The following is a 64,907-nucleotide window of genomic DNA, read 5'->3' on the forward strand; positions in this document are numbered from 1 at the left end:
CTCAGTCTCACATTTCCTTTACCCACATGCTTAAAAAATTGCATTGTTCTGCTTTATTATTATTATGGTATGTTTAATGGATAGAAAAAAGATAGATATGTGGTGATACAGTTTAGACTAGTTACAAATAAAGCATAGTGCCTTTGGTAACTTTCTTAAAAAACTCCATGAACAAAGCATTGTGACTCTACAATAAAAACCTTGTCTGGAAGCACCCCAAAACAGATAAAGAGCATGCAAAGCTACTGGAAAAAGAGGTAATTAATGAGAAGAAGGTTAATATGATAGGAAGAGTAGCAAACATTTTATACAGCTTGTAAACCTGATGGTCCATGCTACGAAAAACTATAATGCAAATTGCTAGCTGTTGTAAAATAAAATTGGCTAAACATCTGCATAAAAGTGGAGAAATTTAGTACTTGAAAATAAAACAGAGAAATAAAACCCAGAAGTGACAGATTTTGCCTTCTACTTTTCTACAGTATTACTAAAGAGCAGAGGCTAAATTCCTATTAACGTTAGTATATAGAGTAACATACGGCAATAAACCATCAGTTGTAAATATAACAATACTAATACTTACTTTGCATAGTAGAAAAACAGAAACATTATCTCATCTAAACTATATTAATAGTGTCACAAAAAGCTATAATGAAATCATATCATTATTTTGTAAGGCTTAATAGAGGAATCTAAGTATTCAGCTAGTGAATTTTCTATATTTAGTTTTTGACAACCATGTAACAACAAAAAAATGTAAGCTTACATGTGAACTAAATTACAGTTAAGAAGCAAAATTTATCAAGTTTTTAAGTTTTAAGTTTAAAAAAATTTTAAAAATATTTTTTAAAAGATACTTGTTCAAAGAGATGGATTAAAACCCAATTAAAATTATACAATAAAAACAAAATTCCTCAATATGGAAGTCCTGTTTAGCAACCATAATTGGGACCACCAACTTTGTCATTAACTGAAATGGTTGCTAAGTGAAACTGTGTGCTTATGATCTTTTCTTTGCTTTACTCTGTGAAGTTCATAAATGTAAGGATTGCTCCAAATATTTTTTGTATCACTGCCATGAACAGTACCTAAATGAGACAGTTGCTAAATGAAGACCACCTGTTATTTAAGCATGATAGCCAGAGGAAATATTGTTATTACAGTTGATATCCAATAGCTGGGCCATGTTATAAATATTTTTTAGTACAATTTACTTTCATTCTTGTTTTAACTCCCACCATACATACCTAGAGAATGCCCCAATATGAGAACAAATTTGTTGGTAAGCTAATGGAACAATCTATTATAGTGGCAAATCCTTTTCCGTCAGATGACATATTTCTACTTGAACAGTAATAGCTGTATTACATATCTGCATTAATGGAAAAATACTTGGATTCATTTTCACGTCCCTCCAATTGCACATGCACCAGTAACCATTTTAATGTGACACGTGTTCACAACATTGTTGTCATCTCATCTCCAGTCCAAAACCAAAGCAGCTTAAAATTGTCTTTAGCTGCTCCGAACTACACTTGTGTTTTCCTTCTTCCTCCAAGAGAATTTTTGCCAGAGAGAGAAACTTGGTTTCTTTGTAGATGATGTAATTGAGGATACATCCAGAAACTTGCATTTTCCCTTTTTCAATGCTTTTCTTTAGGTTGCTATGCACCAGTAGATGTTAAGAAGATCAATTGGCGGTTGTTTTTCCCCATTCATAGATGGGGAAAGGAACAAAACCTGGAAATCCATTAATTGCCTTCTTTCTTTTATCTTTTATCCCAAATGAAAATGGGACACCAATCTCTCTCACCAACCTTGCTACTGAGGCAGAATAGGGCTCAGTAGTGATGGCACCACAATTTAGGACCAACTTTTCACAAACTAAGTGAGAACATTTCAGCATGGCTGTGCAGCTCTGCTTCTTGTTAGCCAACACAGTCTAAAGCAAGATCAGAAAACTGATATCCTCTACACATTTTAAATTATCATTTCCAAAATACCTTTTGATTTCTGTGGGGCTTGGACAGATAGAGTTTATAATCAAAAACATTTGAAAGCCCATGATTATCCATCTTTGGGGCACATTATGTCAATTTTTACATATTGTTGTTTTCAGTTTTGCTTGACATCATTTGTCTGTTAGACTCATAAACACAATTTCTCATCCCTCATTCCCTAGATTGTATTTAGATTAGTATTGGCATGCATTTTAAACGAAGCTTGTGCAGAACCGAACTTTTAAGAATTAATCAATTGCAGTTCTAGTTGTTTGACAAAATGCATAAATGTCCTGCTGTGACTTATTTGATATTGTCCCACACATTTCTGCACATTATGGGCACATCTACACATCTCCGGATTTTTGATTTGAAGATACTGTAGTTGGCTAACTGTTTTTACAAGATGCAGCCTTCTTCTCATCCCCCAAATGTAGCTAAGGCCAGCTGACTTTGGATTTTTCTATACTTAGGGTTCAGTGCAGTGATGGGATTCAAATAATTTAACAACCGGTTCTCTGCCGTAATGATTTCTTCCAACAACCAGTTCACCAAACTGCTCAGAAATTTAACAACTGGTTCTCACAAAGTGGTGTAAACTGGCTGAATCCCACCACTGGTTCGGTGGAGTATTCAAAGTCTTCTCAACACAAGCATTTCTATAATTATGGTATGTGGTGTGTATGTATAAATCTTTATTACAGTCAAAGACCAGCAATACATATTACTTTTTACAATATATTAAAAAAGTACTGACATTAAAATATATTTTAAAAGTATTGACATTAAAAGTGGATAATAACCTACATGATCTCAAACTGTTCGGGTCACTCACTGATTTATGTGGATGAAAAGCTGATAAGTATGGGAGTAAATACAATGGTCCAGGAATTGTTAGAGATATGTCCAAATAATTGGTGCAAGATGACAACTATAATTCTGTAATCATTTTTTTTTCTTGTGGACATTGCAGCAACACAGAATTTGGCCACTGCATAAGTGGTAGCCGGGTTTGTGTCCTGGAGGAGAAAGCCTACATAAAAATTGTCTGCCCACCCTGGCAATCTCTCTGAATAGCTCACAGTATAATAGAACATGTGAGATATCTTCAACTTCTCCTTTACCACATATACAAACCCGTTCTGCTATTGGTGTTCTCTTATACCTGCCCTGGAGGTGTGCTGAAGGAAGAATGTTAAATTTGGCTCTGAAGAAAGCTATTCTTTGTTTTGGGAAGATCAGGTCATTTAGATATCTTGCCAATTCCCACACACCCTGCTTGATTCTGTCCCTACTGTGGAGAGGCAACCTATTTAGTTCTTCTTGGAACTCCATGTCCTTCATTTTATTGATTACTACTTGCTTTGCTTGATCAAAGCCTAGGGACATTAAGAATACTGGTGAGAGCCCATAAGAGCCCAGCTTGTGAACTATTGCCTGTTTCCAGGGGGAGGGGAAGTTGTCAGTTAACATTAGTGGGGACAGTCCCTCTGGAAAGAAATGCATTTTAAGCCAATGAATGATCATCATCTTCCAGGCTCTTACCTGAATTTGAGGCATGCCTATCTCAATTCTTTACTGGTCATTTGGAGTTCCTTTGGGTGCAGCTAAGATAGCTCACAGGAATTTGGTTTTTATGGTTTCTAGCAAGTCTTTCTTTGCAAGGATTCCTGTTTGTGCCCCATATAGAATTTGCGCCAATGTTTTGGCCTCAAAAAGTTTTAGGCAGCAGATACTAACTGCCCTCTGCCTGTGTAAAAGATGTGTTTAATTTCATTTGAGGACCTATGGCAGTGATGGCGAACCTATGACATGCGTGTCAGTGCTGACACGCGTAGCCATTTGGGGTGACACGCACAGGATTTCATGCGATTCATCCTCGGCTCCTGCACGGCCGCCGAGGATGAAAGAATCTGGGTTGGAGGAACGGGGGGGGGACGTGTGATCTCCCCCACCCACACTCACTTACTGTATTGCCGCCGCCCCTTTCTGAGCGCAGGGGCTGCTGGTAAGGCGTGCGTGCCGTGCGCACACACATCATCAGCGCGGCGAGGGAGGACCCGCAGGAGAGGAGCGCGGGAACAGTGCGCGCCTCTCTCCAGTCAGGCCGGCACAGAGAGTCTACTCCTGGGACTGTCGGTTACGACCGCACCACAGCAGGGAACAGCGGAGTGCCAACGGGAACTGTGAGCGCCATTAGCAGCAACTATTGGGGTGCCATGGACTTGTAATTGCCCACAATAACTGAGATAAGTGAGGGGGAGGTTGTGTTAGCTTGTTAGGCTAGTTAACCCCTAATTGGCTATCTATAATTCTATCTGCTGTCACTGGCCCACTGATGGAGCACCCAAAAAATAAAAAACAAAGGTTAAGTAAAGGGAATGGTAGTGGCAGTGGCCGACCCTTTCAAGAGACATGGAGCGAGATGTATGGCATTATAGAAAAAAATGGCAGATCATTTTGCGTTCTATGTACTGAAACGGTAGTAAGCAGAACGTGGAATATAAATAGACATTTTGAAACTAATCATTCCCAGCTCTTGGAAAAAAGTGAGAATGAAAGGAGGGAATACATTTCCAGGAAGCTACACCTTTATAAGAGCCAATCTAACTCCATCCTTAAATTTATGAAAGGCTCTACAAATTTAAACTCTGCAAGTTTGAGCATTGCTCACTCCATAGCTCAGCATGCAAAAGCGCTTAACAAAGAAGTTACTAAGCAGGTATGTTAAATAATTTGTTTTTGGTTTATTAAATACAATTATATATTGCAATTATACATTTTTGTAGTTTAAACTATAAATTGCGCAAAATTATGTTTTTGTCGAAGTGACACACAACGCGAGTTATGCTTGGTTTTTTGCCGATTTTTGACACACCACGCCAAAAAGGTTGCCCATCACTGACCTATGGGCTGGTTGCAATGTATGATCCAGGTGTGCCTTCCATGTCCCTTGCGAGTGGAAAACCACCCCAAGGTATCTAAATATTCTAATCTGTTTATGTCCTTCTATTTTCCAGGAGTATTAGCTAGATCTTTTAGCAAAAACTAAAATTTTTGATTTATCAAAGTTAAGGACCAGCTTGTTTTGCCTGCAATAGCCAAGTGTTGCCCTAATTGCTCTCTTCAGTCCTATAGGAGTTTGTGAAATAATAGCGGCATCATCAGCATATAGGAGAATTGGAATTTTGCATTATGCTAGGTTAGGAAGATGGAGATCAGGGTTCTGTAAGAGATCGATCAGGGGATTGAGATAGAAGTTAAAGAGAGAGGGGGGACAGGATGTACCCCTTTTTGTACCCTTACTGGGCCGGTTAAAGTCCCTTGGGGATTGCACCTCACTTTCAAGGTGGAATTGGCGTACAATTTTTGTTTGAGGAAGAGGAGGCGTTTATCAATAGTAGTGCATTCCCAGAGGGTGTTTTTGGATATTGAATCAAAGGCCTGCTTAAAATCAAGGAAGGCCACAAAAAGAGAGGGATTTTTTTTTATATGTGTATTTTTGTAGTAAATGGTGGAGTACCAAAATATGATCCACCATTGATCTTCCTTCTCTAAAACTGGCTTGTTCATCTTTGATTATCCCCCTGAAATTAGCCAATCCTGAAGTTTATAGTTTAGGTGTTTGGCATACAGTTTATTAATAATGCTCAGAAGACTAATGGGTATGTGGTGTTTTTGGCAGGATTAGAATTTATAATCTCCCGGTTTCTAATCTGATAGTTTAACCATTACACCAAACTGGCTCTCTAACTAGCCTGTAATGAATACCGACTACTGTATTCATTACAGTAGTAATGGCCTGGCAGTTTAAGCAGAACAAATGTATGCTTGCATAGTTTGAGCTGCCTTGCAAAATCGGTGGCTCTGAATTTCTGTGGGAGCTGTTTATCTAATAGAAGGCAACATAGTTGAAAACTGTGATTGTTATTCTCAAATTGTAGTTTAAATGAGATAGAATAAACAATTTTCTTCTATGTTGAGAGGTCCTGTGTATTTTCTAATCCATGTCACTAACTATATTGTGGAACTTCAAAATGGTTGCAGGTCTAAGATCTTCTGGAGACAAGAATGTACTGAAAGAAGATGAGGCACTACAACTGTCCTGTCTGTCAGCGCACAGCATAATTTAATAATATGAAGCTATTAGCTACAGTAGAATCATACACACATTTACAATTGTATGGCAAATTTGCAGTTTCATTATGCTAGTTTTACACGTCAAAAAACAGAAAAGCCAGTGTACAGAGCTAGAGAAAGGAACATTTTCCTTCTCTACTTGTTCTGTATAAAGTTCATTCTGAAAAATTGGTAATATCTGTATTTAGAGCTCTGAGTGCAGAAGATGTCTTGTATACCCATAGCAAAATCATGTGTAATATGATTACACAAGTATATTGTTAAACGAACTGAGCAGAATTCACACCTTAAACTAAAATATAAGTGGCTCGTTTGTGACTGAGGGTTGTAATTTAGATATAGCCATTACGGTTCCTTTTAGGCTCAGAGGGTTGCTCAAACCCATGTAATTGGGTTAATTCAATCAGTCGTGCATTAGTGTAAGCCTTGTATTGTTGACCTTTCAAGGTTTTCAGCAAACCGCATCTTTTACTTTGTTTCATTTAAGACAATGCACTTCAAGGGGGAAAGGAGGGAAATGAATCCCATATCTTCTCAAGTGAGGGGGGGGGCTGTTTCGCTGAACACATTCTGAGGGAAGAGATTGCCTTGAGACAGACTTCACCGCCTTATTTCTCTGCTTCGTGATGCCTGCTGGGAATTGTGGTCTTTCTTTTTGCCAAGGACCGGTTTTCCTTACAGGCGGGGAGCTCAGCTTCAGTTCCCAAGGTCCTCTGCGAGGAGCTGGCGGTGTCTAGTTCTGTTTCCCGGATGTCGCTTTCGCCGGAAGAGAAGCGAGTTTCTGTGGGGGCCGGCCATCTTGTGTGGGCAGCAGAGAAGCACGTAGGGGGTGGGCCGGGGCCTGGGCAGCATCGGAGGAGGATCCCACCCAAAGGGGTCCATCATGCCCGGACACCTGCAGGAAGGCTTCGGTTGCGTCGTCACCAACCGCTTTGACCAGCTCTTGGACGACGAATCCGACCCCTTCGAGGTGATCCAGGCGGCCGAGAGCCGCAAGAAAGAGAGCACCGGTGGGGGCGGCGGCGGCCACCAAGGCAGCCGCGGCGGCGGAGGCGGGCAGGCGGCCCAAACCAATTCATCCTCGGGCGGCGGTTCGAGCCAGGTCGGTTCCGGCGGAGGGAGCGGCAGCGCGGCCAAGCAGCTGCGCAGGGAATCTCAGAAGGAGCGCAAGAACCCGTTGCCGCCCTTCGCCTCCTCGACTGGGCCTGGAGGCGCCGGGGACCGGAGAGAGGATGGAGGCGGGCAGCCTGGCTCCGCGCCTCTCAGGAAGGAAGGTGAGTGGCGGGGCCGCTCCTCTCTTCTGCGGGTGGAAGAGGCGGCGGCGGGAGGCGAGTAGGGCTTCCCACAAGGTCAGTGTTTCCCTATCTGGACGGGCGGAGAGAAATCAGCCCCCCCCCCGTCAGTAGCGGTCTCCCCCCTCCAATTCCACCTAGCACGTGGTGCCAGAGCGGGACCCCCTTCCCCCTTTTTCCCGCTTGCTTGGCCCAAATGCAGCCTTCCAGGAGGAGGCGGAGAGCCCTGCCCGTCTCCCTCACGTGGAGGGCATGGCGGGGCTGCCTTGCCTGCTCCGAGCTCCACCCTGTCCTGAATGGCCCGCTTTCTCGTGTTGACCGGGCCGCCGTGGGAAAGTCGAACCGAGCTCGTGAGGCGACCCTTCCTCCACGTTCTCTACTCGCGCTGTGGGGGGGGGAGGGGTGGGGGGGGCGAATGGATGCAGAAACATTTCCGAAAGGCGGGCGGGCGGGCGCCGATCTGAGGCCGGGGGTTTTCTCCTCGCGGGAAGGGTGGGTGGGTGGAATGGCCCCGGCAAGACTTTGCAAACGCGAGCGTGGGGTGGGGTATGGGGGAGCTCGAAGGGAGAGGGAAAAACTTCCCAATCTTGGAATGCTTGAGAAAGCGGAGGGCAATTCTGGCCTTTGCAAAGTGTAGCAATCCCACCGGTTTGCCCGCGTAGAAGAAGAAGAAGAATCGGCGGAGGAGGCGGTAGTAGCCCGCCTGGACCACGCGGGGGTTTGGGAGGAACGAAGTTGAGTCCATTTGTACCTGGGCCACGTGCATATCCCGCGTGTTGCTGCTTCGCTTGCCTGCTGCCCGCCTACTTCAGGGCCGAACGAATAGACAAAATGGCACTGTGGAGGTGAAATGACTGACTGCCTTGGATTCCGGACTGTTAACTTGTTTTAAAAAAATGTTTTGCCCACGTTGGTGGTTTTTTTTTTTTGTTTCCCCCTCCCGTGAAAGCTGATCCAAATTGTTTTGCCTTACTGTATTGATTTGAGTGTATCCTAGAATTGGGGCTTATTTTTAAGGTGAAAGGCAGGATCTGTGGACCATTGTTTAAACATTTTGCAAGAGTATGTAAATAAAATAAAATGAGATAAAAGTGTTAAATTCACTGAGCTTTGGACTGAATACAAAACTTTAAAGGAAATAAAAGCTGCTCTTTGAGGGTATTAATTAAATAGTACTACTTATATGATTTTAGCCTTATTTTCTATTAACTCAAGCAGGAGACTGAAAGCATGGTAATATTTTTAATGGCGCCATGCTACACCATGTAATAATGGGAAGAAAATGTATGTAACTTGATTGCTTTAAATCTATCTTGATTACAAAAATGTTTTTGCTTATAGTATATGTTAAATAGTCTTAAAGATTATTTGAAAGCTATCAGTCAAGTGTCCTGTGTAATGGAGCACAATTGTCATCAGCAGCCAAACAGCAGTGGCACTTGCAGAAGAGAAAGTTAAATTAGTAAGGGCAATAGGAGTAGGAGGTGATTATGGGATTAGTAATTGAAATAGATTGTTCTTAAATTTATTTAACAGTTTTGTATATTCGAGAGAAATATTTAAATATTCAAATGGTAAAAATGCTCTTCTTGAATAAGACAGTTATTAAAATATTAAATCAAGATTTGTGATGTTTTAAACTTTAACCCTGGGTATTGATGTAGTTCAATGCTTATAGAAATTCCCAGAAGCAAATTTTGTTGTAATTCTCTGATAGTATTTGAAATTGGGGGCTATGAAGTAAAGGCTACAAGACAGAGATAGTTACAAAATGCTTCGTTTGCAGCATACCTTTATTGCCATCTACTGACTGTCAGGAGTTTTGCAGCTGATATTGGATAGCTGTACATTCTATCTACCATGTGAAAATTTTCATGAGTAAGACAATGTCGAAAAGTTAGGTTGATAACTTTTTGCAACAATATGGCAGTTCAACATTAGTACTTTTGTAATTGCCTTGATTCAACCTTGCTTGGAGTTTCTGCTTTGTAATTTGAAGAAATAAAATTACATTTGTAATTTAATCTAGATTTTAATGCAAATTTCGTACACTTATGGAGATGTCTATTTTTGGAGAATTTCAGGTCAGTCTACATAAACTTCTAGAGTGACCTGCTTGAATCATACTTGTTTTTAAGTTTGGATTATGATATGTTTTTTCAAAGCTTTGCCTATTTCCACATATGAGAATCTGATAGAAACACATTTTATGGCAATCCATTTTTATTGACCGTAACTATCGTAAAAGGATTGTTACAAAAACTGTCTTTATTAGATAAAAGTATACATAATGGGGACAATCCTTGTGCATTTCAGTGAAATATAAATAGCCCCTAAATAATTTCACAAAATATTTGTTTAAAAGTAGTTTTTTTCTTTGTATAAATCTTATAGGCATCTCTTCAAATGGTCGAGAAGGCAAAGGAGAGGCTTAAATGTTAAATTATATGGTAACTTTAATAGAAGAGATGGCAATGGATGAATGTAGGAAAATAAATAATCTTACTTTTACAATATGTTGTAAATTCCCCTTGATGAATATTGATGTATTTAAGGTTATATACAGATACTTTGCGTATATTTCTGTAGTATGACAATTACAGCATAATTTCTAGGCATTATGGAAAAGAGTACAATATTAATAATACTTGTAATAGAGTAAGTAGCTTCTGCTTAGAAACATCAAATCCAGTCAATGTAACATATGTTCAATAACCTTTTATGGCTTGCTAAAAATTCAATAAGATTGTTCATCAGACAAGCTATTCTAATTGAATCACAGTGTAACTATAATTTAGGCACTTGAAAGAGAGATGTTTATTTATATAAAGTTTATTTCACCTGTGCATTTTTATCCAATGACTGGGATTGTTCTGAACATTATTGAAAAAGATTAGTGTATACCACAGATTTTGAGGTAGCTGTTACATATGATTGGATGTGCATTATGCAGTTATGAATGTCTAATAGCTGTTCTTCATTAAATGTAAAATGTGCTCATTAATACCATCCAATAGAATTTTTTTATTACTGACAGATATGCAATATATATATATAACACCACTAATAATAGCAAAGTCAAAAATAATTTTGCTTTTATTTTGAACAAGAGTTGCAGCAGTGAAAGTTATTGACTTGCTGGATCCAGACTAAGTTAATTGCATTTTAATCCATCTGAAATAAGACATAAGTTCTGTCTAAAACATGATCAGGAAGTAAAGCAAAAAGGCACCATCGTCCTTCAGAAAGCTAGTATGCCTTGGCAAGGGGAACTAAGAAATGCTTTCCAGTTTCTGTAAATTCAAAGTGACAAGAGAAAAGTAAACTTGACCTGATTAAAAGTGAGGGGAAAGCCAAGGGATGTGTTCCCACATATTGGTGCCCGGATAGGTGTGAAATTCAGTGTCAAGTATTTACTGGCGCCCTTTAATTAGAGGTAATAGTATGTAGCTTCAGGACTTGGCTTGGTATGAAATGCATACTCACCAAATCAAAAGAGAGTCATTGATGAATTGATGATAGCCTGTTGTGGGATTCTGGGACTCTTGGACATTTCTCTTTCAACACATTCTGTTCAGCCTGTGCCTGTGAGTATTAGGTATGGCTAATAGTTTTCATAAGCAATATTTTACTGAGATTCCTTTTTCTCCTCCTAGCAACTTTGAATTGTTTTATATCGTGATATACATGATGTGTGTGTGTGTGTGTACATTGTGGTTTAGCATTCAGCAGAACTTTTGAATCCAATTAATATATGGATAGATTTATAGCCCATATTTTTGCCAATAATATTATTTGAAGCCACTATTGTTCTCAAGATGAGGAAAAGCCAACTTTTAATATAAACATTATTTCTATTTCTTTGTTTGAATGAAACTTTGGCACTATTACTTAGCCAATTGGTTTCAAGCAGTGTGGTGGAATTATTGGCACTGGGACAGCTTCCAGGCAGAGGGAATAGAGTATATTGCATGTTGAGACCTAGTACTTTCAGTTGCAGAAGTGTTGCATGTTGGGAGAGGATTACTATAGCAGATTAGTGCATTACTACTGAGATAATTATTTCTAGAAAGTCACATTTCCTGCTTCTTATCACTCTTTAGGCGAACATTAATTTCTGCAATGAACTTGATAAGTATTCAAGTATTGTAAGAAAAATGGTGGCTCTCCCATTTTCTAATTGCAACTGATTCACCATATTCTATAAAGGTTTCTGAAATATAAATTATTCATCAGATTAACTTAAATTTCTTTTTTTTTAAAGAGAAAATATCCTGGAATGGCTCAAATATTAGGCTGATTTTCTATCCCAAAATAAATCTTTTGCAATCTATTCCAATATGCAAGACTGCAGTTAGGGAAACAAATAACTTGATTGTTTCACTAAAGAATATTAGTTGTGAATTTCATTTAATGGAAAGAGGAGAATGAATATTTAATTATTGTTTCAGATGTATATAAACTTAATTTTAGCTTTTCCAGTTTATAGCTTGGAGGATTATAAATACCCGTAGAGCTAGTTTGACCACTGTTCTATAAGATAATAACTGTAAGAACTGCTAGCAAAGGTAGCTATATAATATAGTCTTCTATCAGTAGAAAACTATTGTTTATTACATATTGATAATACCTATGTATGAAAGAATACCAGTTGCTTGGTGGAGATCAGTAAATAATTTACTGATGCAGATTCCCTTCTATTTTAGGGATAAGACGAATTGGCAGAAGGCCTGATCAGCAACAGCCTCAGGGAGAGGGCAAGCCTATTGAGAGGAGGCAGGAGAGACGGCCTCCTCGTGAACGACGATTTGACAAACCTGCTGAAGAAAAGGGTGAAGGAGGAGAATTTTCTGTTGATAAGTAAGGATTGTACATTGTTTGGATGATTGTGCGCTAGGATAATCAACAAATTGACCTGTTGATGAATGTAATCCAAAGTAAGTTAATTAGGAAGCGCAGAATATTTGCTTTTAGAAAAACAGGTTTCTTCATACATTTTAATTAAAATATTGTGAGTCACTTAATTTCAAATAGACTGTGGCAATATTTTTAAAGCATATTAACAGTTTTATGGGGCTTAATATAGACCCTATTCTATTTTTGTTTACAATAGACCTATTATTGATCGTCCTATGCGTGGCCGTGGTGGTCTTGGAAGAGGTGGTCGTGGTGGAAGAGGACGTGGAATGGGCAGAGGAGATGGCTTTGACTCTAGAGGCAAACGTGAATTTGATAGGCATAGTGGAAGCGACAGATCGTAAGTCTTAAAAACTCAGTAGCTTCTCTTTAAAAATATATTGGATTCTATTATAACATTTTACAAATTTTCCTTTGAATTTCTGTATCCCAGCACTATTGTGTTAACTCAGTTTTGTTAGTTCTCTTTCACATTCACATTTCAGTGGTCTAAAACACGAAGACAAGCGTGGCGGGAGTGGATCACACAACTGGGGAACTGTCAAAGATGAAATGACGTTAGTATTTTGTTTTAAGCTTATATATAGAATAAATATAAATTATGAGTTTATGATGACATGATGAAAATGCAGAAATTATGTTTAATGTTCAGCATCCTCAGCTAGAAAGCAGTAGTCATGATGAAAGGAGCATAAATCTTTTTGAAAACAGAATATTATGCAGTAGAATAATATTGTTTTTCAGTCTTACCATTTTGAGGCTTCTGCCAAATGTGTGTCTGTTAAATTTCATCATATCATCTGTATTTTATTAGAGCATATATTTTTAGAAAGCAAATAAATATATTTGGGAAAAATTGAAACATTGAGAAGGACCTTACAATTTTTCATAAATTTAAACTTTGTGTTGGCAAGTATGTTAGAAGTGCTAATTGGGAATTTTTTATTTTATTTTATTTTAAACTCTACAGTGACTTGGATCAATCACATGCAACAGAGGAAACACCAGAAGGAGAGGAACATCCCCCTGCTGACTCGGAAAACAAGTAAATATTAAATTGTTGGGTGTTTTTTTAAATCACTGATACAAAATTAAGTTGGTGATGATGTCATTGTGCTGACATGATGCATTGGAATGCATGAATGACCTTGGGGAAAGAGATGCTGCCTAAAAAATAATCAGACAAGAGAAGAAGGGACAATCCCCCACCCCAAATGGCTTAATAGTCAGAGGAAGAAACTTTGGAACTGTCTGACCTAATTGATCAGATGGTGATTAAAAGTTAAAGATGGCAGTGGGAAGTTTGTACCTTTAGACTTGCAAGATTGTGTGGATATAGCTTTTGATTTTAGTTGATGGAAAGCCAGCATTGAAGATTGCAAATGATGATCATGTGGATGGTAGGATGCTGTGCAGACCAGTTGCAAGAGCCATAACTGAGGATCGCTTTAAAGTTCCCCTCATTCAGCACCATTATAACTACCAAAGGTTATTGAATAAGTAATTGTAAAACAGGGACCACCTGTTTTATATACTTATATAGTGCTTTTGACGTTTATGTTGAAATAAAAAAAATAGAATCCTCAGTTAGGATACGGATCTATTTCAGGAATGACCATCCCATATGGCAGCAAACAAAACAGAACTCTCCATTTCTAAGTAAGCAGTAAAAAGTTTCCCTAAGCTTCTGGTATTAAAGCACGGATATTACTGTATATTCTGTATATTGCTGTACACGGATATTCTTCATATACATGAAGAATCAAGGAAAAAGAGGTTGAAAATGCATTTCGAAGTGGCTGAAGAGGGAAAAAATAGCAATAACACTTAGACTTATATACCGCTTCACAGTGCTTTACAGTGCCCACTCTAAGCGGTTTATAGAGTCACGCATATTGCCATCAACAATCTGGGTCCTTTTGTTGCTGGTGGCAACAAAATAATGTTGCCATCAGTCTAAACAGGCTGTTTGTTTGTTTTTGTGTGTGTGTGTGTGTGTGTGTGTGTGTACATGCTTATAACTGGTCCTTGTGGTCACATGATCATGATTTGTACACTTGGCAACCAGTTCAGGCTTACGACCATGTGATCACCATTTACAACTAGTTTATCCAGAAAGAAAATGGGGAAGCCAGCAGGGAAGCTGCTAGGTTGCAGGAGTAAATCTTCCCACCTTGGATCTTTTCTCATCCTCTCTGTACTCATGCTGTACCTCCCTGGCAGCATCTCCCCAGCCTATATCATGCCTCTCCTGCACCCTCTCCTCTTCTCCCCTGCCCAGCAACAGCCACTTATCCTCTTGCTGGACTGAGATTTTCTTCAGGCTTCCCCATTTATTTTGGTTATGGGAAACTGGCAAGAAACTACTTTGGCTGCTGGTTAACAAGAGGGACCATAGGGTGATTGCTGTTGCTAAATAATGCATTATGCTTTACTATCTCCTCAGTTAGTGACAGAAATTTTGATCTTAATTGCTGTAATAAGTCAATACTATCTGTAGTTTTGAATGAAGTCTTCTGAGAAATTAGAAATTAGTATTTTTGAAAAGGCTTGTGAGATTGTATGTAATTGAAGATGCATTTAAAACGTAGCCTAGCTACCATTGTGCATAGTCTTGCTTTTTAGAGCAGTGGTCTCCAACCTTGGCACCTTTAAGTCTGGCAGATTTCAACTCCCAGAATTCCTGAGCCAGCTTTGCTGGCTGGGGAATTCTGGGAGTTGAAGTCCACCAGACTTAAAGCTACCGTTTGGAGATCCCTGGTTTAGAGTATCTATTATTAATGGAGATGTAAGTACAGATCACAAAATGCTCTACCAAAAGCAATATTAGTGCCTTTTTATTGCTTTAATACATGGAAAAAAAACAGAAAGAAGATGCAGAACATATTTACATATATGAAATCATCTGATATTTACATATATCATGAAAACCTGATCACAAAATAGAATAAAAATAGAATAATGAATCTTTACTACACATTAGTATGGAGATAGTACATCAGAAAGTTAACATGTTTTTGTTCAATACTATAGGTACACTGCCTTTCCAATATTAAAATAATTATCTTGTGTGTCCTCCCCCCTCCCCCCCAATAAGTCATGGTGATTGATTCCCACTTTTTGGTATATAATTCAAAATTACATTTTATCTTTAAATTTTTAAGATTAATAAGATTTATAGATACTGAATTAAAATGAAAGTTAAGGTTATTTCCTTTGAGTGCCACCTGTTTTAAACAAAGGTTTATGCCCAGCCTTTTAAAACAATAAAGCGTTTTGTTAAATTGGCATCATTGTATAAGAAGCATACATAATCTGCAAAATGCTGCCTTAAATAATATAGGTGTGATAACATACGTATTCCATGATGTTTATTTCATAATCCTTGCAAATAATTTGGGTTATCATACTGATACTATTTGTTTATTTTAAAAAATAGCGTAATATCAAGTCATCCATAGTCTAATTCAGTTTGATTATAATCAGGAATTTATATGCTGTAAAATTGTGAAATAATATGTTTTAATTAACTTGCCAATTAATAGTTTTGGGCATTCCAAATTGCAATTTCTTAAAATAGTAATCTAGTATTAGATGCTTAGCAACCTTTTACAAAATCAGATTGTGTGGGATAGACAGTTGAAGGTAGTATTGTCTGCAATGAATATGTCAGGTTCACTTTTCGTGTGTCTGTGTGTGTGTACATTTATATATTGTATATATTAAATATCAAGGAATTGGATAACAAATGTTATAATCTGCCAGATTTTGTTATTTAGTGGCTTTTGAGTCTCATAAGTCATGAGGTAGGTACTCTTTGTCAGAATTGTATTTTAGTGTTGGCTTCTGTGAATTCTAGTAAGTGCGCACTGTTGCCTTTGTTAAAGTTCCATTTTTTCCAAATATTGGGGTCCTCTCCAATATTGACCAAGTATTAAAGGTTCAGCAATCCAGTGCGCAATCTGGTTTTGCCAAAGTAGCAGACAGCTCTATTTCACAGATATTTCAATCTATTATTGATTGGTTGATGATTGGCCTAGGAAGGTTGATGTTTTTCTCAGCAATTTTAATTTGGTTTTAATTTCTACAATCCAGGGTTTCTATTAACAGTGGAATGGTGCAATTCTGTCATTTCTGATTGCCATTGGTAAAGCAAATAACACATTGCTAAGCAAGGACAACACATGTCACCATTTACGACCAGTCTGCCCATTACTTTGATTGTTGGGAAATGGGAAAGATCACAAATGGCAACCATCTGTTGCTCAGATGCTATAACATTATAATTATGAGCTTGGCACCCAGATTGTGATTACATTGCAGTGTGGATGCCTCAATAGATGGAACTCAGAGGACCAATCATAAGTATTACTAGTTTAGCACCATGACAAGTTTGAATAGTCATTGAATATTAACTGAGGACCACCTGTATTAAGGAACTAACTCTGTGGCTTATATTACTCATAGGCTAAATACTTGGACTGGAGCCTTTTCCTGTTTCATAGGATTAATTGTCTCAGTAATTTAACTGAAAAATAAAATTGTAGCTAAAAAGGCAACTTGAAATTATAATCTTGTATAAAAGTAGTTTAATTCAGTGGGCTAAGTATTGCAATTCAGAATATTCTTTTAAAAAGATCTTAGTGAATCAGAATCATGATATGCCTATCCTGAGTATGGCTTATAGTAGATACAGTGTAATAACTATTTCAGTCAAAAGGCTAGTAATTGCTGTATGATTTAGTGAATACTCTGTTTCAAGGGCATAGAGCAGAAATTAGCGCGTATAAAATGGGAAGAATTTGTTGGGAAAGTGGATAAAATATATTTTTACTTCAAAAAAATAATCATTTCTGGGCTGTAAATGGAAGTTAAGAATTACTTTGGACAGTTATTCAATTTTTATTTTAATAGTATGGAACTTTTCCTAATTTGTAGCTAATGGCCAACACTGTGTTTACCTTTAATGAGTAAATCAGGATGATATATACTAAGCATTACAGTAGAAGAGAAATCTGTAGCTCAGGATTGAACTGTGGAGTTCTTGATACTCTAAGCTTGGTTGTTTGCTTGCTTGCAGACATTTCATCACCTGACTAAACTCAATGCACTAGTTGGATAATGAAATGTTTGCAAGCAAAAAACCAAACTCAGACAACACCAAAGTCTCCATAGTATCAACCATTGTTTTTGAACTTGAAAGGTACAGCTGATAATAAAATTGAAATACAATAATAGTAACATTTTATCATCAGAATAAAATTTCGTGGTAAATATATTTAGACTATGTGCTGTTTTAGGTGTTTTTCTAGGGTTTTTTCCCTTGTATTTAGATTTCATTTCTTGGAAAGAGTGTGTTTGTGTGTGTTTGTTTATTAAGTGTTTGACATTCATATTTATCGTAGGGAAAATGAAGTAGAAGAAGTTAAGGAAGAAGGCCCTAAAGAAATGACTCTTGATGAATGGAAAGCTATTCAGAATAAGGATCGCGCAAAAGTCGAATTCAACATCCGTAAACCAAATGAAGGTGCTGATGGACAATGGAAAAAAGGCTTTGTTCTGCACAAGTCAAAGAGTGAGGAGGTATGTACAACTTACTTTATTGTTCATTTATACATATAAGAGTAATTGGTTTACAACAGTGTAACCATGTGTTTATTAAATCAGATTTCAGAAACAAGCAGGTATTTGGTTAACTAAGCATTGCCAATTTTACTTTTAAACACAATTGAAAAATTTAAAAACACAATGAGCAAAATCTTGGATTGTGATATTCCAGTGTTTAGCCTTGTGTTTGGCCCTCAAAGACTTTCTTTTAAAAATCACCTAATATTAGCTTATAATATGGCAGGAAGGGAAAAAAGATTAATATATGACTAGAGAATGCAACATTAAATGTACATGAAATCAGTGTTAACTTTTGTCTCAATTTCACATTTTTGTTTATCAGTACGTTTTTCCTATGCAGGGTTAAGTGGGGCTTTCAGCCCCTAAAAATTATATTTGCCTGGTGGAGGTGGAGAATACATTCCAGTTTTTTTTAAATTCAGTTGGCTAGTGGGGTGTGGGTTATGCATGTAAATCATAACCTGCTAGAACAATTTATAGGAAGAGTGTTTTACTGAATAATTATTTAGACATCTAATATTCCATTGTATAAACATTTCCATGAAAAGTAAACTGTAAAATTTAAGACCATTTAACTGCACTCTGCATCTTACTTAACTGTGATAGCTTTCTGTCCAAAGTAATATTGTGAATCTGCTTTGCTTACTTGTCATTTTTATGGAGAGTTACAAGTAGTCCTTGACTTATAGGCATTTGTTTAATCAGCATTCAAAGTTACAGCAGCGTGGGAAAAAAGGACTGATGATTGTTTTTTTATACCTATGACCATTGCAGCATCCCCATGATCACATGATCAAAATATGTACTATTGGCAACTGGCATGTATTTTTGATGGTTGCAGTGTTCTGAGTCATGTGATCCTCTTTTACAACCTTCTGATAACCAAAGTCAGTGGAGAAGCCAGATTCATTTAATAACCACATTACTAATTAACAACTGCAGTGATTCACTTAACAACTGTGGTAAGAAATGTAAAATGGGGCAAAACTGACATAAGAATAAATTTGCATAACAAATTTTGAGCTCAATTTTGTCATTAGTTGAGCTCTACCTGTATGTTTATTGGAGATGTTGCTATCAAGCTATTTGTTTTATTTATTTTTCTTTGCTCCTGTTTCTTAGTAGCAAAGTTGATTCTTTGTTTTTTTAAAGACATGAGCTCCATTCTTTTTACTAGGGATAATTTATAGATGAGAGCAATGTGAATTGTGATCTAAAGTTGTATTTTAGAGTTCAGCACTTCCTTTTAACACACCTACCTTGATGTGACTTTTTTTCTCTTAAAAGTGATCTTGATGCTTAAGCTTATGTGTATTAATTTTATTAAACACACTGGCTTGAATCCTAATCCCATAACATCCTCTTTACTTGTTCTGGTTTTGGATTTTTCTCGATGTATGCTTAAAAATAGGTAGTCTTCGACTTACAACCATTCGTTTAGTGACCATTTGAAGTTACAATGACACTGATAAAAGGACTTGTGACCGTTTTTCACAGTTATGACCTTTGCAGGATGCCAATAGCCATGTGATCAAAATTCAGACACTTGGCAACTGACATCTGTTTATAACAGTTGCAATGTTCTGTGGTCATGTGATCCCCTTTTGTGACCTTCCGAAAGTATTGGGAAGCCAGATTCACAAAACAACCATGTCACTGGCTTAATAACTGCAGTGATTCACTTGACGACGATGGCAAGAAAGGTAAAATGGGAAAACTCACTTAACTCTTGCTTAGCAACAGAAATGTTGGGCTTAATTATGGTTGTAAGTTGAGAACTACCTGTATCTTGCATCCTACAGTTTTGCCTGCTTACCATATTTTTGGAGTATAAGACACACCAAGGTTTTAAGAGGCAAATTAAAAAAAAAAGTTTTTGCACTCTGCAAACCTCCCCAAAATGGCCCATTTTTTGCAAAAAGGAGCCTGTTTTTCCCCCCCCCCCAAAAAGGCATGAGTGCTGCGGGGGGGCAAATTTGAGCAAAAAACAGCCCATTTCTTTTTCCTCATTTCTGCCCTCACCAGCCCCCAGGAGCTCTCTAAAAGCCTCCTACAAGCTATGCACGGCCATTTTGGTGAAGGGGTGGGGCTTCGGGAGGCAAAAAATGCTGTATTTGATGTATAAGACGCACCCAGATTTTCAGCCTCTTTTTTGAGGCAAAAAGGTGCGTCTTATACTCTGAAAAATACGGTAATTGTAGAATTATGTATACACATATGGGAGTCTCATTATCTTTCTTTTGTTTTTATTCCTTGCCCATTGACATACAACTTACTTCAGACAAAGGGGATGTCAGAAATGCAGGGGAGTCAGCTGGAACCCAATGAGGTACTTATGGTTTATCTTTACCTAATGAATAAGAAACTCTACAAGTTCAAATTTGAAGATATTTTTTTTAAAGAAAACCATTGAAAGCTGTTGATGAATTCATTAATACTTTTTTTTGTAACCAGTTTGGTTGCTGACCAAACAGCATTTGCTCCTTTGTGTGCCAGCCTGCTTGCCCACGAGTTCAAGTAATTTTAGTTTCTTATTATTTATCATGACTGTAAATATCCATGGCTGTACTCTGATTGTCTGATTTTTTTTCCTGAAGAAAAGTTTTGAAGGGATTCAGTATTCAGTTGATCTGTGTTCCTTTTTCATTATTAGTGGTATTCACTGTCAGCTGTTAAGGAATAGTACTGTAACATTGTCACACCATCTGCTACTCCTGTTCAAGTAGTTTGTTGTGGCTTATGTAGCTGAAACCATTTCAGCCCAGTGCATATTGGCAGACTTTGTGCAGGTCAGTTCTCCCATTCATAGAATAGTATTCTTCAAGTTCATTTAATGTGGATTTTAACTGACTGTATAATTTTCTTGGTTATGGTTTGCTTGTATATTATGTATCTTTCAGTTGATCTTACTAATTATTCAGTTGCAGTAAGACAAATTACTCTGTAAGTAATGACGAGGGACTGGGGCTCTGTGAAGAGCTTTAGGATTACTATTACTGTGCAATAGTAATTGAGGATAACAGTCTCTTATAGTTCTTACAGGAATATGATATAAATCCAATTTATAAATATGGTTTGCAGCAGTTTCATCACAGTGGGCTTGAGTGGGATTTTGTCCAGAAGTATGGACAAGATGGTTTCTGTAAAGTTAGCTATTTAAAATATAATGTATACTTGCTATCAGTTGATATTGAGATATGGCATTTTCTTTTAACTATGTTTGATCTATAGAAGATAGGGCAATTTTTAATCAAGTGTTGAGTTTTTTGTGTTTTTGATTTGCGTTCTTTGTATCTAGATAATTAAATCTTCTTTGCAAATCCAGAGCTTTTAGCTGGAGTCGTGGCATAATGTTTCAGAGAGTATAATAATTCTAGGGTTCCATAACTTCACCTGTTAAAAATGCAGTTTTGACACACATTTGACAATATTCAAATGTTGTTCCTCATTCCATTCTAATATTGATTTGCCTGATTTGCAACCTACTAGTTTAAGTAATATGGATACAGTGCTATATAATTGTCTGTTTTTTGAATGAAAATAAATTTTAAGGCATACCAGTTAAACCTGAATTACTTGATTTCATTATAGGCTCATGCTGAGGACTCTGTAATGGATCACCATTTCCGCAAGCCAGCAAATGATATCACGTCCCAACTGGAGATCAATTTTGGGGATCTTGGTCGTCCTGGGCGTGGTGGTAGAGGTGGAAGAGGCGGTCGTGGGCGTGGGGGAAGGGCTAACCGTGGAAGCAGAACTGACAAGGTAATAACTGATTTTATGCAAATGAAATGTCAACATGGCAAATGTTTTATGGAACTGAGTGGCTTCTAGAAATGGTGCACAACATTGCAAGCCTAGCCTGCACAACTTTATAAAAATAAAGTTATATCTGAAACAGTAAGAAGTTACTTTAGGGAAGATGTTTATGTGATAGTTTTATGGCTGAAATGTCAAATACATTAGCTTTTCCTCAGTTTCACTTAAATGATTGGAATAGGGTGTGAGAACTAGATAACTTCTTAAGTGCTAGAGGAGTTAATCATTTCTTTTCCACTTAAGTTGCAGCCAACTCTCCTTCCCCTTCCTTCCAAATTGTAGCAAGGGGGAGAAGTTAAGCTCTTTTACATGCACTAAAGCTGTTTCACTCAATTTTTGATATTTCCACAATATGTATTACATGAACTCAGAATTACAGATAACTAGTGCTTTCTTTCAAATATAAAGTTTCCTGTTCATGAAATTAATTTCTTAGTTCCATTCTGTTTTGCATACTTTGAAATTTTAAAAAATGTTATCCCAGTTAACAATAAAGTGTCTTAATTCCAAATTTGTATATCCCAAGCAGGAATGCATATTTGATGCATTTTTCTGTTTGTTTCTTCTTGGGTTTGGTTTCCAAATCTGCACCAGAATTTCCTCGAGCTATTCAGAGCAATTTGAGAATTGGGGGATGGCATATGTGCACTGCCTGAAAAAGTGCCAATTGCTCTGATTTCATCAACAAACAATAGTTTAATAGTTTCACTTCAAGATATGTACTAATAGAAGAATGCTCAATAAATATTTTTGCTTGTTCTCTTTTAGTTGGTTAAAGAGTTTGATGTGATCCACACACCCAACCAGGTTAGTGGCTTGATAGTTTTATAACCTGAGTACAATAATGCTAAAGCTAGTGTTCTTCCTAGATTTCCTTCCCTCACGTGTGTCTCTGCTCCTCTGACTTTAGAAATATTTTGCCTAGGATTCTTTTATTAGCCCTTGTGACTAATTTCCACTCAGAGTTGAAGTATGTGTCACTCCACCTTGTAATGTTAAGTGTCAAGGTTTTAGTTAAGTTCTTTTCTGTCTCCTGCCCCTTCACCTTCATTAATGGTCTCTATTACTTTGAGGGTCAAGAAAACGTTTTCTTTATGTATGTCATTCACACTGTGATAATTTCATACACATTTATAGTACCTTATTTGTTAATCCTTGCAACTTTTCGCGATAGCAAAATGGGTGCCGGATAATTTCTCCCATAAAAAGGATATTTTATAGAGCAGACATCATTACTAAAAGGGGACTATATTAATAAGTAGTTGACTTACACAGCAAATATGACCAAGACTAGTACTAGTGTAACTTTACTACTTTATGTTCATTTGTTGTATACAGCTGTCTTAAATAATACGACTAATGAAAGTGCTATATTGATGATCAGAATGACAGACCTCCTTTTTCATTTCAGTCAAGTGCTTCTGCTCCTGATGTTGATGATCCAGAAGCTTTCCCGGCTTTATCCTAAATTGGATGCCCTAAGCCAACCCTGCCTCTTGTTGGGCCCTTCTCTACAAGGCTTGCATGCTTAAGGATCCTAAAAACAACTTAAGATATTAAAACGGGGACTCTCATTCATGCCATTCACACCTGAAGACTGAATTTTACCTGTTTTGAAATGAACTTCTCTTGCTACACAGAAGCAACAATATGGTAGTCAGTTTTGTATTTAGAAATGTAATGGTAGCAGGGATGTTTTCATAATTTTTTTCAGAAATTATGCATTCTTCATGGATACTTTTTTGTATTGCTGCTTGAAAATATGCGTTTCCAAACTTGAAATATAGGTGTGAACAGTGTGTACCAGTTAAAGCTTTCACTTCATTTATTTTATTTTTTAAAAATTAGGGTTAGATGTGCTTTCCCTAAACTACAAACAATTTTAACTCTTGCACACTATTTCTTTTAATACTGCTTAGCAGATGGTTTTCAGTCCACGGTCAGCTGGGATATGTATAAAAATAATATGGAAAATTGTTAGTACTGTGTGGAATACTAACTTCTGGAGTATTTGAGTTTTTAATACTTAAGTCAAACTCGGAAAGTCCATTTTCTTCTATCTTTGGTAGTTTGTGTATTCAAAATCTTTATACAAAATTGATATCAGATACTTGAAAAATAGTCAAAGCACATTGGTTTATATTCTCAATACCTGCTTGTGAATCCAGCAGCTCTGGTTGGATAATTGGCCTAAGCCATTTTTTTAAAAAACAATCCATGTTGCACCTCTCATTCACCCTTTTTCTTCAAGAAAACTAGTTGTCTGTTTGGTAAACTTTGTTTAAACTTGTTAATATTGTTGCTACCAAAAATATTCTGTAGAGTGGAGCAACTTTTTTTCAAGACATGGAAGGTTGGGAACACAGTGGTATCTTATTTCTTAATATAGTTGGTTTAAACTACAGTTGATACTGTGTGGCAGTGCTGTAAATCTACATTAAAATGCACCCCCTTGGGCGCATTTAAACACTGTTCCACTAGCATGCAACCCTGATTCTGAAGAAGAAACCAAAGGGCACTGTATACTTCTTGGGAAAGGATTATTTGACTTGTTTAAATTGGAAAACCAAGACCATGAAAGTGGGACAGCAGTGGTCTGCGTGGGACATAAGCCAAACTTTACCACCCGATTGAAATGTGGATCTTGCTCTATTGCTTCAGCTTTTGGCCTTGCCTAGCTGAGAAGTGAATGTTTTATTTTTGGTGTGAGGAGTGATTGTAAGCTCTCCTTTCCACTGTAGAATTTTCTTAATATTTTAACTTAATCCCTGTGAAAGAGAATGTTACCACTTTCAAAACATGAAAGGACTTGAGCAAATAATAAAAAGGACTACTTTGCCTTTCTGTCTACAACACTTGTTAGGAGATTAGAACTGAAATATCCATTTATTTCAAGGTTTTGCTGAGTATCTAGTACAATTGGTGGGTTTCTTAAGGAAATGGAAACATTACCCCATTTAAAAAAAATATGGAAGGAGGGCAAAAAGTATTGAACTAAAGCATAAACAGTATTGAGGTAATGCATTATCTGAATGATTTTTGTGAACATTTATTTATGTATGCAAGGGTTACATTACATTGAATCGGATTCTTGATGCGTTTAAATTTCAACTGTGATCAGGAAGTATGGATGGAGAAGCAGATTTTTAAATGAATCCAGTATTTGCCTTCAATGAAGATTTTTAAGCACATATACCCTTCACCCTTCTTCCTACCCCAATTTATTGGTTCTTAGTTTCCCGATTATAATTTTGGAGGTAGTCACATTCCTTAAGAGGTTACATATGTTACTAGGTCCCTTGGTTGTTTCCCATCTAAATGCATCTCATAGCACAGATTATTTTGGAAGATACTGCGTGTTGTCTATCCTTAAAAAAACTATTCCCATTTCCTGCACACATACGCTAATGTCCAAATAACATACTTATTAAATAGTATGTTACTGTTCGTGAATACTCCCTATCTAACTCTTTTTTTGACTTCCAGGCTTTAATTCTGGACAGCCATATATCCCATGCAATGCCAGTTTGGTACTTGACGTGACATCTTCATCTTCTAGTATACTTGTAATATAGAGCAAATTTAGAAATGCTGTTTAAAGATGGCAAATTTGCTGGCTTTTAATAGCTGTGTACTTAATTTGTGTTGAGCTGTGAAAATGCTTTCATTAATATTGGTACATATTAGCAAAGTAAAGGTTTATTTTCATGCTCTTTTACAAAAATGCTATTAAATTGGCATTGTAAATGTTTTCAGTGCCAGGCATCTTGCCTAATTTCTAGCTGAAACCATCTACATGTCTTTTCCAGGGAATGGTCCCCTTGTGGTGGATCCATTAGCAGTTTTGAGCATAGCTTTAGCAAATAACTACCCGCATACTTAATATTAGCTATTAAATGGATTGGGGTTTGTATCTCTTATTCTCTTGCTTGTTTGTGTTGCTATTGCACCTTTTTTTAGAACGAGCCTCCTTTAAAATGTGATACTAATTATGATTGATTTATTAAATGTTTGAGCATGAAAGTTCATCTTGTACCAGACTACCGGCAGAAAAGTTAAAATGAGTAAAATGAGAGAGCACAAGCCCTTGTAAAGTAACCCTAAACATTAAAAAACTATGTCTATGGTGAATATACATTTTGTTGGACAGATACTGCATCTGATTGGATGATTACATTTTGCCCTGAAATTTACATGCCATCCTGTTGACTTAATAAAAAGCAGGACAGGCTTTTGGCTGTCTTGAGTGCTCAAAATTTAGATACATATCCACTTTCGATGAATAATACTAGTTAAATTGCTAACTGCGAAATTACTGGTAAGAAAATTAGGGACTGATAGTGAACTTCCCACCCCTGACAACTTGATTTGAAATGTAATGCTTTTATTTTTGAAGGTGAGATATATGGTGATCTTATATTTTAACAAATGTGAGCTAAAAGTCTTCATCCACATCTGACATAAAGGTAGATTAGTTGCTTAAAAAACAATTGCTTTACCCTTCTCTGCAATTTCAGAGGAGGTTTAAAGAGTTATGAATAGCAATGGGGAGCATCAGAGGAAATATCTGAAGATGGGGAGATTGGCTGTGCTTCAGATGCATTGAATATATGAGAGTGCTGATATTAAGTTACTTCATAACTTAATATTTGAAGTGCTTGCCTCAATTTTGCAATTTAATATTTTGTTTATTTGAAGGTTAAATGCTCTGAATGACAAATGAGAAGAGTTTTTTCAAAATATATTTTAGCTCTTTTCTGTACGTAACATGAAAAAAATTAAATAGGTGGGCAGAGTGCAAGTAAACTACTTTTAAAAAAATTGCTTTGGAAGTGGAGGAAAAAAATTGAATCGTAAGGTCCCATTGGGTTGGTGGTGGGGAAATAGGATAGAATGAGTCACAAATTAAATTATTCAGAACATATCCCCTGTAATAGGTTAACAATGTTTGCAAATATTTACAAGGGTCATTATCCCTGTATTTTAGAAATTATTTCTGGACATTCTGTGGCCTTAATCTTGAAAAGCAAATACTAGTGCATGTTTTCTTGTCAGTTAAACAGTGCTGTATATTACAATTGATTGTATGAAGTGCACTTAGTCTTATATACAGATCTGTCCTTCGATAATGTCGTATTTGTTATCTTCCATATTTGAGAGAATGGAACAGCCTGCATTTTATGAAATTTGTAATCTGATCCTATACATACTCCCATTTTAATGAGATTTTAACTGATGCTTAAAAGTGCAGCTGTTTTGAATGGGTAGGTTTGTTACATAGGTTTCAATCCCACATAGAATAAGTCCCAATAAACGAAGAATGCTTTGTCTGTTTCTAATAGATGTAGCAAAACTATAATGGGCTCTGTTCTGTTCATGCAGAAGGTTATTTCAGATTACTGCTCAATTTCAAGTTGGTTTAAAATACCACTCTGCCTCCAACTGATAGAATTAATTTTAATGAAGTTATTTTGCTTTTTTTAATTTTATTTTTATTATTTTTGTTTCTGGTACATTTGTAGAATTGGATGTTATGGATCAATAGTAGTTTAATCACAGATTTATTCCTGTGAATGCCTCATAAAATGCAAAAGATGGTTTCATCCAGCTTGCCCTGGATTCACAAGTTCACAAAGTTTTTCCCCTAAAAACCACAATTTTGATCATCCAAGAAAAATGGCTAATACTTTCAACATTTATATAAATGATCGTCAGATATACAATTGTCTTCTATCCCATTCTGTTTTATTCCATGTATGTGTATGTTGCCCAAACCAGTCGGTCCTGGATCAATTTAGAATTTCATTTCAGCAAGATGTTCTGAAATAATGACTACCAATTTTGTGTTTTACGAAGAGGATATACTTCGAACAGAATTTCATAGTTACATTGACTAAATGTATCAGTAGAAACAAGCCATATATTTTCTTTAAAATCATATATGCCCATTGCACAAAATACAATTAAAAACCTGGCAACGTTCACTTGTCCTTGGTTAGCCATTAAAAATTATATTCCGTGCATTGGGGTGAAAGCTGCATATTGTCCAGGATATAGTTACCTTAGAATAAATTGGTTCTAAAAACATCTGTGTAGTATCCACATTACAAATATATATTCTGTAGTTAACACAGATGGGCAAGGAACTATCCAAGATAGAGTAAAATTACAATAGAATGAACATTGAGTGACAAACTTGTGTTTTGCAGGATTTAATATCAAAGTGGACTATGTATAATTGCATGAAATCCTCCAAAAACCTTTTGACTTGCAGCTTTACAACAATAAGCAGTAAAATATATCTCCCACAAATTGTACTGGGAAGAGTCTTACATCTACATATGCAGTACTTTAGAAAACATTTTTACTATATTCCTTGGGGGAACACTTGCCTGTTTCAAAACCTGAATATTGCTTTTACCTTTAGAAAATGAACTAGTATGGGTTTTGGCATTTATATAGAAACAACTGCAAGTTTCCAGCTTATTGAAAAATCCAAAGTATTGTATTGCACAGAATATAACCTGCTTAAAAAGCATACTTCAATTAAGAGGTGTGATTAAAATGTATATACATATGACCGTGGGAAAATCAGCTCCTTTCTTTTGCAATGGACAACTGTAACTTCTGAAACACATTGATAAAAATGGTCAGTATGCTTTGTAGCTTTATGAAATTTTCTACAAATTTCATAAAATTACTAAGTTTTCAAATGTAGAAAATTTTTGCTACATAGGTCTTCCTGATTACTATAAAACTAAAATATTGAGATTATACCGAGGGGTGGGTTCTGGCTGCCTCTACTGGTTCGCTCAGAGATGTGCCACACGCTTGATGCGTGCATATGCAGTGCACCAAAAATTGTGCATGTGCAGAAGGCAAAAACAAGATGGCGCCGCTAAGAACCAGTTTGGGGGCGTGGCAGGCCTGGGTTACTGCCAGTTCCAACGACCCAGGCTGCCAAGTTACCGGTTTGGCCAAACCAGTCCGAACTGGTAGGAACCCACCTTTGATATACCTAAATGAAGTTTTTCCCCCCTTTAAAACCATGTGTGAAAGCAAACAATGTTTTGCAATCAATCAAAGAGCTGGTTTGGTATAATGGTTAAGGCAACGGTGGAAACCAGGAGACTGACTTCTAGTCCTGCCTTAGGCAAAAATTCCCAACTGGGTAACCTTGGGCCAGTTAGTTTCTCTCAGCCCTAGGAAAGGTAATGGCAAACCACTTCTGAAAAACCTTGCCAAGAAAACTGCCTGTACTTGAGTCTCCTGAGAATACAGCTGAAAACAAAGAGATCCTTTCAGTTTGGAAACTCCAGGAGATCTTGAAAGTGCAATAAGTGCATATAACAAGGCAAGTAAAATGAATGAACTTCAGCAGACTCGTGGATCAATTTATGGGCAAAAAGTTTGAAAACATTTGCTATAAAAAGTGGTAAGTAAAGGTGGAGCTGATTGGGCTCTTGGAAGTATCAATATAAGATGCTATGCTGTTTTGCTGAATGGTCAGATATTGGAAGAATAGACCTGAAAATTCTGACAATTTCCACTGGAAAAGCATTCTAGATCCACCAATTTAAATCCTAGGGTTCTGTAAATTATGTCCATGCAGATGGTAACAGCTGACAATCTACAATAGGAAGCCTTGCAGGATTGGACCCATTAGCGCTTGGATAGGAGACATGCAGAAATACTAATGCTGTAGGCTAGATCTGGAAGTTTAACAAAAGCCAGCAGCGTAACTGCTGCTGCTACTATTGCCAAGAAAATTTCAGGAGTCCTTGAAGTCATCAAGAGTTGGACTCAACTTGGGTTTCATTTTAAAGTTTATAATTAGAACTACATTCAGGACCAGCTGAAGTCCCACCTGTTTTCTGAAGGTAGAGAGTAGCAGTCTGTCAAGAAACATACTAAAGTCTGTGCAGTTAGGTGTGTAGTTCTCTGCTACCACCAAAACTTCAGACTTGTATGAAGCTAAACACAACTCAAGGCAACAAGATAGGGTGAACTGTTGCCTTTCAAATGATGGCGAATGTCTTGTTTAGATTACATTTAGATTTACTCTTAATATTGCATAGGGAATACTTGCATCCTGAAAAAGGATTTGAAACTGCTTTATGCTTTGGTGTAAAGTAATCTAGATCCCTTTTAGTCGGGTTTCAGGCCTAGTTACTCCATGGAAACTGCTTTGGTCGCGCTGACCGATGATCTCTGGCGGGCCAGGGATAGAGGACATTCCTCTATCCTGGTGCTTCTTGACCTCAGTGGCCTTCAATACCATCAACTATGGTATCCTGCGACGACTGGGGGAGGTGGGAGTGGGAGGCACCGTGTTACGGTGGTTCTCTTACCTCTCCGGTCGCAGTCGGTGTTGGTGGACAGAGGTTGACCCCTAGGCCCCTAAAATACGGGGTGCCACAGGGCTCGGTCCTGTCCCCCGTCCTATTTAACATCCACATGAAGCCACTGGGTGAGATCATTCGTTGGCACAGGATCAAATATCAATATGCGGACGATACCCAGTTGTATCTGTCCGCCCCGTGCCAACTCAGTGAAGTGGTAGAAGTGATGTGCCAGTGCCTGGAGGCTGTTAGGGTCTGGATGGGAGTAAACAAGCTGGCATTCAATCCCGACAAGACCGAGTGGCTGTTGATGTTGCCCCCCAAGAACGGACCAGATATTCCATCTCTTAGCCTAGGGGGCGAAACCCTTCGCCCCTCAGGGTCCGCAACTTGGGTGTCCTGGATCCTCAGCTGACATTAGAATACCATCTGTCGGCTGTGACCAGGGGGGCTTTTGCCCAGGTTCACCTGGTGCACCAGTTGCGGCCCTACCTGGACCGGGAGACACTTCAAATGGTCACTCATGCTCGTCACCTCTAGGCTTGATTACTGTAATGCGCTTTACTTGGGGCTGCCCCTGAAGAGTGTTTGGAGACTACAATTGGTCCAGAATGCAGCCGCGTGAGCCATATCGGATGTACCTAGGTACACCCATGTTACACCTATCCTCCGCGAGCTGCACTGGCTTCCCATCAGTCTCCGAATGCGCTTCAAGGTGCTGGTCATTACCTTTAAAGCCCTACATGGCTTAGGACCTGGATACCTACAGGACCGCCTCCTGCCACATACCTCCCACCGACCTATAAGATCCCACAGATTGGGCCTCCTTCGGGTACCGTCGACCGGGCAATGCCGGTTGGCGACTATTTGGGGGAGGTCTTTCTCTGTAGCTGCTCCAGCCCTGTGGAATGATCTCCCCACAGAGATCCGGAACCTTCCCACTCGGCTTTCCGTAAGGCCACTAAAACCTGGCTGTTCCGACAGGCCTGGGGCTGTTGACCCCAAAATATGGTCCAGCCCCACTTGGAATGGAGTGCATGGTGTGTTTTTAAGTCTATCTTTTCTTTTTTTCTATGCCTGTTGATTTATTTGTATTGTGAGCCGCCCGGAGTCCTATGGGATTGGGCAGCATACAAGTGTTATTAAACTTTGAAAACTTTGAAACTTAACTCTGGGCTTTCATTCCATCAAACTGGTGAAGTTGACATTAATCTATGAAATATGTCATAGTAACACTGTTAGCCTTTATGATGCCACAAACCTGAATGAAAGTTCAGGGGATTCACAGATCATGAGGTCCCTAAGAATTGCCCTAAATCAAACATTAGGATGTGAACTATAATTCCCCCAGTGCCAACTTTTAAATCCTTCCAATGAGATAGATTATTCTAAAACAGTTTCTCAAATCTCATTCTATCAGTACCAGAAAGAGAATTCACATGTTTTCAATATTGACTAAAATGCAGTATCTCCGCTCCATTTCCTAGCACAAATAAGATGCTTATAAAAATGATTAAACTTTCTAGCAAATGATGTTCCTATTCAAATGAATTCACGAATTACAATTGAACCTTATATTAGAAATAAGATGTGCTGGAATAATTCACGTATTTTCTTCCAATTGTAAAGGGAAAAATATTTTCAATCCCTCTAATAGTTTCTAAAAAGTGAGTGACATTGACGAACTAGAAGCCAGGCTCCACAGGAACATTGTCTTTTATTTTGGGTGGGTGGAGCCCCCAAAAGAGTGGTTTAAAATTTGGTTTCAGCTTCATCAGTTCAATGGTTGAACAAAAAAAAAACATAGGCTAAAAAAAGAGGCGTGTCGAGATCCTTTACAGCTCATTCCTCATCTGTTCGGTATTGGGCTCTTGAACTGATTTAATTTTAGTTTTTCTACTTTAGGTTTTGGGAAATTGGTCTGTTGTTACTGGTCATACCATGATGCTACTGTGAATTAGTTTTTTCAAATAAAGCACCAAAGGCATTCAGTTCCAAAACACATTAAGCCTGTGCTTTAAATAAAGTGAAAGTGAAAAAACACCTTTGTGATATTTTAATGCTCAAATAACCCCTCTTCACCCTCCTGCTCCTCCACCTCAGAAAATATTGGAACATATTTTTTCATAAACAAAATAAGGTGGGAGACTGCATTTTATATCTCCTAAGCTGGAAATATAACAGGGGTATTGTAAGTATGGAAACAAAAATGAATGTTCTCTTTCCAGCTACATTGATGTATTTTTGTGTATTTTGGTCCACAATTGGTGTTATACTACATAATATAAGCATTGCAGCATTGCAATTTTGGGGATTCATGCATACAAATAATTTGGGGGTGTTTCAAAGCCTGAGTTTGTTGTGGCAAACAAACTCATGCCCAGATGTGCCCTTAAGGGCTGGTACTTCCTACTATTTACCTGAGTTGGCTGCTTCTTCTGATGACAACATAGGAGTTTCTCACAGGCATTTCAATCCCGTGATTTGCTTGCATTGTCATATGTGAATGCTGATGTAGATGTACATGGAGTGTCGAGTTTCTCTTGTTAACTGGCCACCCAGTTCAATTGATTTAGGGGAAAGATGAGTTTAGTTTGGCTTAAAGGCTTATTGAAATCATCCCTCATGTTTCTGTGTGAATGACTGCAGCAGCTTCAGTTCCTGGCCATTTTGCCCCATGTCTGTCTCCCAATCCTATAGAGCAGGGGTCTCCAACCTTGTCAACTTTCAGACTTGTGGACTTCAACTCCCAAAGCTGGCTGAGGAATTCTGGGAGTTGAAGTCCACAAGTCTTAAAGTTGCCAAGTTTGCAGACCCCTGCTACTGTGTATTAAATTTGTCACAGCTCAGGGAAGGCTTCTCACAGAAACTCAGACTTTTCCAATTTCAAGCATTCTGCGTCAGGTGTCACACTCGCCATGTCACATTGCCATCACGTGACATATTGCAATGTTTTTCCCTTCACTGAGCTGGGATGGGCATGGCCTGTGCGTGACACATCTGCCAGTTTGACACCCCTGCTCTACAACCAAGTGCTGTAGCTGATCACAGTGGTTCTCTCAATTCCTATTATTTTGCTAATACAGGTAGTCCTCGACTTACAACCACAATTGAGACCCAAATTTCTGTTCTTAAGCAAGACATTTGTTTAATGGATTTTGCTCATTTTATGACATCTTACTGCAGTTGTAAAGTGAATCACCACAGTTGATAAGTTAGTCACATGGTTGTTAATTGAATCTGGCTTGCCTGTTGTTTTTTGCTTGTCAAGAGGTTGCAAAAAGTGATCATGTGATCTTGGGACCCAGCAATGTCATAAACATGGATCAGTTGCCAAGCATCTAAATTTTGATCACATGATCATGAGGATGCTACAAAGGTCGTCACTTTTTCAGTGCCATTGTAACTTTGAATGGTCACTCAATGAACTGTTGTAAGTCGAGGACTTCCTGTACTCTCAAGGCCAGGATTTTTGCTGCTGACTTAGCAATAGCAATAGCAGTAGACTTATATACCGCTTCATAGGCCTTTCAGGCCTCTCTAAGCGGTTTACAGAGAGTCAGCATATTGCCCCCAACAATCTGGGTCCTCATTTTACCCACCTCGGAAGGATGGAAGGCTGAGTCAACCCTGAGCCGGTGAGATTTGAACCGCTGACCTGCTGATCTAACAGTAGCCTGCAGTGCTGCATTTAACCACTGCGCCACCTTGGCTCTTAGTCAGACTTAGAAGTCTGTGTCCCAGCCTTTTATTACAGAACATGCAACTTGCATCAGTCTTCTAGGAGTTTCAGTCTCAGTGAGCTATGATCTCACCTAATGTTGAGGTGTGTGGATTGGATTCTCTCCTCTCCACTGAAAATACCTGTAATGAGTCAGCCAAATGACATGTTGCACCTGTCAGGGACCTTGTTTTTCAATTGCCATGGCTATGCCTGCTGCCTGTCCTAATTTAGGCACGTACCATTTTATTAAGATTTTTAATCGCTATAAACTGATACAAACTAAACTTAAAAGAGAATAAAAGTAAAAACAAATGCAAGGGAAAAGAGAAAGAAGAAACACAAAAGTAAGCATAAGAAAGGTGTGTATTTGTGTGTGTGATTTTCAGCCTTCATCACAAACAAATTTAGTGATTCTGGTTACAAACATTTATTCATCCCAAATTCTACCTCTTATCTATAAACAAATCCATGCAACAATATCTTTTCAGTCCGAGTGTCACCCAAAAAATCCCCAAGGGGCTGCTAACAATGTATCTTGTTTTAATGTTAATCAAAAAACCTCAACTTTACATTCTTTTCTTTTTATTTCTAATCATGTTAATCTTTAGTTCATTCTAATATTGTCATAGGATCTGTTTTTCTTCATTTCTTCTTTATCCCATCACACAGTTCTTCAAGGTTTTAATAAGCCTCTTACAAATCAAGTAGAGAAACATTATCCAGGTCACTCCCTTGATTTGTACTTCTCTCTTAAATTTTAAGTGAATTTAAGCCAGTTTCTTTGGTAAAGCCAGCAAAACATCATTTTTTTAAAGTAATGTCCTGGTCTATCAGTTATACATCCACTTTGAAACCATCTCTATCTTGTCAGATAAAATTTGTTCTATATCTGTCATGTCTTCAATAACATTGAAAAACATTTGGACAACTATTCATAGAAGCAGAAATAATTACTGAAATTGTCGATATTGTCGCTAGCATTTTCTGAATTCATTTTTCAAAAGCCACCTTTGTATAGTCATTGCTATAACAATGAATTTTGCAATATTCTACTTGTAAATCTGTCCTCTACTTAAAAACTTAATCCCCTCTAGTGTCCAGTTTTTGAAATCATGAAATTGCTTACCTTTCTTTAAGATAGTAAAAATCAAAAACAGAATCTAATTCCCATGAAAAGTTTGGGAGCCCTCTATAGTATCACAAGAATAGCAACAACACCCCCCCCTCCCTGAGCATAGGTCAGGAATCAGCAACCCGCGGCTCTGGAGCTGCATGTGGCTCTTCCATCCCTCTGCTGCGGCTCCCTTTTGCTCGTTGGCTCCACAATTGATAGGTCTTTTGGTTAGGGCAGGTAGAGGAAAAATAACGCTGCAGGAGGAGACTCTATGAGGGGTGCGGGTGGGAACCGGACTTCTGGTCAGCAGAGGAAAAAGGATACCGTACTAGGAGGAGACTATGGTGGGGGAATCGGATGCCTGGTCGGCTCCAGAATTGAGTGAGGGGGGAGCTTCCAGTTACAACCTTTGTTGCTCTTTTGAGAGTTTAACTTTGCTGACCCCTGGCATAGGTAGTTTTAATGCTTAAGAGCAACATTCCCTATATCTCTGCTCTTAAAAAAAGGGTTCTCTGTGAAAGAATTGCAGTCCATTTTTATAGCATCCAGAGTAAGTTTTCCACCCAAAAAACCTGGATTTCTTCGAAAAGAAGTTATAGGAAAAATAGGCAATGAACTGAGTTCAGATCCAGAGCTGTCTTCCTCAGAAGTCATAATGGCCGGTGTGATGGTAGGCAGGTAATCTACTGTGGCATCCTCGAGTGGATTAACCAAGCACTCAGAAAATACTTGGCTTTCATTTGGATCTTCAGGTATAAGTTTCTTGTACAAAGATGGCAACTGATAGCTACCAGTACTATTTGTTATATTGGTAGTCAAAGAATTGCAGTTGTTTGTTCTCATAGATAGTGCTTCTGTCTTGCATATATTTTTGTATATGTGCCCATCCATAAAAGTGAAGCCCTGCCTTTCAATTAAGATTTCCTCTATTTGTAGAGTTTCGGGGTCTTTAGATCTGACTGGGTGGCTTAAAAACACTGTAGAGTTGGAACTTGATTCATCCTTAAGGTAGAAATTGAGAGAAAATGTGAGTTTGATAATAATATAATATACCTCTCTTTAAATGCAAGCATTTTTGCACAAATGTCACTTTTATATAACTGCTAGGCACAATTTGACATTTGTAAATCCTTGTATAAAGTGGGTTTTTTCACCACAAATGTTTAACAGATTCTGAGGTTTGTACGAGAATGTCACATCAATAAACTTGACACGTGTTTTTCATCTGAGAGAAACTACTTTCAAGAAGAGGAAATTTTAGAAAACTGAAGCTAAATTACTTATATTTATTCTTTTTTAACTGCAAATTTAAGGAAGATCTTTTTCTATTCAGAGAGAAAAGTCAATCAACTGGGTTGGAGTTATCAAATAAGTTGGTCTACCTTTGTAGATGTGAATTCTTTTGCCCATGTAGAGTTGGCTGGATCTGGATACCAACCAAATACCAGAGCAGAAAAGAGAGAGAAAATCCTAGTGAGAAAAAAAATAAAACAATGCAGCCTTTAGTTTTAAGTGATAATGCGACAATTGTGGGATGTGAAAATATCTCTAGAAATTATTAAACTACGCAGAGCTATATGAGAGTCTTCGGGCATGAGTACTATACATATAGTCCTCAACTTACAAACACAATTGAGCCCAACATTGTGTTGTTAAGAGAAATTTGTTAAGTTTGTTTGTTTGTTTGTTTATTGGATTTATATGCAAAGTGAGTCTTGCCCCCATTTTATGACTTTTCTTACCACATTTGTTAAGTGAATCACTGCAGTTGATAAGTTAGTGGTTGTTAAGTGAATCTGGTCTGTTTTTTGGCTGTTTTTCAGACCATTTTCAGGGCCATTTTCAGGCTGGTTTTGGCCCCCCAAACAGCTGGAAAACAGCCCGGAAAACGAGCAGGGGCAGGGCCAGCCAGTGGTGGGATTTGCCGGTTTGCTGAACTGTGCAGAATCTTAACTACCGGTTCGCCCAAACCGGTGCGAACTGGCAAAAGCCCACCTCTGTATAGGGTCTCCCCTTTGACCTGAAGTTGGATTAAAAGACCTCCAAGATCCCTTCCAAATCTGTTATTCTGTTTGTTCACCATCTTTTTTTATAAAAATACAATAAAGGGGGGTATAAATGAATAAATAAATGAAAGAATCATTACTTTTCTCTCTTTTCCAAAACAGGTTTTAGAAGGTGGTGGCTCTATAAGCATTTGATGGGCACCCTTCTCCACATATCTCAATGTATGTATGTTTGCCTAAGCTCTTTCTGGTTGGGTTTTGGGCTCTTAGTGGAGTAGTAGACATACAATAAAGGGGTTGCTAAGATGAAAGGAAGAAGCAACTAAAAAGGCAGATAATATTAGAGCATCCATGTTTAAAACAGGGTCTTTTTGTAGACTGCCCCTTTGGCTTCCAAAAATGAAATATTATACTCATGGAACCCTATCAGGCAGTGACGTGTGGTGAGGTTTATGGCTGGTGAGGCGAGCGGGCAAAAGCTGCCCTATGTCTGCCGGGAGAGGGCTTTCTAAAAGCCCCAGCGAAGCACAAAGCCCCGGTGCCAGCCTGGTGGCTTCCTACTGGACTCCCATCTACGAGCCAACGCTGATCCACCCAGCCTTCTCACACACCCCCTTGCTGCTGCAGCTGTCCCGCGGTGTCAATCCACAGCCCTGGGCTGAACCGCTGCCTACCCGAAGCCCCGGCGCGGCTTTCCGAAAGCCCTGGCGAAGCCCCAAAGCTTCTCACCGCCACCGCATTCCACCGCCTCGCCCCCTCCCCACCTCCTCCGACGAACAATCCTCTGCTTTCTTCAGCTCGGACAGAGCTGGGACACCCAAGCTGCTGGCGGCTGAGTGGCCATGATCCCCCCTCCCCAGCCAGCCAGCCTAGCCAGCCCATTCCTCCCCCGGTGCAGCGAGCTCCAGCGGGCTGGACGTGGGTGCGAGGGGCCTGGCAAAAGAAAGAAAGCGCCAGCCCGCCAGCAGAGGAGGGTAAAAGACCCGCCTCTGCTGGCGGGCTGCCCCTCTCTTCTCAAACAAGCTGCCCTCCCTGCCTCTCCCCCTTTCCTCTCTTCTCAAACAAACTCTTTCTCAAATTGAGAGAGAGTTTGTTTGAGTGAAGTAAACAAACACACACACACTTACAAATTACTTACAATAAAAAATTACTTACAAATTACAATAATTTTGAATTCCTCCCCCCTCCCTCCGACCCACATACCTTTTCCAGCTGTGTTACAGAGGATTTCAACTCTGCTCTTGTCTGCCATGATGAAAATGTAAAAATGTAAAAAGAAAAAGGCAAGCGCTGCTAAAGCCAGGCTGGGTTAACTGCTGCCAGAGTCCCCAATGGATGACTCTGCTTAACTGTTTAAAAAAAGCCTCTAAAAAAAAGTGCCCTCTACAGGAGGCAGCGAGAGAACCACGTGCCTCCTCTACATAATGAATTTTTTGCCTTTTAACTCTTGCTTAACTCTGCTCAAGTGATCATAAAGATAGACTAAATGAGGCACGTGGTTCTCCAGCTTCCTCCTGCAGAGGGCACTTTTTAAAGAGGCTTTTTTAAACAGTTAAGAACTAAGCAGAGTCATCCACTGTGACTCTGGCAGCAACTACCTCAGCCTTTTTCCTTTTAATTTTTTTTTTCTTTTCATGATGACAGTGGTGAGGCCCTGCCTCCCCTGACTGCACATCCCTGCTATCAGGTATCTTGCTGAATGCACATGCATATCTAAAGATAAGGAGCTGAAATTTATGGATGCATTGGAACACAACAAAAGTATAGTTAAAGGTAGAGCACCGAGCAGAATCATTAAGAAGAATGAACGTAGTATAATGATCTGAAGTTGTTGATAAAGGCAAGATACGGACTGTGTTTGCTGTGGAGGAATTTAGGTTTTTATGGGTCCACAGGCAGCCATTAATAGCTTCCCTGTTGGTATTAAGCTTTTAAAATTAAATAAAAATCATCCCCCTTAACTTTGCCTTACATGTCTCAACTGATTCTGGATATTTTTTACAATCAAGAGAGTGATTTCCCCTGTGAATTATCCTATTCAATTTTTTGTGTTGTAATTTTATGTCACTCTATATCTATCAAACACTAATCATCTAAAGCAGGGATGTGAAACCTGATTTCATAGCCGTATCTGTTTGACAAGCCTGATCTAAAGAAAGCCATTTTGGTGTATTGATTAAGGCATCAAACCAGAGACTAGGAGCTTGTGAGTTCTAGTCCTGCCTTAGGTCCAAAATTGCTTGGTGACCTTGGGCCAGACAGTTTCCCTCAGCCTTGGGAAGGAGACAATGAAGACAAAGAAACTTTTGAAAAACCTTGCCAAGAAAACTGAACACACCTGTCCAGGCAGTCTCTGGGAACTAGATATGGTTAAACATTAAAAAAAAATCAGCTAAAAAATTTAGGATAACTTACTTTTGCCGAACAGCTGGTATACAGCAAAAGAAGACTGAAAGTCCAATAATAATGAAAATGGCTACAATTGGGACCCAGGCGGTAGCATCTATAAATCCACCTGCTATATTAAGACAAAAGCACAGGTATTAAAACATTACAATTAAGATTAACCAGAATTTAGAAATCTGATTTCTTTTTGAAGGCATTAATTTATTTAGTCTCTTACAACTTTTTTGGATGAGATCCATGATGCATTACTCTGTAAGACACATGTTACTACAGGTAGCTTCAACTTACGACTGGTTGCTTAATGACCATTCAAAAGCACAATGGGCTTAGAACAGATGGTTTATAGGCCCATAAAGCACTTTTGGTCATCCTAAAATGCCACACCACATCATCACCCACATGGTCACGTAAACACATTTTGGGTGCTTGGTAACTGGCTCGTCTTAATGGTCAAATTGCATGACCGCAATTTGTGATGTTTTTTGCTGGTTTCTAGTAAAAACAACCCTAGCCATTTGAAAGAATGGGTTCACATTTATGACTATGACATTCAGTTAAAGACTGCTGAAAGAAATGTCAAAATCAGATCTGATCACATGAGTGCCTCAACTTATAGCCATAACAACTGGTCCCAATTGTGGTTATATGTCAAGGACTACCCTGTTTCCCCAAAAATAAGACCTCCCCGGATAATAAGCCCAATTGGGCTTATTATCTGGGGAGGTCTTATTTTTGGGGAAACACAGTACCTGTTTATTAAAGCAACCGCCCTGGATACTTTTCTATATAGTAATCCCAGCCTTCCAATTGGAGAAGATAATTTAATAACTTTTGTAGCTTATTATTTAAAAATCAAACTATTTCACCTAACATTTTGACAGATGATAATCTGCCTAACATGAATTTGTTTGGAAAAAAAACACTCAACTGTTACTCATAATGGTGACAAATTATAATTACTTTTTATGTAGATCAGCTCTTCATTCCCTTTCGGGCTTTCTCCAGCATTTGTAGAAGCCGTCATCCAAATAACATAGGAAGCACCAGCCTCTATGTTTTTTATATAAAAGGGTTGTGGGGCTGGTTTAGAGAGCTCTGATTAGAAAAATAAAAAGGTGAAAGAATAATTGTTTCACAGCATAAGCTCTTATCAAATCAAGCTCATATCTTTGTGATTTAAGGCAGTTTCCATTTCTTTGGGCACAGAGCAATTCCCAAAGCACTCGGTTTCAAGTATTCGGCATGGCTAGTCTAGTGAAGAGAAGGACCAGGGGAGACAGGATAGCAGTCTTCCAATATTTAAGGGGCTGCCACAGAGAGGAGGAGGGTCAAGCTATTTTCCAAAGCACCTGAAGGCCAGACAAGGAATAATGGATGGAAACTGACCAAGGAGAGATTCAACCTAGAAATAAGGAGGAACTTTCTGACAGTGAGAACAGTCAATCAATGGAACAGCTCACCCTCAGAAATTATGGGAGCTTCATTACTGGAAGCTTTCAAGAAGAGACTGGACTGCCATTTGTCAGAAATGGTGTAGGGCCATGATGGCGAACCTATGGCACACGTGCCCAAAGTGGCAGGTGAAGACATGTCACCCAAAACACGCCGCTTTGCCTGTTTGTCTTCTGTGTTTCTGGCATGCATGTGTGCGCAATGACCAGCTGTCCGTGTCCACAGCAGTGCTGAAAACAGTTGTGCACATGCGCACTGGTCAGCTGATTGTTGGGTGTGCATGCGTGCCAGAACCCAGAAAGTTCGGCTTTTCCAGAGCGCGATCCCTTCGCGCACATGGCAGTGCTGAAAATCGGCCTGTGCATGTGTGCGGGCCAGCTGACCATCGGGTGCACATGAGCAGTAGAACCCGGAAGATTGGCTTTTCTGAATGACAGCCCTGACATGCGAGCGTGACGTTTCCGCATGACCTTTTCGGCACCGAGTGCTGAAAAGGTTTGCCATCACTGGTGTAGGGTTTCCTGCTTGGGTTGGAGATTGGACTAGAAGACCTACAAGGTCCCTTCCAACTATGTTAATCTGTTATCTGAATACCTTTAATTTCTGACTGAAAGCTATTGATAGAAGAGAATATTTGTAGCCCAGGGTTGAAATGGTGCCCTATAAGCTTTGGTAGGCTTTCTTGCAGGCGTTGCATTACCCAATTAGGTAACATCATCAGTGCTGGAAGGAACTGGAGTTTGTTCTTTTTTTATACCAGTGGCTTGCCCTGTCATTATTGGTAGGCGTGATCTTGGTTGTTCCTTGACTAGGCTATTGTTTACCGTTAGTTTATTTGTCTAAGTTGCTAGTCCTTGACTGAAAGTTGCCCACCCCCTCCTTTTTTTAGTACCCTATGCATTTTGCACTTTAAGAATTAAGGTTATTAATTTTTATAAGGTACCTACCGTGGACATCCAGGGGTGCAGAAAAGAATTGTTTCTGCAAATAAATCTTGTAACTAATGATACACCCCATCCTCCGATCTTCTGGAACTTCTCTCCAGGAGACCAAAATGCTGTCACCTTCCACAGTTACATTCACAATCTGAGGTCCCGTTAACGGAGCTACAAAGGAAATCTTTGTGAAAAAGTTGATTATCTCAGATCAGAGTTCCCCAATGTTTCTGGCTTTGTAGGCCAATTGGGGAGGAATTTCCGCGTGAGTGGTCGACAATTGCACACATCCATGCGCAACTCCATTTATGTGAGTGGTGTGCACGTGCACCTCTGCTGCTCACTAAAATAGAGCATGTGAAAATTTGCTTGTGCGCATGTGCACTCGCTGACCATTTCCATGGCCCAGTTGCAAATCCCTCACAGCCCACAGGTTGGCGACCCCTGTCTTAGATGATCTCAGACCTTAAACCAAACCATCTGTTACTTTACCTTTTGCTGAGATATTTTCTGTGGTGGTAGCTGCTTTTCCTGCTCTGTCCCGATAGAGTGCAAACACACGGATGTGGTAGCATACGTTGGGCTTTAAATTTTCTAGAAATTAGAAAGTGGTCTTTCAGGTGGTAGCTGACTGCAGCGCTGCACAATTTTAGGAGGAGAGTGGTTTTATTTTTTTCAACACGATGTTTGCAAATCAGCTATTTATTGGTATAGACATTGAGTCATCCTAGATTCTAGATTTAGACAATGATATCTAATGGTATTGCTGGAAGCTAATAATTTTTGTTCTTAGTTTGCCCCCCCCCCCCAAATCTGGGTGACTTTTAGCTGTGTGGACTTCAATTCCCATAATTTCCCAGTCATTGCTTTTTGGTCCTCTATCCTAAAACATACCTTTCAGGTATGTTTTCTGTCTCTCAGATAAATTTAGGAAAGATTTGGACTTGAGGGATAAAAGGGTATGCAAACTTGCTTCTGCTGGATTGATTATCAATAAGAAAATATTATTTTTTCATTAGTAAAACTAAAGCTCTTCTTTTTCTGAAGTTTGCAGAATGAAAGTATAAGATCAAATCAGATGCAACATGCGTTCTTGTAAAACTATCAATCTGTAGATTAAAAGCCTTGAGAAAAGACTTTAGGACACGGGTTGTAAAATGCATCATGAAGTATGAAAAACAGTCGTAAGTCACTTCTTTTCACTGCTGTTTTAACTTCAGACAGTCAGTAAATGAACAGTTGTAAATTGAGGATTGCCTGTAATCCATTCTAGCATATAAACTATTACAGGAGTGTCAAATTTAAGGCCTGCGGACCAGATCTGACCCATGGGGTGTTAGATGTGGCCCGTGGGGCTGTTCTAGAAACAGTGAAGGATCAGCCCAACGTCCCTCTGCCAGCAAAAACGGAGCTCAGGGGGATCAAACATGGCCCTCTCAAAGTCCGTTTTCGCTGGCAGAGGGCTGCAGGAGGATGTTCCCATTCCCGCCCAGGCTACCACACAAGTGATGTCGAGTTGGCCATGCCCACTCGGCCCCCCAAAGTCGAACGCAACCCTGACGCGGCCCTCAATGAAATTGAGTTTGACACCCCTGATCTATTACATTGGGTTGGGGAAGGTTGTACTGACTTGCTGTGCAATGCTGACTTAAATGTGTGAATGTTTAAAAGCAACACTCATTTGTAATTGCTTGTCTGAACTATCTCGTTAGCAAGGTGTGTTTCCTGTGGGATATGGCTTACCTTTTATCACTGTGCAATTAGAAACAGGAATTTTAAACCAGGTCGGGGAGATGTTCCTGTGATAGTCTTGAGGGATCTCTACCCATTCAACTATGTATCCATTGATGAAAGAGGGTGGTGCTGAAGGTGCTTCCCATTTAACAACGATTCTCTCATTCTCCATGGTTGTGGCAGACACCTGGTTAGGTGGTAGCAGTTCTTTTGAAGAAGAAGAAAAAACAATAGCTTTATTCAGCTCATCTGGAATGCAACTTCATCAGCCCTGGAGACATTTAAATTAGAAATGGAAGTTACGCTCATAGAGATGTTAGTAAGATGAAATAAGATTTGGAACTCCACAATGGAACTATAACTAATCAGTGATCTGTAATATTGAACTAAAAAAAATTCAGAATTAATAGGTAATGCAAAAGAAAATTAAACTGAATTATCCTTATCTGTTGAGTTGGTACTACTGTACTATGTTATATGATGAAGGAATCTGTTTCATTCATACTATTTAGTATGAATCAAAGCAAAATCCACCCTGGAATTCTTTCTGTGGCCAATAACTGAGGCCAATAACTAATATTCAAATAATTTAATGAGGGTTTAAGTTCTGAAGAAAAAAAAAGGACCTTACCTGTAATTCCCAATTTTGTGGTTATGTAGACAGATGGGGAGACGCCCCGTGAATTCTTCGAATTAAGTGTTATGTTATAATCTGCCTTAAGGGAGACATGCGAGAAAACAGTATGGGTGGTCACACTCATGTCTACAGTTCTAGGTGGCATCTGGTTGAGATTTTGAAATATCACTTGATATTGAAAGTTTTGGCTTATTATTCCTGGTACATTTTTGGACTGTAAAAAAACAAAAACAAACATTTTGCATGTTAGTTTAGTGTCATGCCCCAATACAGGGCAACTGCACCAGAACCGGAAAAATTCACTCTATCATGAAGATGTATTCTTCTCTGTTTGATTTTTCTCCACAGCTGGCGAAAGAGGGCCTAGGGTAGAGAAGGGGGCGGGTCTTCTGTAGCTTTCTTGCAGATGAAGAAGGTACTTTTTGACCCCATCTGTTAAGGCTCCACTTTTGCGCAGGAAAATGCAGCAGTGATGGCTGCATTCTTCCACAACTATATTATGAATTGCAGATACCTCCTTTACAGTGGTGGATTCAACATTTTTTACTACCAGTTCTATGGGCACGGCTTGGTGGGCATGGCAGGGGAATGAGACTGTACAATCTCCATTTCCACCCCACTCCTGAGGAAAGGACACTGTAAAATCCCCATTCCCTCCCCACCCCACTAAGCTGTTTGGTAGCTTTGTTCTGTGCAGAGCAACAAAAGAAGACCCAGCCGATCAGCTGGGACTCTGATCAGCTGGGACTCGGGAGACAACGAAAAGATGGGGGCGAGGCCAGTCAGAGGTGCCAGTTCACCGAACTACTCAAAATTTCTGCTACCAGTTCATCAGAACCGGTCAGAACCGGCTGAATATCACTTCTACTCCTTTCCCCATTTCCTTTTTAAAAATCAGAATAAGATTCATACAAAAAGGTTTACCTTCCAGAAGAGAGTAATGTTCTGCATTTTGGAAGAGGTCTCCTTTAAATACCAGACATCAACAGGTTCAAACGGCACTGAGAACCAAGAAAAATGTCCTTAGAAAGTAATGTTTATATCAATTTGGGAGCAACGTTTGCCAAGAAACAAATGGAAGAATGCTATGAATAATTGGCAATCAAGGATTTACTCATTCTAGCAAAAGAAGTAATGATTTACCCTTACCAACCAAAGTTACCAAAACTCAGACCACAGATAGAAATTCTTCAAAGTATGATGTCAGTGGGTCTTCATCATTTTTAGTATCTTTAAAAGGGGAAGGGCTGAGAGATATCAACATGCCCTGCCACCTGATTCATTTTCTATTTTTTTCCAGATATCTACAGGTAGATCTCAACTTACAACAGTTTGTTTAATGACCATATGAAGTTACAACAGCATCGCAAAGAAGTGATTTATGACCATTTTTCACACAACTGTTGCAGCATCCTCATGGTCACGTGATCAAAATTCAGACGCTTGGCAAGTGATTCATATTTATGGCGGGTTGCAGTGTCCCAGGGTCATTTGATCACCTTTTGCAACCTACTGACAAGCCAGGTCAATGGGGGAGCCAGATTCACTTAATGACTGTATTACTAAATTAACTGCAGGGTTTCACTTAACAACTGTGGTAAAAAAGGGGCAAAATTCACTTAACAAATGTCTCACTTAGCAACAGACATTTTGGGCTCAATTGTGGTCGTAAGTCGAAGATTACTTATATATTAGTATCCTATCTGCAATACGGGATACAGATAATCCTCTACGTACAGCCACAATCAAACCCTGAATGTATGTTGCTAAGTGAGACATTTGTTGAGGGAGTTTTGCCCCATTTTACAACATTTCTTGCCATTGTTGTTAAGTGAATCACTGCAGTTGACAGGGTTTGAACAGTCACTAAATGAACTGCTTTAAATTGAGTACTAGCTGTAATTGGTCTCAGGTGATCTCAGTCTCAGCTTAGAGAAGGAGCCATGCTAGATGAGATGTTGAAGTTGGTGCCATTCCAGCTAAACCATAAGCAGCATTATATATATGTGTGTGTGTGTGTGTGTGTGTGTGTGTGTGTGTGTGTGTGTGTGTAGGTAGGTAGGTAGGTAGGTAGGTAGGTAGGTAGGTAGAGAGATAGATATATAGATATATAGATATATAGATATATAGATGTAGATATAGATATATAGATAGATAGAGATAGAGATAGAGATAGAGATAGATATATAGATAGATAGATATATAGATATATAGATATATAGATATAGATAGATTATAGATATAGATATAAGCAAAGTTCCAACTTAAGCATTATCCTAGCCCCCCAAATATGTCATTGAAGCCCAATAGATTACAGAGGCACTCTTAAAATTAATTTAAAAAATGAGTGACCAGCAGGGTTTGTTTGGAAATGTGTCTGCCAATAAACAGAGCTTTAAGATTAATTTTAAGGGATAGTAAACACCCACAAATGACTAGAAGTGGTGGAGCAAAGTAGCCTTCCTTATTTTTCCTAGAAAATGGAATTTGACTACTATCAATCCCCACCATTTTGTGAATGAGCAAATGCCTGTGGCAGCCATTTTCTGAGAGTGCTTTAGATAGACCTTCCCTCTCTCACTTAGTTTTTTAGGACATTAAAAATATTTTTAAAAAATATTCGCTGGCTGGGGAATTCTGGGAGTTGAAGTCCAGACATCTTCAAGTTGCTAAGGTTGAGAAACACTGCATTACAGCCTAGCCTGAATTAGTTTATCCATGACTTATTTTTATGTCAGTAATAAAATAAATGTTAGACATGTGGAGTTATTATTTTATTACCTGCTTCTGTTTGAAATGCTGTGCTCCAATCACTCCATAAACCCCTTTCCAGAAGAAGCCTGCAGGAAACTTGGAATTCATATTTTGTCTTGGGCTGTAGGTCATGAAGATCGTACCTTTTAGCGTTGAGATTTTCAAGCTAGTATGAAAAGGAGATGAAAGCGCTCATATACAACTTAATAAAGGTGTTTTTCTTTGGTAATTTCACTGAGAGACAGAAAAGCTCTATTTACACTCAACAGAATCCTGAAACAATCCTGTAAGTGCTATAACAGTGGTTCCCAAACTTGGCAACTTTAAGACTTGTGGACTTCAACTCCCAGAATTCTTCAGCCAGCAGACCTCTGCTGGCTGGAGAATTCTGGGAGTTGAAGTCCACAAGTCTTAAAGTTGCCAAGTTTGGGAACCACTGTGCTATAAGATGCCTTAGTTGGGCACTGCAAGAGGCTCTTCTAAATTAAAAGCCAGACCTGGCCCAAGCATTCACCTTTGTTCCTAATTACCTGCTGGGACCAAAGCTTCATTGTTTTGTAAACACAAATCTCCATCTTGTTTCTTCTCCATACAGACGTGTGAGGCTGCTTTAAAGTTGTCTGTCCCTAATGAACAATTACTAGGTCGGTTAGGACCTCACTGATGGGACAAGGCAGAATTGCAAAACTATTTTTATCATTGGTTGGATTCAGACATTGCACGACTGTATCATGCCATTCTTAACTGTTGTTACCTGAAGATGCCACATTGGTTGCAACACATTATGCCAGCAAAGTGACATGAAAATGTTTGCAGCTTTGCTTGCATTTTGGCTTCCAAGCACCACGCAAGCATTGGGTTTGGCAATGAAGTGAAATCAGCAGTTGGACAGGCCTAATTTTTTTTTAAAAAAAATATTCTATGTTTGGATGACTTTGAGGCTAGAGGTGGATGCCTTTTCCCTTGCAGCAGCAGCTTAATGTATCTATTTTTGAGAATGAATAGAATAGTTGGAAGGGACCTTTTCTAGTCCAACCCCCTGCTTAGGCAGGAAACCCTATACCATTTCAGACAAATGATTGTCCAATCACTTCTTAAAAACTTCTAGTGGAGCATTTACAACTTCTGGAGGCAAGTTTTTCCACTGATTAATTGTTCTAACTGTCAGGAAATTTCTCCTTAGTTCTAGGTTGCTTCTTTCCTTGATTCGTTTCCAACCATTGCTTCTTGTCCTGCCTTCAGGTGTTTTGGAGAATAGCTTGACTCCCTCTTCTTTCCTCCCTTTGTGTGTGTGTGTGTGTGTGTGTGTGTGTATGTATGTGTGTGGTGGGGGAGAACCATACCATGTTTTGCCATCAAATTGTGCAAGCATGATCTGGAAAGTTGCTGGAGACCACAATATCAGGACTGAACAAGATTATAACATGCCTGGGAGAGTTGCTCACCTCTGTATTAAGCTCTATATCCTGTACTTAGTTTATAGAGCACAAGTGCTCAATGCACAAAGCATGTTAAGCCAAAACTCAACTGTATTACAGCTTAGTAAGATATATGCGTTTACTCATGGTCAGCTGGAGAACTATTTGCTTTCTTTTGGTGCAAAGAAGCATTCTGGATGCCATCTTGCATCTTGTATCCACCAAAAGATTTAGAAAATGTGCAGAAGAGCAGATAGAGATCATGCTACTGATGTTGGTTAGTAGGTATGCATTTGGAAGTATGTGTTAAATTAATGACAGATTATGAATCTGGAATTAAAAATGAGATGGGTGCAGTATTAAAGATATACACTCCCTAGTTGAGTAAGAACAAAAGTATGACTTAATATCCTGCTATAAACCTTGCCTCCGGGGACATGATTTAGATTGGAAAGCACCAGAAAGCACCAACAATCTGCTCCTCTTGCATAATTATAAAGAATAAAATATCCTTACTTTCTCTCTTTATTTGTATTGTCCAAACCCTGTAATAAAGCAATTTCATTTCATTTCAACATTCCTACCGTAATCCAGGAATTACTGTGGATTGGTTGGTATCTCAGTCTAAAGCCCTGTGTTTCTTGCTGATCTTGCCAGAAGATGGTACAATTTTGGGGAACAAAGGCATCGCAGCTTAATGAGAGGTTCACAGGAGGGTGAGGCTTCACTGTGTTGTGATGATCAGTGATGCACCAATGTGAACAAAAACACAACATTATTTTTGGAAATAAAATTATGAGCCATAATATTAACAATACTATAAGAATTCTCAAGACCAGACTGACTAATCCTATATCTTGTTACATGCAGTTATATGTTGGATCAGGGCTGTCAAACTCACGGGCCGCAGGCCAGATGCGTAATGCGCTGGCCACGCCTATGCCTGGTTTAGCGAAGGGGGAAAGTCCTGATATGTCATGTAACACCGTCGTGATGACACGAGTTTGACACCCTTGTGTTAGATGCTTCTGAAAAGACCATAAGTGGGAGACGAGAAAAATACAATCACCTATTTATCACCTTGAAAATTATATTCAGCGATTCACTGTCTATAATCCTAGAAGGGTCACATATTCCCATTGCTTTATATCAGTTTAGTTTAGTTTATTTGGTCTTGTATGCCGCCCACTCCCGAAGGACTCCGGGCGGCTTTACAATAGACAAGGGAAGGGGATAAATAGACAAAACAACACTTTAAAAAACACAACATTCACAAGAGGTAGTCAACCTTTTTATACCTACCGCCCACTTTTGTATCTCTGTTAGTAGTAAAATTTTCTAACCGCCCACCAATTCCATAGTAATGGTGATTTATAAAGTAGGGAAGTAACTTTACTTTATAAAATTTATAAAGCAGAGTTACAGTAAACACCTACCGCCCACTATGAAAGCTGGAACACCCACTAGTGGGCGGTAGGGACCAGGTTGACTACCACTGCTTTATATAATCTATCTATTTCCTTGTTCCAATCATCTCTGTGTTAAATCTTAACTGTTCAAAGTTACAATGGCACTGGGGAAAAAAGTGACTTACAACTGGTCCTTCCATTCAATGACCATTGCAGCATCCACACAAACATGTGATCAAAATTAGGGTGCTTGGCAACCGCATGCATTTTACAATGGTTGCAGCATCCTGGGATCATATGATCATCATTTCTGACCTTCCCAGCTGGCTTCTGACAAGCAAAGTCGGGGGGGGGGGTAGCCTGATTCACTTAACAACCAGGTGATTCGCTTAAACAACTAGACTGATTTGCTTAACAATGGGGGCAAAAAAAAGGATTGTAAAATCGGGTGTGACTCACTTAACGTATCTTGCTTAGCAAGAACAGACATCCTTTTTCCAATTGTCATTAAGTCAAGGAGCATCTTTACAATTTCACAAGCAAATCATACACACTTGATATTGTTTGTCTTCAAGAGGCATGCATTTGTAAAGCTGAGTCCAAAAATTCCAAAAGCAGTCAGGTTGGAAAACACACAGATTTATACTTTCTTATTGTTTAAAGATCAGTGGCAGAAACCTGACTTTTTAGTAGTGTTAGCCCACCCATGGAACTCAAAATAAGACTCATGAGGGCCCCTTCATTTTATCCCAATTAACATTATTATGTAATATAGCTTGGGCTAGAGATAATGAATAAAACAATGTCATACAGAAAGCTCCAGGACCAGGTGAGGAGTCCTCTCTGACTGCAGTCCTATATCACACTGGGTTTCCTGGGGTCTGTATTCTGTATGCAACACTTGCAGGCATTTCTACATCACTTTGGTTTAAACACCATCAAAAGGGCCACCTCCAAAGGCAATTTATCAAGGGTTGCAAAATACTACCAGTATTTAGCAAAGGCAGCAAAAAGACTTTCAATACAAGAGTTGTTTTAGTTGAGCTGACCGACTAATTAGAAATTGAATCTTCCCTCAAAATATTATTTCCAATAATTTATCTGAGTTCCTGATAATTACCAATGTCTATTAATGTGAACTGCATTGGTTCAGATGAATTGCTCCCAAGTTTATTTGTGGCTTTGACCACAACTGTATAAGTAGTTTCAAAGTCCAGCTTTTTCCTGAGATCTACTGTGTTAACTGTAGTGCTAGTTTTTTCTCCCAAGACTGTCCCATTGGGGGTTTCATTTGTTACCCTGCAACAAAAAAGGAAACTGAGATTAACAGTGTGAATGGTCTTTTCTCCTCCCCCTCCTTCCCCTTCCCACTTTCCTTCCTTCCTTCTTTTTTCCTTGCCTAGGTTTATTTTACACCTATATAAAATTGTATGACAGTCACATAAATTATATTACCATCTAAATGTTCAGTTCATAAATAAAGACTTGTTTCTTTGTATGTGACTTGAATCTGACACTTTTTATTATAATATAATACACACACACACACACACACACACACAAACACACACACACACACACCAATTCGAATCAAATAAAAGAATTGGCATTTTTATTATATCAAAGTCTCCATCCCAAACCTCTGGTGCATCTAAAAATTATCAATATTCATGTGATATAACCCGAGTCTGTAACAGCCCCCAGAGATATTAAACTAAAGGGCCAAAAGGGGGAAGTGTGTTATCATAAGCCATGATATCTGTCTACGATTGGATACAATTACATTCTGCCAACCATCAAGAAAATCTTCTGAATGGAACAGATGATTAGAAAAGGGAAGAGGAGATAGAGAACTTTTATCCCTGGACTTTCTACTAATATAAAGATAAATTGTGAGAGACAGCCACCGATTTTAAAGCCACAGAGGTTAAAGAGGAAGCAACAATATCAGCTGGATCTGGTTATTGAAGAACATCCAACCTAACTTCCAACCTCAGAACAATTTATTAAGGTGAAGGACCTTATTCCTTTTGTAGAATTAAATAAGGTTCAACTCATCATAGACTATGCCTCAGACTTTACAATATTTTGAATTACCCTAAGAATGGGAGCAAATCCTCAAAAAATGCTTGCAGAGCAAAGGTGGATGTCAGGGTATTTAAGCTCTAATGGTTGGCAACCATGGCCAATATTTTGATCAAAGCTAGCTCAAATTCCACTCATTTCATCCCAGGTGGTGCATAAGAAAATGGAAACAAAGATGAAGTGATAAGGCAGAATTGGCCAGATGTAAATTTAATTATAAGGGAGACAGAACTTACTTACCATAGGGTATAGGTAGTAAACAGATAGGTATAATATCCTTTATCCCAAGAACAAATGGTGGGTCCATATTTTCCATACTGGGCACATGACACATTTTTTGGTTGATCTGGAGCAACTTAAAAAAGAAAAATAGTCAACAGCTGAGACGGGTGGAAATGACTCTTGGTTTGAATCTTTGTTGCTTAGAAACATTATTGTTTAAGAGTCTGTTTGAACATTCCAGTGTTCAGTGAATCCATGCATCAAACCTCTTTGAGGAAAGACCTGTCATGTGTACAGTAATAATACATATATTCCACCAAGGAAGTGAGACATAAGTTATTAAGATTTCATCTTATTTTCCCCATTAATTCAGGAGAGATAATATTGTCAAAAAATAGGTTGGTTTTGTGGTGGTTTTTTTATATGAATCTGATGAGGGGAAGTGGGTTGCTGAACATTGCAACAAAGAGTAGTGGTAAAGGTAAAGGTTCCCCTCACACATATGTGCTAGTCATTCCCGACTCTAGGGGGCAATGCTCATCTCTGTTTCAAAGCTGAAGAGCTAGTGCTGTCCGAAGATGCCTCTGCGGTCAAGTGGCCGGCATGACTAAACGCCGAAGGTGCACGGAATCTCTGTTACCTTCTCACCAAAGGTGGTTCCTATTTTTCTACTTGCATTTTTACGTCCTTTCGAACTGCTAGGTTAGCAGAAGGTGGGACAAGTAACAGGAGCTCACTCCGTTATGTGGTGCTAGGGATTCGAACTGCCAAACTGCCGACTTTCTGATTGATAAGCTCAGCGTCTTAGCCACCATGTCCCTTAGCCACCACGTCCCTTAGCCGCTACGTTCCTTAAACGTAGATATGTAGATAAACATGGATATGTTCATATGTGACTCTTGTTCTTCTCACTGCAGTCCTCTTTTTGCTAAATAATCCAGCTAAAGTCAAACACTTTATAGCATAAAAGTGGAAAGATGAAAGGCTGTATCTTATTTTCGTAGGCAAAGCCTTGGTGGGAGTTATTAATTTTAAATAGAAAAGAAAATAGGACCGGCAGTGAGATGAACAAGACTTATCAAAAAAAATCAGAGAACGAGATAACAGCACATTTCTCTATTCAAAATTTTGATTAGAATTGATTATAACACATAAGCATTTTTATTAGGTATAACTTGGTCAAAGGCAAGAATTCTTTTTTTTTTTGTCCGATGGCCATATTGAGCAAAACACCCATCTCACGAAAGGCAAAATCTGCCTTTCCTCAGTTACTTATATTATTCTAATATTAATTTTCTCCGATTAATTTATCCCACCATCTCATTATGTCTCACTGACTACATAAAACCATAACAGAACAAATTCCCTTCCCATATTCCTCTGTACATAGTTAACAAAAGTTTTAAAAAGCTTCTTACTTCCAACAAGAACATAAATTCCGCATATGCGCTGTGGTCTCGGTGCTTTGCAATCACATTCAAATGTCTGCCTCCCAAAAGTATTCAGTAGAATCTGGGCCCTGATTGAAGAATTCGGAGAGCTGCTGCTACTGATAATAGAGTGGTTGTGTAACAAAACGATGTTACAATGCCTACGGTAGAAGCTCTTGTTTAGCCAGCAGGACAGATCCACCGTTGATTTTAATGACAGCTCTGTGCCATTTGCACTCATGTGTCCCCTGGAAGGCAGGAAAGAAATCAACAAGGAGGACAGTTAAGGTGCAGAATTTTTCATGTTATTATTTTACTCTTTTATGATTATTGTATTTATTGGTTTTCCTTTTGGGAGCCGCCAAGAGTTGAGGCTATGCAAAAAAGGAGCCGTATAAATCTTTTAATAAACAAATATTAACTTCTTGCAACAGAAATAAACTGGGTTTTGGACACCGTGTTTTGCCCTGTGCCAGTAAAAATGCTTGTGTAGAGTCCCCAAATATGGCAAAACAAACAGCCCACAAAAAGGACATCTACAGGAGGAGTAAAAAAGAAAAAGGGGAAAAAATCAGAACAACAGCAGAACTCCATAGTCAACCATCTTGGTTTTGTTAACATCACATGGCTTCCATTTAGGGGTGGTATTCAGCCAGTTCAGAATGGTTCGGGCGAACCGGTAGTTCCGACAATCACCTGAGCGCGAACCAGTTCGCTCCGACGATTGGGTGCCTGCACCTGCGCTTATACTGACCTATATTTCCTTTGTTTGAAGCCCAGCTGATAGGCACGGCAGAGCGGATTGCCCGCCTCAGCTGTTTTACTCACCAGGGCTGCAGTAGAAGGTACGTTTTTGAGCTGTTTTCAAATGCACTGCATGCGCATGAAGCATGTATTTCACGTATGCGCAAGCAAAGCGAGCACACGCTCAGTGAACTGGTTACACTGGTTGAATCCCACCACTGCTCCCATTTATGGTCTTGGCTCCCATAAATGCTCACATTTACTCTTATTTACTCTTATTCTTGATCCTGGAGACTACATTCAAAGTCTATCATTAGTGTAATGTTGTTATATAGTGTTTTCCAGCTGGCGTCCCCCCCCCCCCACACAAAAAAAGTTGGATTCAAGGTCTTTTTAAATGCAGGACCAATTATTCTGATGGCCCGTTAAACAGCCCCTCTTATCAAGTATAGTTTAAATTTTGAAATCCCACATAGATACTTTAAGTGCCTCCCTCTGTTTTTAGGGCTACCCATAATGTTGTAAGCTGCAGGCAAAAGGCAGCAGATGGAAGGGAGGTAATATTCTGCTCTTGGTTTCTGTCAATCATTTAAAGGCCCTTGTTGGGCTTTGGTGCCCATTGTGTTAAGTGACCTGTATCGATTGGGGATTATCAGAGTGAAATATATGGCACAAGGAACATCTGATTGAAGGAAGCTGCTCCAAAGTTGAAGCCTTCTCTTTTTTAATCTTCTCAAAACCAAGTACCAATTTTGTCTCTACATTTGTCTCGGCTAGTTAGCCATTAAAACATTATTGGGCAAACCAAGGAATCTTTTACCATTCCCCTGCTGCCTTCAGATTGCCTAGCCAAGTTTCCAGTGTTTACACAGGCAGTGATAGAAGACAAAAATAGTGAGTTCACTTGCTCATGAGCTGCAACTTCCTGGGTGTTCTCCTCTATAGCTATTGAAAGGAAATCACATGTGCTTCTCTGAAATGGTTGTACAGGTGAATCAGCTACACTGTGAGATAGTGGGCTGCGGTCACTGAGAGAGAGACACATGGAGAGGAGAGGAAGGAAAGGCTCTGCCAAATTCTAATGCTGTCATCTCCACCTGCTCTTATCTCTCCTTCCTCCCACTTTTATCTTAGAAATTGATTTGGCGGCAATAGATCATTATATATAGAACTATTAGGGAAAGTTTTTCATGTTAGCAGTTTAGCTTGAATCTGGATTTTCTTGATAGATATTCTCACTGTTGTATGTTGTGTACCAAAAATAGCAGAACCGCCACCATTTCCTTTGCGTGCCACATCATAACTTTTACATGTCACACAAAGCAGGGTCTGTTGAAGCTCTCCTCTAGAGGGTTTGCTTGATTTTTTACTAGACCCAACTAGAGTAAAAATCCTTAGAATGGAACAAAATTTCAACTCTGAAAAAAATGCAAGAAGCTTATTTCTGCAATAGCCCTTTGTCAACAAAAGAGTCCATATTTGCCTCAGTGGATGTCACAACCAACTGTAGAACTATCATATAAGGAATTCTGCATCATTTCAGCCACCTTAAAAACCCAATGGACAGAAGATATGTATATTTATTTTGGATTTTTAAAAAAATGTTTCTATTATTTCAAAATGTTTTTATTGTTTTAACTGTGGCATATTTTTTTAGTTGTAAGCTGCCCGGAGTCATTGATTGAAATGGACAGCTATAGAAACTGAATAAATAAAATAAAATAATTTTTTTAACTATTTTCTTTTCAAGAAAAAAAGATGCTACTCAACCATTTACTCTTGCATTCTTCTGATAGCAAAACGTCTACTCCTAGAATAAAAAAAAACACAAAGATGTTTCATAATAAACAATTTCAAAACCTAAATAATTGTAAAACTAAAGAAATATTGTTTGTACAGATTTCATTACAGGAGGAAATTATGGGATCTGCTGACCTGTTTGGCAGCATTGGCTGCAAAGGAAGCTCAAGCTGAATTTTTCCAAAGTTGAATAGACTGGACTTAGACCTCCCATAGTCAAGAAATGAGAATCCAGATCCTCTTCACATTAACATACCGTATTTTCCAGAGTATAAGATGCACCTTTTTTCCTCAAAAAAGAGGCTGAAAATCTCGATGCATCTTATACAATGAATACAGCATTTTTTTGCCTCCAGAAATCCCACCCCCTTCACCAAAATGGCCATGCATTGCCTTTAAGAGACTTTCAGAGTGCTCCTGGGGGCTGGGGAGGACAGAAATGAGTGAAAAACAGACTGTTTTTGCTCATTTTTGCCCCCCGAAGCACTCTACAAGCCTCCTAAAGGCTATTCATGCCATTAAAAAAAAACAGGCCTGTTTTGGCGAAAAACGGGTCGTTTTTGGAGGTCTGCAGAGTGCAAAAACTTTTTTTTAATTTGCCTCTTCAAAATCTTGGTGCGTCTTATAAAATAAGGTAGTTCTTTCTCTAAATTTGCTGTTCAGACTATCTAGTAACTCTACTGCTGATTGTACATTGTCTACATCAAGTCTACATTACTCATTGTTTGCATCCCCAAACTCTAATCTCAGGCAGTTCTCTATTTAAAATAATGAGAACATGGTCAGTACCTCTAAAGTTTGGATGAAGCTTTTGTTCACATATCACCCTCCCCACTTGGCAGACGACTTTATGATAGGATAGGAATATTTTTCCTCCCGTGACTCTTCTAGATTATTGCCCTTACTGAAGATACATAGGCTAAAAAAGTCCCAGATTTCCAAAAACACACTCACCTGCTCCCAAGAATACTAAAAAACACATTTTTAAAGGTAACCTTCCTATGTTGATCATCTTGGTATCTTCTGCTGAATTTTTACTCCTGTTTTTTAAAAATTAAAAATCAATCGATATAATCAGCAAATAATCCTTTAAGGAGGAATACACTTTTGTATTTTTGGCACAGGACTGAAAAGTTGGCGTTCACCAGAAACAATCATACTGCATTGGAATGATGAAGTGTGGATATTCTTCTAAAAGCAGATGCTTCTGCCAAGAAACCAAATGGTTTGGATCCACGGTTTGTCTTTTCTTGCAGAGTCTTGCCTTTCCCAAGCTGTATTTTCTTCTCTGCTTCTCTACCCATCTACCCATCCCTCGGTTCAGGAACAATACTTCATGATTTATGTGATTCGTCATGAAACCTATCTCTTTGGTTTCTTTTTCTTTTCAGTGATGAGCAATATTTTCCAAGTTTTGTTTCTGGGTTCATGAAGACTGAAACGAAACAGAGGAGAATTAGAGGAAAAGCCTTATCAGGTTTATTAGATTTACTTTTAAAAAATATGAGGGAAGGAATCAGAAATAGGAGTTGTAACCAGATAGAAAAGTGTTGTTTCTAATATTCAACACTGTGATCAAACTCTAGTGCAGGAGTCACCAACCTTGGCAACTTTAAGACACATGGACTTCAACTATCATGAATTGTTGCTAGTTGCATGCTGGCTGGGGAATTCTGGGAGTTGACGTCCACAAGTCTTAAAGTTGCCAAGTTTGGGAACCACTGCTCTAGAGCAAAGATGATTCAGCTAGAAAATCTCAGTCCCAAACGGGTGTGATGTGAACCCTAATTTTTTTTAAATCACTGCTGCTCACCAAAGACTGTGTCTCTACCCCAAGAAAGAACTTGTGTATGTCTGCCTAGTTTCTTAATCTTGGAAGGTTTCAATGGTTGCCACCAATATAGTTTGTGGAAGCCATCAATAAATCATAGGTGGGACATGTCTATTTTTTAAATGATTAGATTTTTTTTTTTTTAGATTTTTTATTAACATTTGTAGGCCGCCCATTTCCCTGAGGGGACTCAGGGCGGCTCACATAAAATCAGGGAGGGGGAACACAAACAATGACATAGACACATATAATAAAAGTAATAAGCAACATACATTCATCATTCGGGAGGGGCGGCTATCCTTGTCCCCAGGCCTGACGGGCTAGCCAGTTCTTAAGGGCTGTGCGGAAGGCCTGGACGGTGGAGAGGGTACGAATCTCCACGGGGAGCTCGTTCCAAAGGGTCGGGGCTACTACTGAGAAGGCCCTCCTCCTTGTAGTTGCCAGCCGGCACTGGCTGGCCGATGGAATACGGAGGAGGCCCAATCTATGAGATCGAATTGGTCGCAGGGAGGTAATTGGCAGAAGGCGGTCTCTCAAGTACCCAGATCCACTACCATGCAGGGCTTTATGGGTGACTAATAGCACCTTGAAGCGCATCCGGAGATCGACAGGTAGCCAGCGCAGCTCGCGGAGGATAGGTGTTATGTGGGTGAACCGAGGTGCACCCACAATCGCTCGCGCGGCCGCGTTCTGTACTAGCTGAAGTCGCCGGATGCTCTTCAAGGGCAGCCCCATGTAGAGCACATTGCAGTATTCCAGCCTAGAGGTCACAAGGGCCCGAGTGACTGTTGTGAGAGCCTCCCGATTCAGGTAGGGTCGCAACTGGCGCACCAGGCGAACCTGGGCGAATGCCCCCCTGGTCACAGCCGTCAGATGGTGGTCAAATGATAGCTGTGAATCCAGGAGAACTCCCAAGTTGCGAACCCTCTCTGAGGGGTATAGAATTTGACCCCCCAGCCTGAGTGATGGAATATTGATCGAATCTTTGGGAGGGAAGCACAACAGCCACTCGGTCTTTTCTGGGTTGAGCACAAGCTTGTTTACCCTCATCCAGTCCATAACGGCCTCAAGGCCTCGGTTCATCACGTCTGCCGCTTCATTGAGTTGGCACGGGGCGGACAGATACAACTGGGTATCGTCCGCATATTGATGGTATCTGATCCCGTGCCTGCGGATGATCTCTCCCAGCGGTTTCATGTAGATGTTGAATAGTAGGGGGGATAAGACCGAGCCCTGAGGCACCCCATATGTTAGGGGCCTAGGGGACGATCTCTGCCCCCCCACTAACACCGACTGCGACCTGTCCGAGAGGTAGGAGGAGAACCACCGCAACACGGTGCCTCCCACTCCCACCTCCCGCAGTCGTCGCAGAAGGATACCATGGTCGATGGTATCGAAAGCCGCTGAGAGGTCAAGGAGGACCAGGATGGAGGAATGTCCTCCATCTCTGGCTCTCCAGAGATCATCAGTCAATGCGACCAAAGCGGTTTCTGTGCTGTAACCGGGTCTGAAGCCTGACTGGAAGGGGTCGAGATAGTTTGCTTCCTCCAAGGACCGTTGGAGCTGGAAGGCCACCACCTTCTCAACAACCTTCCCAAGGAAGGGAAGGTTGGAGACTGGGCGATAGTTATTAAGAACAGCTGGATCCAGAGATGGCTTCTTTAGGAGGGGTCTCACCACCGCCGCTTTCAGTGCGGCGGGGAAGTTCCCCTCCCGAAGAGAGGCGGTAACAACCGCCTGGATCCAGCCTCGTGTCACCTCACTGCTGTTAGTAACCAACCATGAGGGACACGGGTCCAGTATGCAGGTGGAGGCACTTACAGCCCTCATGGCCTTGTCCACATCCCCGGGGGTAACATCCTGAAACTCAACCCAGAGATGTTCTACTTGATCCTCCTGTGCCTCGGCTGGAACTGCGGGGATGGAGTCCAAGTCCGACCGAAACCGAGCAATTTTGTCCGCTAAGAATTGGGCATAGTCCTCAGCTCTGCCCTGCAAGGGTTCCCCCGCTTCCCTTTTATTCAATAGGGAGCGGGTTATCTTAAACAGGGCGGCTGGGCGGGACTCAGCGGACGCAACCAAGGTGGCTATGTGAGATCTTTTCGCTGCCCTAAGTGCCCTGGTGTATTCCTTGGTGCAGGTGGCTACCATTGCTCGGTTCGATTCGGACTTATCGGACCTCCATCGGTGCTCTAGGCATCTCCTCCGGCTTTTTACATGAGGTTCATCTTCAGAAGTTGGAGTGGGAAACCGAGCCAGGTTATAATCTGGTGGCTTGGCTTGGCACATCTGATGTACCTTCTCAGTCACATACAATTTAGATTACTTGTATAAACAAATCATAGATATTGAAGGGGGAAGTTTAATGGGCAAGGATTTACCTTCATTGGCAAGACATAAATCTTAAAGGCTCACATTTTGTCATTCTTTCACCACCATACAATGGTTATAAAAAGTCTATACACTCCTGTTAGAATGCCAGGATTTTCTGATGCAATAAATAAACAAATCAGACCAAGATAAATCACTTCAGAATTGTCCCCCCCCCCACCTTTACTATAACCTCTAAGGTGTACAAGTCAATTGAAAAACAAACTGAAATCTTTTAGGAAGGGGAAAGTAACAATTAAAAACATACAATAGCAGGCAATAACTCGAACTACAGTGAAAATTGGACAACTTTATGGAAGGACCTTTGCTTGGGTACCATCTCCCACATGGAATATGGAAAATTTGGACAAGACTGAGAATAGAGGTGTCACGATATAAGAAGAACTTGAAGAAATGGACAATATCACAGGAGATGGAAGCTATGAATGTGGGGATTTGCAGAGTTTTGAATATTAATTGATATGCCATAATCTTGATGGATCAAGTACAGTGGATGATTTATTCCTGGTAAATGATAAAGCTATTCAGGTTGCTACTTTCTGGGCCTCCAATGCTATGTAATATATAAATATTTTAAATCACTTCTGTGCTGAAAATAAAATGCACATAAATGTTTGTGCAGGAACTATAAACAAGTTAGTCAATGTGGAAAACATGCAGCATAACATTAAAATAAGTACAAGATAGATATCTATATTGTCTAGGTAGTTCATTCCTTTTAAGTGGAAAAGTGTGTTATCTGTGAAACCATTTCCCTTGCCATCTTTTGGAAGGAGCAAGTGACTATCTGATGAATATCTGACTTCCTGAGATAATTTCCCAAGTATGACAAAACAGGACATCAAAAAGCTATTTCAGTTTCTTTATCTGTCAAAAGAATAGACTGGATGAGTGATCAGTTCAGGACATTAAGAAGAAAACTGGTCTCTTTACAAAAATTATTTTCCATGGGGTATAGCAGTTAACAGAGAGGAACTAAACACAGCTACCTATGGCAGCATGCAATGTACACACACACACACACACACACCACAACACACACACAAATGTTGGTGGATTTCTAGTACGCTTATAAGTCAGAACAAACTTAACATGTTAAGCCACAAAGATTCACCTTTGGGCAAAGTGAGCACCATTGTTTCTTCTTGAACAATTATCCAAACCAATACTTTATTTTTGTTATGTAATTGGTTCCATTTATGTTTACACTGTTGGTTTTAGTATTCATAGATTTGTAGATTCTATGATTCTTTCATGTTGTTCCAGTTAATTTGTACTATCTGATCTTCTAGCAGTTGTACAAGGATATTTGGAATTATACTTTCATAGCTTGATGTACTTGCTAAATTTACCAAGGGAAGCAATCCTAAATATATGCTCCCAGGTTCCTTTGTTTTATTAGTTTTCCTGTTTATCATAGAATCATAGGTTTGAAAGGGGACATTTATAATTATCAGCCTGGTGCAGAAATTCAAATTAAAGCATCCCAGATGGATGCTCTCCGGGGTCTGCTTGAATGGAACCAAAGAAGATGAGTCAGTCACCATCTTTCTTGACAACTAAGAGATCCCACTGTCCTTAAATGATGTAGTGCAGTGGTTCCCAAACTTGGCAACTTTAAGACTTGTGGACTTCAACTCCCAGAATTCTCCAGCCAGCAGAGCAGAGCTGGCTGGAGAATTCTGGGAGTTGAAGTCCACAAGTCTTAAAGTTGCCAAGTTTGGGAACCACTGATGTAGTGTGACAGAAATGTGTTGGAAATATACCTTTTTTGGATGAGGTCTGTCTTATGGTGCTGAAATAAAAAAGTTGGAAAGGACGTGGAGGACGATCAAGTTCAACCTTCCTGCTCAATGCAGAGTCCACTATCCATTATACCAATCTAACAGGTGATTCTCCAGCTTGTCTTGAAGACCTTCAGTGAAGGAGAACTGATGATATCATATAAACAGCCTGACTATCAGCTCATATGGTCAGGAAATTCCTCCTGATACCAGTATTTACCCTTGTAATTATAAGTATCCTATTGTAGGAATGGCTTTGAGAGATGGGAGAAATGCTGCCTTGGGAACAATGAAATAAAGGAGGAGAAGGGTGAGCTCGCAACTGCAAAATGGGCAGAGAAAGAAACTTAGAAAGGATCTATCCTATCAGGCTGTAAAAAGAGATGGTGGTGGGTGATTTGTACTTTCAGACTTGCAAAATTCTGTTAGTGTAGCCTTACACTAAAATAGAATTAGCTAATTTGATTTGTTTCCCGTCTGATCTACCCGGGAAGGCTGATCACTCCAGATGGTTTTAAATCACTTGTCCTAGTCCTCTGGCACAATAGAGAACCATCTGCTCACTCTTCTGTGTGACAGCCTTTCAGAAGTTTGAAACCTACTATTCAATCATCTCTTCCATAGGTTTGGTTTCCAGACTTCTCATCACGTTGATAGCTATTCTGTGCTTTGTTTTGTCATTAACCTTTTAGAACTGTGATGCCCAAAATTGGAAACAGTATTCCAAACAGTCCCCAACTCCAGAGCAGAGTAGAATTGAACAATTTCTCCCCATAATCTGGACTCTATATTCCTGTTAACACACCTCAAGACAGCCTTTACCTTTTTAGTAGCTGCATCCCACTGCTAGCTTATATTTAATTTGATACCCAGATTCCTCTCACATGTACTATTGCCAAGATAGGTCTCCCCATCTTATCCTTGTCCCTTTCAGGTTTCTTCCCACACCCAGATGTGCAACTGTACGTATCCCCTTCATTGGTTCCATCCTATTCATTTCAGTTCTTTTTGCTGAAACCTGGTATCCAGGTATTTTCGAACCTTTTAAAAAAATCTCTTCCAATGTGTCCCTTTCAGCTTTAAATCATCTGAAAATTGATAAGCATCACATCAGATGTCTAACCCAAGCCACTGATTTAAAAGTACCACCGGTACATCTCTCCAAGCTGAAGCCTAAACATGAACTCTTTGCCTTTGGCGCAACTGTGAATCCATCTAGCATCGCTTAAGACCCAACTTTTTATATTTTACTATTTCATTTAAAGGAATAAGGTGAAATCAGATGACAAACTTTTTGCTACATACACTAAGTCTATCAAGAAAGGAGTTACTAATAGCAGCATGCCTATTGAAGAGCTTCGAGCCTCTCACAAGTTTTTACTTAAAAATAAGAGGGTTTCACCTTTTGCTTCTTTTAATAGAAGGGCAGCTTTTAGTAGCACTTTCTGTAAAATGGTAACAGCTAACAAAGCCTGATTAATATAGAGACAGAGGCTGGGTAATATTTTGCTCCTTAAAAAAGAAACCTTAGAACAGTGTTTCTCAACCTTGGCCACTTGAAGATGTCCGGACTTCAACTCCCAGAATTCCCCAGCCAGCATTCTGGCTGGGGAATTCTGGGAGTTGAAGTCCGGACATCTTCAAGTGGCCAAGGTTGAGAAACACTGCCTTAGAACCTTAAAACCTGCCTTAGAAGAGTGTCCATTTCTTTTGTTTTTTCCCTAATTTACTCAGGGGTTCTTCCATCTTTGTTTATTTTTAATACTACTGCTGTTCGGGCCATACACTCGATCGATCTGATCCCCAGAAATGGAACCGAAGTGAGTAGATGAGATCGCTCTGCTTGCAAAAGATTCCAGGGCAGGATCAGGCAGTTTTACCCGGCGGGGAACCCACCCTCCCGTCTTTCCCAAATCTTCAGCGAATCGGGGAAAATCTCTCCCTTCCCTTCCCTATTCAGCTCCGTAGGGCAACTTACCCGCAGCAGGGCATTCGCAACAGGCAGCGTGTAGCTCATCACTCCGCCGGCATCTTCTCTGCTGTTTCGTAGAAAGAGAGAGAGAGAGAGAGAGAAAGGAAAAAGGGAGGGGAGGAGGGAAACAGCACTCCGCCCGCACCATTCTTATTGCGGACGCCTAAGGAACTAAATTCAGCATTGATTTAATCTGGCCAATGGGCAGGCAATTCAAAACAATGTTTCGGATGGAATTGATACGGCATAGATAAAAGACAAAGTACAAAATATTACTTACATTCACGTGTCCTATTAGAATGCTAAATGCATGAACTATCCCAGCCATGGTACATTTAAAAATTAAAGAAGAGCCTATTGCATAGAGTACATATCCCCTAGCAGCTTATTATTAAAAAAGAAGTATCCAAAACTGGTATTTGAAGTAAGCAGCCTGCAGTAGAAAGCACGGCCAAGGTCGGGACTTAAATGTTGAGAGGGGAGATGGATCCTGACTGAAACGTCGATTTTTGGAGGCTGAGATTTCCCTGCTGAAAAGATCCTCGATTCCCCATTAACCCAAGGTCGCTCCAGAGTAGCTGTTCTCAACTTTGCTTCTTCTCTTTCTCCTTCTCTTTCTTTTTCTCCTTCTTTTTCTTTCTCATTTTCTTTCTCCTTCTCCTCCCTGTGTTCCCAAAATTGAAGTGAAGAACCAAACCAAGAAAGGAATTTAGAAAGCAGCAACCAGTTCAAAATTCTCAATTCCTAGCTAGGCATTTCTCTTCTCTTTGCTTTCTTGTTTTCCCCTGAAGACCCATTTACTTTAGGCCAGCTATGAGAACTGTTTGACTGTACTGGCTTGATTGTTTCTCTTCCAATCTCTGACACACAATTCTCTCTCCCTCCCACCCCAGGAGGATTCCCCAGGGGAATGCAGCCCTC

General features: G+C 39.4%; 2 protein-coding genes across 4 annotated transcripts; one reads left to right on the top strand and one right to left on the bottom strand.

Moving 5' to 3' along the window:
• The first annotated feature begins 6,908 nt into the window (after nt 1-6,908).
• SERBP1 (SERPINE1 mRNA binding protein 1) lies at nt 6,909-27,522 on the top strand. 2 transcript variants are annotated; one of them, XM_014066438.2, is made up of 10 exons: nt 6,909-7,414; nt 12,139-12,292; nt 12,546-12,689; nt 12,811-12,906; nt 13,320-13,394; nt 17,755-17,932; nt 20,259-20,306; nt 21,569-21,742; nt 22,565-22,603; nt 23,208-27,522. In XM_014066438.2, exons 1-10 carry the CDS (start codon nt 7,024-7,026, stop codon nt 23,262-23,264), a joined length of 1,356 nt encoding a protein of 451 aa, XP_013921913.1. In that variant the 5' UTR covers nt 6,909-7,023; the 3' UTR covers nt 23,265-27,522. The 2 variants fall into 2 exon arrangements, with proteins under 2 accessions (XP_013921913.1, XP_013921914.1); XM_014066439.2 differs by having other exon boundaries at nt 6,910-7,414; nt 12,835-12,906.
• A 7,855-nt stretch (nt 27,523-35,377) lies between these two features.
• IL12RB2 (interleukin 12 receptor subunit beta 2) lies at nt 35,378-57,440 on the bottom strand. Of its 2 annotated transcripts, XM_087719493.1 has the most exons (16): nt 56,963-57,440; nt 55,979-56,018; nt 53,453-53,712; nt 52,053-52,167; nt 50,848-51,026; nt 48,903-49,045; nt 46,928-47,066; nt 45,071-45,147; nt 44,141-44,360; nt 43,519-43,716; nt 42,268-42,369; nt 41,788-41,946; nt 40,349-40,483; nt 39,398-39,500; nt 36,359-36,446; nt 35,378-35,978 (listed from the first exon to the last, which is right to left on the bottom strand). In XM_087719493.1, the coding sequence occupies exons 1-16, from the start codon at nt 57,018-57,020 to the stop codon at nt 35,436-35,438; spliced, it is 2,559 nt and encodes an 852-aa protein (XP_087575619.1). In that variant the 5' UTR covers nt 57,021-57,440; the 3' UTR covers nt 35,378-35,435. The 2 variants fall into 2 exon arrangements, with proteins under 2 accessions (XP_087575619.1, XP_087575620.1); XM_087719494.1 differs by lacking the exon at nt 41,788-41,946.
• Nucleotides 57,441-64,907: the final 7,467 nt, after the last annotated feature.

This window comes from Thamnophis sirtalis, unplaced genomic scaffold (genome assembly GCF_051295495.1).
Source record: "Thamnophis sirtalis isolate CommonGarterSnake01/CBP01778 unplaced genomic scaffold, rThaSir2_p1.2 scaffold_7, whole genome shotgun sequence".
Classification (NCBI taxonomy): domain Eukaryota; kingdom Metazoa; phylum Chordata; class Lepidosauria; order Squamata; family Natricidae; genus Thamnophis; species Thamnophis sirtalis.

What these genes read in the sequence shown, in the direction of transcription:
- SERBP1 (XM_014066438.2), top strand. Translation starts at nt 7,024, where the DNA reads ATGCCCGGACACCTGCAGGAAGGCTTCGGTTGCGTCGTCACCAACCGC. An exon ending in GGAGAATTTTCTGTTGATAA is followed by an intron (nt 12,293 to 12,545) that starts GTAAGGATTGTA and finishes TGTTTACAATAG; the next exon opens with ACCTATTATTGATCGTCCTA. An exon ending in CATAGTGGAAGCGACAGATC is followed by an intron (nt 12,690 to 12,810) that starts GTAAGTCTTAAA and finishes CAGTTTTGTTAG; the next exon opens with TTCTCTTTCACATTCACATT.
- IL12RB2 (XM_087719493.1), bottom strand. Translation starts at nt 57,020, where the DNA reads ATGATCAACATAGGAAGGTTACCTTTAAAAATGTGTTTTTTAGTATTC. An exon ending in TTTAGTATTCTTGGGAGCAG is followed by an intron (nt 56,019 to 56,962) that starts GTGAGTGTGTTT and finishes TTTTTATTCTAG; the next exon opens with GAGTAGACGTTTTGCTATCA. An exon ending in TAATTGCACAGTGATAAAAG is followed by an intron (nt 42,370 to 43,518) that starts GTAAGCCATATC and finishes TCTAATTTCTAG; the next exon opens with AAAATTTAAAGCCCAACGTA.